Raw genomic sequence first — 72,089 nt, 5'->3', positions numbered from 1 at the left:
AAGACTCTGCCACATTTTCCCAGACTTCCTCCTCACCTTCAAGCTCACTTTCTCACCTCTCTTTCTCTCCTCATTCCTTATAGCTAGGTGCTAACTATGGACTGACTGTGTCCCCTCAATTCATGTGCTGATCCTTAACTCAAAATGTGATGGCATTTGGAGATGGGGACTTTGGGAGGAAAGTAAATTCAGATGAGGTCGTGAGGGTGGGGCCTCATGGTGGGGTTGGTGCCCTTGTAAGAAGAGACTCCAGCAAGCAAGCTTGCTCTCTCTCTCTCTCCATCATGTGAAGACAACAAGACGATGGCCATTCACAGCTGGGAAGAAAGCCCTTTCCAGAAGCTGATCACACTGGCACACTGATCTTGGAATTCCAGGCTCCAGAACTGTGAGAAAACCAATTTTTGTTGGTTAAGCCACCAGTCTGTTTCTGATATGGTAGCCTGATATAGTTTAGCTCTGTGTCCCCACCCAAATCTCATCTTGAATGGTAGCTCCCACAATTCCCATGTGTTGTGGGAGGGACCCAGTGGGAGGTAACTGAATGATGGGGGTGGGTCTTTCTCGTGCTGTTCTCACGATAGTGAATAAGTCTCAGGAGATCTGATGGTTTTATAAAGAGGAGTTACCCTGCACAAGCTCTCTCTCTTTGCCTGCTGCCATCCATGTAAGACGTGACTTGCTCCCCCATGCCTTCCACCATTGATTGTGAGTCCTCGCCACCCATGTGGAACTGTACGTTTCTGTCTTTATTCCCAGTCTGGGGTATGTCTTTATCAGCAGTGTGAAAATGGACTAATACACAGCCCCAACTGACAGTGTCCCAGTTCTCCCCAGCACCCTCCTCTCTTCTTATTCTGTGTGAGCTCATCTATATCCATGGGTCCCCACTGCCCATGCCCAGAACACCTCCTGATGAAGCTCTTCCTGAACTGTGGTCCATATCAAGGGACTCTAAGTGCTGCCCATGCAGTGCACAGCCAGACAGGCCACCCTGCTTTCTGGACCTTTCCATCTGGGGCTCCTGCAGCTGCTGCCCTCTGGGTGGCCCACAGCCTCTTTCCACTGGACACACATTCAAAACCAAACCTTCATTTTCCCATCAAATTGCTCCTCAGCCTCATGCCCTGCAGCCTCTGCTCACCCCAATAAAAAATGGACGGGCATATCCAACTCGCCCTCTCCCCACACCTCAGGCACCATCCTGTCCTGTCAGTTTTGACACCTTACACCCTTGGGATTCCCCTCTCCCTTACCCTCTTCCCTCTCCCCCATCTCAGACCCGGTGATCTCTGGCTCAGACATCCCCATACCCTCCTACTGGTTCCTCAGCCCCACCTGCCTTGCAATCCATCCACCCTGCACACCCTGAGATCTGAGTGAGGGGATCCCAAATTTAGGGGGCCCTGCTCTAGCTCTAGGTACCCCAGCCCCAAAATCCCTGCTTGCTCCCAGGACCCACATGGCCTCTTCTCTGTGCTATCATGCCCAGCTGTTGGCCCCAGATGTTCAGCTGTGTCTGAGAAGGTGTACAAATAGAGCATAGACCTGCAGGGTGGGTGTCACACACTGTGTGAGACTGTGGTATAGGACTGGGCCGCGGGAGGAGAGGAGAGCAGGGGGCTGGTCCTAAACTGGTCAGTCCCAATTTCTCAACACCATAGGGCAAAGCAGAATGCTGAGGGGTCTGAGAATTCCAAATTCAAACCTGGCTTTCCAGGTCCTTTTGAAAATGTGTCAACCCAGGCAGGGCAATGGAGCATGTTGGATTTAACAGATGTGACTTGTGAAGCTTCATGCTCAGTCACTGGCCTGTGCCCTCCACTGGCTCTCATGCCCTGGGCTGCACAAATGCTGGGGACAGCTGGATCACCAGGCAGAGTGGCTGTCCCACACACAGGCCGATCACATTGCTTTCCTGCCTAGCATCCTTCAGTGGCTTCCACAGCCTGGGTGACTTCCTGCTCAGACTGGGGCGAGGAGCAGGCAGGCATCCAGGACCCCACCCTGCAGGCTGCCCTATATGGTAGCTGTGGCTGGCAGAGCAGAAGGAGAAGGTCCTGGATCCACTGCCCTTGCCTCCCTCTAACCATGATGCCCCACAATGGCCCCACCCCTAATGCCATGACAGGGCTGGACTGAGCCTGCACAGTGCCATCTCAAAGCTCCCGGGTGATCCCATGTGCAGCTGGCGAGGAAGCTGCTCCAAAGTGGGGTTTGGGCTGCAAAACCCAGGGGCCAGGGGCAGGGGTGGTCATCAGTATCTCCTTCCCTTCCCTTCCCTTCCCTGCCCTCCCTGCCTCTCCCCTCCCCTCCCCTCCACACCTCCACAGCTCAGGGGGTCTGCTAGGAATTCGTTGTTGAATCCCCCACTGCTCCCAGCAGGATGTGCTCTCAGTGCTGGTCCACATAGAAGGAGCATGTGTGTGTGTGTGTGTGTGTGTGTGTAGGAGAGATCTAGGTTCTTACTTGATTCCACAAGGACACAGATGCCCAACACCTCCCTGTGGGGTCCTCCAAGCCTCATCCCAGCCACTCCATCTGCCCCAGAAGTCCTAGAGGGCCTCCTTCCTCACCACCATCACAGAAATCCCAGCAATGGGTTTCTGTGACTCAGGTCGGGTCGCCTGCCCATCACGGATCCACTCACTGCATGGGGGATGGAAGAAAGGCCCTGCCTGGCTGTGTCCGGACCCGCCCCACAGAACTGCATGAACTGAGCAGGGTTAGGAGGGACAGTTCCCAAAGAAAGACGGGAGTCCTAACACCACAGAGGAATAGATGCTGCTGGCAGAAGGACAGCTGGGCCCCTGCAGGGCACTCAGGGCAGCCAGTGGCTCCAGGGAGCAGACAGGGCCAGGGAAGGCCAGCCAGGCCTGAGTGCTGCAAGGGCAGCTTGGACACAAGATGGGAGCTGGCGGCTGTGGGTTTCAGGATCCAGGATCAGCCTCAGCCACGTGGGCAGACAGTCCGGAAACTGGGACTGAGCACTGCTGTGCACTGAAGGCCAACAGTACACGCAGGGCTCCCCCTTGGCCACAGCTCAGTGTCAATGTAGCCAAGCGAGGCCCAGCTACTTGGGATGGAGGCAGGAGTGACCAAGGCCCTGAAAGGCCTGGCTGAGGTTGGAGCTCTGTATGTCAGCGAGAGGCATCTGTGGGGAAGTCGGGACTGACCTGGGGGACTATGAGAGCACTTCCCACCCTCCTAGGTGGGAATCCTGGCTCCGGACCCCGGCTCCTCCCTGGCCCACCCCTGCTTCTGTTCTGGAGGCCGACCCTGCCCTGGCTCCTCCCTACTGTGCCCTGTTGATCCATGTAGGGCTTGGGCTTTGTAGGCAGCAGACTTGGGTTGGAATCCTGGTTCTAGGCCCAGGTCTTGCATGAGCCTCTTCCTTACCCTGTAGCCTCAGTTTCCTCATCTGTAAAGTGGGGATGATGAGGCCAATCTTGCGGGGCCTGGATAGGTCCAGTGGGTGACCACCATGAGGGGCTGGGGAGCCATGTGGTGAAGGCATAGGCCCTGGGCCAGCCCAAGGGGGCCAGCACAGTCCTACCACTCAGCAGCCAGGAGGCCTCTGCACCTAGCATAGCTCCTCCTTGGCGGTGTGACTTTGGGCACATTGCCTCTCTGTTCCTTCATCTGTGAATGAGATCAGTGACAATACCATGTCCTGGAGACAGTGAGCACGACAGGCAGGTGAGGTGCTTGGTACCTGATGTGGGTGGCTGGGCTGTGTCTGAGCCCTGACTGCAGAGCCCTTCCTAGACATAGACACAGCCCTAGGCATTTGAACAGAAACAGGAGAGTGTGGTTTAAGGAGCTGGGAGGATTAAATCCATACCATGGAGGCATCTAGAAATACCCCCATTAGGTGAGGCCTCCCACTGCCCACTCTGTTCTCCATCTGAGATCCACACAGGCACCAGGTCCCTGCCCTCAGGTCTGTGCCAGGGCTCCTGGTTCACTCTGTGCCTTTAGTCCTCTGCAGGAAGAAATCCATCCTGGGGCGCTGCCTGGGAGATGGGGTGTCTGTGGTAACTCATGATGATGATCCTGGGAGCGGCTGCCGCTGATGGCATACCTGCTGTGCATAAGGCCTGTGCCAGGACTGTCCCTCTTAGCTTTGCTGTGTTACAAATGAGAAACTAGGACTCAGAAGGGTCCAGTAGTTCTCCCCAAGATGTACAGGAAGGGCAGAGGTGGGAGCCATCTAGGTCCACTCCAGAGCTCAGCCCCAACCTGGCCACAGGCCCTGCCCTGTCCCCCTCACTCTGGCTGATGCTGGGCTGGGAATGAGACTCCAGCCCTGCTTGGGACTGCCTGCCTCCCTGTGGACTGGCTTCTATGGCCAGGCCAGCTCTCCAGGGAGGGATGGCAGAGCATCTGTATCAAGAGCTGCTGACCTGGACTCGGAGCAGAGCCTCTCTGAGAGCCAAATTAACACTTGATCACAAATGAAAAGGGCTGCAGCTCTGAAATGCCAGCAAAAAGAGAGGTTGGGCTCAGCATGGGGCTGGGGACTGATGGGAAGTGGGGCACAGACCGTCTTGCGTCTGTGGGAACAGTGGGCCAGATGGGGTTTGAGATCTGCCTGGCCGGGCCTTCCTGGCCTCAACTGCCTCATAGGGGGCAGCAAGGGGGCCAGGCCATGCTGGACAGGTGGGTGCCACAGCGAAGGTGTGGCAGAGGAGTGAGCACTGACTTCCCCTGGCCCAGTCTCTGTGCTTGGAGTTTGGTCCTAACAGCCCACCCCCTAGAACCTACTCATAGCCTGGTGTTCTGTGAACTGTTTGACCCTCTCCTCATGACCCCATTCCCCTACACATAGCCTTAGGTTTCTTTGTCTCTTTTGATGGTTATGGAAGGTGTGGCCTGCCAGCTCCAATCTGACCTGGGCTCTGGGACTTATGCACACAGAGCCTCAGCCTCCACCATCCCACCCTCCCCCAGCACCAGCAACACTTTTAGTTTCACCGTCCCTCTGCAGAGATGCCCATGGACCACCATCCATCACTAACTCCTTTGGATGCAGCATCTCTTCTGCCTCCCCATGTCATAGTTCAGGCAATATCCTGTTCTTTATCATTGGGACCTGCTGCATGACCTGAGGTCCACAGGCCCTCTAGGGCAGCCCATCTAAATCTAGACCCCTCTGACCCCTTGAGCTTGCCCTGCCTCCCAAACAGCCTCTGAGGTCAGCAACTCAGTATATCACCCAGCTCCCTATATCCCCAGCCAAGCAGGTGCCAAGACCTCCTGGGGTCTCCACGTTCCATCCCCTCCTGCCCTCTCCACTGCCACTGCTATGGTCCAGAGCCATCAGTTCACACCTGTTAAATATAGTGAACCCCAAGTTTCTCTTCAAAGAATCAGTATGTCAGTATGTTCAGCTCTCTTATTCTTTGATTCTCCATTTTAAAGTTTAACTTCCTGGTTCTCTTCACCCTCTTGCTTCTATTTTCAGTAAACAACCCTTTCCACCAGTTTTAATCGGTAGTTCACATCTGTTCCTCTGGTCATCTACCCTGTCCTGACTCATTCCAGTCACCTGCTTTGACCTGAATCACCCCTGGTCACCTGCTCTGACCTAAGTCACCTTAGTTACCTGTTCCTAACTGTCCTTCCTGCCAAACTACTCACCCTGCCACTCTGGCTCATACCCCTGCTCTCTTTAAAATAGCCAATAGGAATTAGCTTAGACTGTGCGTTCCAACCTTAGCCATTCTTTGTAAAATGACCCCTAGCTCCTCCAGGAGGTCAGAATGGGAACAGGGGCCCAGTGAGGAGATGGAGGGGGACGTCCAGGCAGAGCTGATGGCAGCTTGGACCAAAGCAGGAACCGTGGGGGTCTGGGAATGAGGAATTTGTCCACACAACTCCCACATTTCTGGCTGAAAAGTTGGGTGGATGGAGCTGCCGTTTCCTGAGTGGAGAAGTGGGGAAGGTAGGAGCAGGAGGAGGCTCGGGGCTGAGAGGCCAGCATGGGTCATGTGACTCCAATAGGGGAAAGACACAGCAGTAGGGCTCTGCGTCAGGAATAAGAACTCCTTCTCCTCCCCTGTCCAGTTGTGCTCTTGCCATTGTTCCATCTGTGAAGAGCACCCTTTCTGCAGAAAGTAAAAATTGCCTTGCTGAGAAAATTCAATTTATGTTTGAGTGCTATTTCTTTGTGGCACCGGAGAACAAGCATTTTGCATTTCTAACAAGTCCAAGGGAGCAGCACAGCCTCCTCAGTGGTCTCCAGCCTCAAACCTTCAATTTGGGCAGGAGATCTTCTTAAATCAGAGCCTGTCACTTCCCTCCTTCAAAGCTTTGGCCAACTCCCCTGCAGCTTATCCCCCTCTGAGGATGAACTGCCTGCTCCTTGGCTTGACTTAAAAGGCCATTCATTCAGTCATTCTACAAATACCTATTGCATCACCTTTGGGGCTGCAGCAGTGATCAAAGAGATACAATCGCTGCCCTCCTGGAACTTTCATTCTCCTGGATGAAGACAGGCAATCAACAGGTGAAATGTCCATGATGTGCACTGCAAGGATGATAACAGCTAAGAGAACAATAGAGCAGAGAAGGGGCAGAAGGTGTGGGGAAGAGCTCAGACATAGCATGCTTAGTTGGGGGATCAGGAGGAAGGTGACATTTGAGCAGAGGCCTGGAAAGTGTATGCAGGAATGAGCTATGCAGATATCTGGGAAGAGCATTGCAGGCAGAGGGAAGAGCAAGTGCAAAGGCCCTGAGATAAGAACAAACCTACAGTGTTTGAGGATCAGCAAGGAAGCTCCTTCCTCTCATCCTGGCTGGGTCTCCTTGTTCTGACTCCCTCCTGTCCCCACCCTTACCCGACTACCTCCCCTCCCCACTCCTGCCACCTCCCGCTGCCAAAAGGCCAAGGTTCTTTCATTCCTCCATGACCTGTGGCCGTTTCTTCCTCAGAGAAGCTTTTCCATACACTCCCTGGGTAGCCAACTCCTACTCATTCTTCAAGACCCCCTGAATGCTCATCCACCCTCACCCAAGCAGGGAAGAGCTTCCTCTGAGTTCCCAAATCTCCCTGTGCCTCCTCTGTCAGCAAGATCATTAAATTTCCCAGTCACTGCTGTTCCATGAGCATGGCCAGTACGATCCCACCCTGGGGCCTTTGCACTTGCTGATTGTCTCCTGGAAGCCCCAGATGTTTGCAGGAACTGTGCCCTCCCTCCCTTCAGGTCTCTGCTCAGGTCTCTGCTGCAGAGAGGTCTACCACCAAAGAAAGGTCCCAGACTCTCCATCCTCTGCCTCCCTTCCCTTCCCCTGCTTTCTTTTTCTGCCCCGGAGACCATACCCTGACAGGTTGTGAACTTGCTGGTTTGTTTCTCATCTGTCTCCCTACTAGGCTGGGGATGCCATGGGACAGTGGTGTATGTAGTTTGTTACGTTCACAACATAGTCCCTATGCCTAGAAGAGTGCCTGACACACAGTCACCCATGCATTTCTTGAATGAAGAATGAATGAATGTTGTTGATTTCACCATGCTGTGATAGCCTATTTCTGCCCTGACCTCCTCCCCCTGCCCAACCACACTGTGGGCCCACCTGGGACATCCAGTCCTGGGTGTCTCTGTACCCTCAGCCCCCAGTGCAAGACCAAGCATATTGTGCACATCAGTCAGTGTTTCCACCAGAGTGAGGGAGCTGATGGATGGATGGACTGGGTGTCTTTCAGAGCCCAGGGTTTAAAAATAAACCTGCTCTTAGCTTTCCCATGTGTCGTTTGTAACTTCTCATAAAAAGTCCTTGGCAGAGCAGATTTCACTTGCTTGAGGGAGATATTCAGGTTTGAGAAATAGAAAGCTTATAAATAAACACGACAAATCAAATGAAACCAATGGGCAGCAGCCCCTCGTAGCCTTGAGAATGCAGACATGTTGCAGGGAGAGAGGGATGCAGATTTGGAGGGTCCATCTCCGTACTCCCCATGGAGGGACATGGGGAGGCCAGGATTACAGCTGCAGATGGGATGGGAGTAAGTGGCCCTTCACCTTAGCTCTGAGCCTGCCCTCCACAAATCTGGCCCCAGCCGTTCTGGGAGTCAGAGCCCAAGCAAGGGACAGAGTTGGGCCATGGCCAGCCATCGGAGGGCTGGCAGGTGACAAAGTGGGGAAGAAGCAGAGTTCAGCAAACCAACCGCAGCAGTCCCAGGCCCTCCCAGCCACCCCCAGGGGCCTCTCTGGAAGCCAGGGACATGAGGGGTGCTGGAGAGGGTGAAGGCAGTCACCACCCCTCACCCTGATCCCTTCTGTACCCTCCGCCCACTCTCCCAGGAGGCTCACACTGCTGTCCAGAGAGGACACCCACACAAATCTCCAGCAGCTTCTCCCTGAGCGCCCCCAGGATGCTCCAGCTGCCCCTCCCTTTCTTTGGGGATGCAGCCCTGGAGTCATACGCCCCATGCTGGCCTCTCAGCCTTGAGTCTGCTCCTGCTCCTGCTTCTGCCTTCTCCACTTGGAAAATGGCAGCTCCATCCACCATCAGCTCTGCCATTAGCTCTGCCTGGACATCCCCTCCATCTCCTTACTGGGCCCCTGCTCCCATTCTGACCTCCTGGAGGAGCTGGGGTCATTTTAAAAACAACAAATCAGACCAGGTCACTTCCTTAATTAAAACCCTGCTATGTGGCTCAGGGAGCCTTGAGTCAAGACACCCCGCAGGGCTGGGTGCTGCCTCCTCCCCATGCTTGCCCCTCACCACACATCGACCCAGGGCCTTCTGTAGTCCCTCCAACAAACACACTGCCTCCCACCCAGGGCCTTTGCACAGGCAGTTCCTGCTACCGAGATCACTCTGGCCCCCACTCTTCAGGTAATTCGTTTTTTCAGTCCTCAACTTGAATATCAGCTCGTAATATCACCCGCATCTGAGTTATTCCTCACATTGTCCTCTCAAGTAATCTGCTGCACATGGTGTGTTTGGCTCCAACCCAAGGTAGGCTTGTCCATGTGAATTGCCCTTGGACAGCCACAGTCCCCTCCTGACTCTGAGCCCCAGCAGTGCAGGCACCTTGACGTATTTCTTTCTTTTCCCTGCACCCAGTATATGCCTATTGCATAGTAGGTGCTCAGTAAATGACCTGGATGAATAAGTGGAATCATAAGAATAGAGAGTAAAGAATAAACAGCCTGTGCTCCCTTTAAAGAAAAAGAGAAATAACTCAGAGTACTGTTAACCATTTTACTGCTGCAAGAGTTTTATTGTATTGTATAACTTACACTGCTTAATCAGAGCCAGTAATTACAACTCTTGTTTCTGGTTCATGCCTCCTTGACACAGGCCCCAAAGGCAGGAACCATTTCATATTTAAGCAGTGTTAGTTCTGGGATGCCCTCGGGGGAGCACCAGCCCGCTCCAGTGTGCAGTTTAATTCTCAGCGATGCTAATTAGATCAAGGAAGCAGCCTGGGTTCAGGGCAGGGCCGCTGGAGGAGACGGTCTCCCTCTAACAAGCCTGAGAAGCCAAACTCTACCTGCCATAGCCTGGTCTGAGCCTGATGGGAGCGTTTCTCCAGCAGACTCTCTTTTCTGGGCACAGTGCCAAGACCTAAGAGCTGGTAAGGGCCTATGAAAATGCTGAAGGTCTGGGAAAACAATTTATTTGGCTTCAAATTAAAAAAGGGAAGCTGTAAAGTCGAAAAGGATCACTGTTTAATCAAATGTCTACAAAGTATAACATTATCAAATGGTCACCTTCCTTTCCAACTCAGCTTTTGCATAGTCGCATATCATCTGTAGCTAATGTGGGCTGTTAGGGCATTTTACTATGTTTGATCTGATGGGGGAAGGAGTTTCTACAAGTGAGAATGTCTGGAGCTGGGAAGATCTTAAAGAGCTATGTGTAGGCCAGGCGTGGTGGCTCACGCCTGTAATCCCAGTACTTTGGGAGGCGGAGGCGGGCGGATCACTTGAGGTCAGGAGTTCGAAACCAGCCTGGCTAACATGGTGAGACCTCGTCTCTACTAAAATTACAAAAAAATTAGGTGGGCGTGATGGTGCGCATCTGTAGTCTCGCTACTGGGGAGGCTGAGGCAGGAGAATGGCTTGAACCCGAGAAGCAGAGGTTGCAGTGAGCCGAGATGGCACCACTGCACTCCAGCCTCGGTGACAGAGCGAGACTCTGTCTCAAAAAAAAAAAAATGCTGTGTGTATATGAGTGTGTGGGTTGTAGAGAGCAGCCTCAGAAGACTGCACAGAGGAGGGGAAACGTGGCTGGAGGGATGAATGGAGAAGGGAATTCCTGGAAGGGAGGCAGCATGTGCAAAGAGGCAGGACATGGAGGGGCCTGGCGTGCAGAAGGAACAGGGATCTGCCATTGCACCTGCAGCATAAAGTGGGCGGGGCAGGGAGGAGATGAAGCTAGACCACAGGCTGTTCTTGTCCTTCTTGAGCCGCTCTCTATCCTGTGCCTTCTTCCCTGTCATTAAAGCCCAGTACTGCCCGTGTCCTCACCAAGGCTAGGCTTGACTTCCCTGGCCATCACAGAGTCCTCAAGCCTGACTGGGTCTCTCCACTGGAAGATCTAGTCTGGTCCAGATGCCTGGGCGTGTCACCTCCATTTCTCCTCACATGGCATCATCCCTGTTCTAATCATGATAAAGCATGGATGCAGAAAGAAAGGAAGAAAAAAAAAATCCAAAATCACAAAGCAGATTCCACACTTGCTTTCTGGATCATTGCTGGAAACAAGTCAGTTTTCTCTCATTTCTTCCTCTCCAGCCCAGTGTTGCAGCAGAAACAACCTTCTGGCTCAGTTAAGGGAAAGGTGTGTAGCTGCAAGTCCAATTTCGAGATGACACCCATTCTTGGCCCAGCCAAAGAAAACCTCTAGCCTGGTGATTGGCTCTTGAAAACCCCTGTTTTCCCAGGGCTCTCAGAGGCAGAGCCTGGAGCTGGATTCTCAACACTATAAAGAGGTAGATTTTGCATCCCACCTTCAGTGCAGATCTGCCAGTGCCTCCACCAGGGGCAGTAGCTGGGCAGTGGTTCCTCTTTCTGGCAATGCCAAAGGCTTCCTGGGATGAGGATGGAAAAGAGGCAACCTTAGCCAGGCCTAGGGACTCAATGCTGGGGGACAGGCAGCCCCAGACCCCCAGACTGCTGATCCAGCCAGCTTGTCCCCTGCTGATGCCTGAGAGCCCAGCATGGGCAAATCATGGCTTTGGGTTAAATGTTGCTTCCTCCAGGCCCTTTGGTTTTTCTTCCAAACTACAAATTGCCTCTGACCTCTGGGGAAACAGGTGGAGGTGCTTTTCTCCTTAGGAGGCAGAATCTAAGAAAAATTAAATTGGAAGTTTTGGGGTGGGGGTGGGCCAAGGGTGCTGTGAAAGTAAAGAAAGCTGGCTCTGGAGAGAGGTTCCTCTGCCATTCAGTAGCTGAGCCATCTTAGACAAGTTACTTAACGTCTCTGTGCCTGTTTCTCCAATCATGCCTACCTCACGGGCGATCATAAAAATTAATTCAATCAATAGATGTAAAGTGCTTGAGAAAGCACCTGGCAGACAGAAAGACCTTAATAAGTATTAGTGGCTATAATATTAATAGTAATAATGATAATTTATATGATTGTTGCTATTAGCTTATATTGTATTGGTACTGAATATAGATACAGGGCTAACAAAAAGCACCCGCAACCCTTTCTAGTCTGACACCTGATGGTCCCCCAGCCTAACCCACCCCTTTCCCCTCCATTTTCAGCCACACAGAACTCCCCATCTTTGAAAGCCTCTGCTCTTTCCAGCCTCCACGCCTCTGGGCACCTGCCCCCTGCCTGGAACGCCCTTCTTATCATCTTTCCCCTGACAAACTCTTACTCCACCTAGATGAACCGGCTCAGATGCCATCCACTCTGAAGCCAGTTCAGAGCCCCTCCCTCACCCTTCTGAAAGCACCCCCAGGGTGCCAGCACCTTCTCTGGGTCCAGCAGGAATTGTCACAGGCCAGTGTTATAACTTCAATCACCCAGCGCTAGAACTGTACCCCACTGTCTTTTTATCTCTGGGTGTCTGGTCCCAGGGCCCGTTAGGCTCAGGGTGATGTCCCTGAGTGATCATGGATCAAATATTACATTGGTGCAAAAGTTATTGTGGTTTTTGCCATAGATTTTGAAAAAGTGCGCGGCGCCAGGCTCTCTTAGGCCACCCTAAGCGATTCTCCCCTCACTGCCCTGACTGAGCCCCTCTCCCCATGTGTAAGGGTGTAGAACCCCCGTGGGGCCCGCCCTCCCGGGACAGCAGAGATCGCTGCATCCTCAGGCCGGCGGCCTCCGGAGCAGGCCATGAAAGGGAAGGGGTTCTATTAAAGTCATCAGTTCTGGCGCCTGGGCCTTGGGGAGCCGAGCTTGGCTGGTAATTAGAGTCGTTAGAAGAGACGGAGCCGGCTGGGGCTGATGCTGGCGTGGGCGCAGAGCAGGCAGAGCTCAGGCTGCGGGGCGGGGCGGCCCCCGCGACAGTCGGGGCGGGACCTTCGCCACCTCCAGGGCGGGACCCGGGCTCGCCCCTCCTCCTGGTGGGAGTCGTTGGGGGACTGCACCGCTCCCGGCCGCGGCCTGAAGGTGGCGCCGCAGGTTCTCACAAGCGCGACTAGGCGGGGCCAGGAGGAGGTGGGGAGGGGTCTGCAGAGAGAAGGAGGGGAGTGGGGAGGTAAGGAAGGAGGGAGAGAAACTGGAGTATAAGGGAACGAGAGGACAAGAGAGGAGAGGTGAGGGGAGAGGAGGAGGGAGAATTAGAGAGGGAGAGGGGAGAGAGAGGAGACAGGAGAGAGAGACAGAGAGAGACAGAGAGAGAGGAGGCCAGAGGGAGGGAGGAAGAGAGAAGCGTCCTCCCCTCCCCGCCATTCAGGGGGTCTGAGGAGCCCAGATCCTCTTGGAACACCCCCTCCCCCATGCCTACAGAGAGGTCACTTCCTCCCATAGCCTTCCCCACGCCCTCTGTGGTCTGACTCGGGTGGGTCCCACACACCTCCCCACATTCCTCTTCCCCCTCCCCACCCTGTCCTGGCCATGCAGAACAGCCTGCCATTTCCAAGGGTGTCAGGCTCCCCATCTCTGCCAGTGCCCTGCCTGTGCTGGGCTGCTACAGTATCCTTCTCTCCCTGAGTCCCTTCCCCTGGCTCCCCGACTTCTCCTTCAGGTCTCAGCACAGACACCACCTCCTCTCAGAAGTCCTCCCCTTCTCCATGTCCAGGGCCCTTCCTGCCCCTAGCTCCCCAGCCCCTCCCGCATCTTCCCCCATCTCAGCACTGGCCAGGCTGGGCTGTGATGGATTCTGTGTCTGTTTCGCCAGCCAGACTGGAGGCTCCCTGAGGCCAGGGACATGGCCTTGTTGCACTCTGTGTCTAGGGTGGCCAGCCCAGTGGATGAACAGGCACAAGTGGGCTATAGATGATGCCTAAGGGATGAATGGATGATCTCAGGAGGGGGTGGGTATGGGAGATGAGGAAGGAAGGGACATGGAGCAGAAGGGAGAAAACAGTGGAGAGGAGGTTAATTAGGAGAGAGGCCCCAGGACACCCCAGTCACCAGGGTGCAGGGCCTGGGCCCCACCTCTGCAGGACTCCTGCCCTCCCATAGACCTCAGTGATCTCCCTCCTCAGGTCAGTGCCCACCTGGCTCTGGACCCCTCTGACGATCAGGAAGTTCCTCGTCCTCAAGGGAATCAGGGCTGCTTGAGTCACACGTGACAGAATCTGCTCAGCTGCAGAGGAGGGGGGGTTTGGCATAAGGACCCTGGTCTCTCAGATGCAGCCAGAACTCAGGAGGGACCCGAACTGGAGACAGGAGCACCACCCAAAATGCAGACTGACTCTCTTCCACCCACTTCATAAGACTTCGGGTCTCTACTTTCTTCATTTCTCACAAATCAGAAATTTATGCATCATCAGTTCACACAACCAGAAGACCCAACCAGCCTCTTTGTCTCAATTTTGAATTGGTAGCACAGGTACTCTGACTGTCCAAGCCTGGGCAGGTGTCTTCTCCTGGTCCAATGCACTGATGAGGTGGGGAGCAGGGCAGGGTCACCAAGCAGACACAGGGCTTTGGGAGGTGGTACAAAGCACACTGGGAAGTGGGGGCAGAGAAGACCACTGGCATCCTCACCGTGACTCTGCCCTCACCAGGATGAGTTTCTGCAGTACCTGTTCTTTGCCAGACACTCAGAGGGGCCATTTGACATCTCAGGGAAACATCCTCCAACCAGTTCCTGCTTTCCCATTTGACAGATCAGGGCCAGGGGCCCACAGCCCTGTGCTCTTTCCATCCCCCATGCCCCCACCTCTGTTCCCTCCTCTGCCACCACGCTGCTGGGTTTTCTTGGCTCCCTGTCCTCTCTGGACCTCGGTGTCCTCCTCTGTCAAGTGGGGAGGACAGAGAGAGCTGTGAGGCTCCCTTTCACTGTGGCACTCAGAATCTCTCTGTTCCATTTGAAGGCAGCTACAGACCTGGCATATCTTTCATACTCTTCCCTCACCACAATCCCTTTGCTGTTTGGGGCCCTTGGAGAAGCCCCTGGGTAAATATTAATAGTACAGAGTTGTGTTTATGTTGGAGAAAGAGGGTGAGTCATTTCCTGCTTCTCTCTCAGACTCAGGATTGTAGCTAAGAATATGCCAGATCTTTGGCACGGCTGTGTGGGACCTGGCTTGATGGGGTCTTGCTAGAGCAAAGCCATGGAATGGCTGCCCCACCGACCCCCTTGGGGCCTGATTGCCACCATCCCAAAGCCAGGCCTGGAGGCTTGGGGTCCAGCCCTGGCCCAGCTGTGTCTGTGCTGTGTGGCTGGCTCTGCGTCTTGGGAAGATCATCGCATCTACCCAGCAGGCATAGAGGAAGCAGGCATGTGGAGCCTGGCACGCAGAGGAGCCTGGGGATCCTGGTTCTCTTGCTGCTGCCTTCCCCATGCCATGCTGATCACACTGGACACTCGTCTGTCTTCCCTCCCCGGTGTGAACTTCTCAAGGACAAGGTGCAGGCCAGGTTTCCCTTGGTGGCCCAGAGCTGGCACAGGGCCTGGAACTTTGGAGGGGCTCTGTCCAGCTCATGTTGACCCCTTCACAGTCCTCAGCACCTTCTGGGGTGCCTCCCAGAGGCCAGGCTTGTGCCTTTTTAATGTGCTTCTAGATGACAGCAAGTGAGCCAGAATAGACAACCAGAAAACAGATCAAAGTCAGACCAAGTGGAGTCTCTCTGCCAGAAATCTGGGACTAAGAGAATCTGGTTCTATCTGGGCTGTCCTGTCAGATGGAGGAGACATTCGTACTCAGGACCTGGGGGCCACTATCTTCTGTCCTGCAGGTGGAGCAAGGAGAAGCGGGGTCTGCTGTGTCCTGGGCCTGTCTGCTTCTGAGGCCAGCTGCCTTGTCATCCTGGGGTTGCAGGAGATGTCCCTTGTGTTCTGCTTAAGCCAGTTTGAGTTGCTTCCTATACATGCACTAGAGCACCAGCTAATCCGCTCACAGAAGGCCTTCGTGTGCCAAGCACCAAGCCATTTCACGCCATTGTCTTATGGAGCCCTCGCTTCAGACCCACCAGGTGCACATTCTCATTCTCCCATCTCAGTGGGACAAAATCACGAAGTCACAAAGCTGGCACTGGGTGAGTTCAGATGGCTTGCCTGAGGTCCCCTGGAGTAGAACCTGATTTTTCCTCATAGCCCTAATAGGATCTTCTGCCACCCAGACCTTCTACAATCAAATGGACTGAGCACCCACTGGAGCCCACCAACTCGGGCCTAGGTGGTCAGCAGGCCTACGGGGAGCTGAGAACTTAGTGAGTCCCTGGGGCAGCCCTGCAGTGACCAGTCTGGAGCTTGGAGAGGGGACAGCTGGTGGACGGCGGGGCAGGGCGGGGTGGGGGGCACTGCATCCATTGCTATCCAAACAGGACAGTCTGGCTCTCCATTCTGAGTCATTTGAATGACCCGAGGATAGTTGGAATCACAGAGCCATCTACTACTTCCACTCTCAGGCCACAGATGATGGTCTGGTGCCTACAGGCCCTGCCTGGTGTAGCGACCGAAATGACCTTCCATTTTTCTCTCCCAGATGAGCCAGTGGATTCTTTCCAGGGCCAAGGCTCCCGCTCAGACCTGACGCCCCATCCCCATCAGCCTTCCAGGCACTGAGAGTAATTGGCTACCTGTGGCTGTCCCCAGGGGAGGGTGACCCCAGCGCTTTCAGGTAGAGCTGTTTATAAGGAGGGCACGGGAGGCAGTGGTACCTGAAGCTTGTCCTGCTGACGTCAGCAGACTGTGGGCAGTAGCTGTCTCCACCACCCAGGAGCTGACTTCAAAGCGAAGGGATGTAGCAGTGGAGGACGCTGGAGGCCATTGTCCCCAGCTCCTTCATTATACTGCCCGGGGAACACTGTTCCAGAGATGAATAGACACAAGCCTAGTGTCTCACAGCAAGGCCGTCACGTGGCCAATGATACTGAGTGGGTAGAGATCCCATAAACAATATTGAGCAGATAGAGATTCCATAAACAATATTGAGCGGGTAGAGATTCCGTAAATAATATTGAGTGGATACAGATTCCATAAACGATATTGAGTGGATAGAGTTCTACCAGGCATTATGCAGAACTCTGGACACAAGTGTAAATCAGGCGGACACAGTCCTCAAACTCATAGAGTCACAAAATAAGCTGGGAGAGAAGCCACTCATTCTTTGCGAATTGTGTAGTGTGTGCTTCGGTCTCGGGGTCAGGGAGGGCCTCCCTGAGGGAGAGGAGGAGGAGCAAGAGGAGGGAGGAGGCGTTCCAGGTAGAAGCAGCAGAGCCAGAGGTATTTGGGGGCTGCTGCAGAGCTGTGTGGGGGAGCAGAGGGAGGGAGGGGCAGAGAGGCAAAAGGGCCAGTGGGAGCCCAGAGGTCTGCAGGGCCCAGAGCACACAGCATTGTCGGGGAGCTTGACTCGGGCTCAGAACTGTGGACTGTAACTCCAGGCTTGGTCGGCGGATCTATCCCCCAACATGGCTATTTCTGCACAGTGGGCCTTCGTTAAACCAAAGAAAGAAAACACAGGTTAAACACTCAGGTTACCAAGGGACACAGAAAGTGAGAAGGAAAGCCAGCATTTGAGCAGTGGTTTGCCGTTTGCTATTTGCAAAGCCCTTTTCCCACCTGTTGTTTCATTCGGTTTTTGCCATAAGCCGCAGGCTGCAGAGTGCTGTCTTCATTATGCAGGTGAGTCAACTGAGACTTGGTTAAGGGACTTGTCTAAGGACTTCTAGTTAATGAGGGGAGCAAACAGATTTGCATTCAAACCTGTCTAATTCCTAAATTCCATTTCCACATTTTTCACTAGACTGACAGGCAGGATTTTAAATTAGGGGAGTGAATTTTAATCAGGGGATTTAATCAGGGGATTTTAAATTAGGGGAGTGTGTTTAATCTGGTCACAGAAAGCAGAAAGGAACAAGAATCAGATGGTAGGGAAAGGAGAGTGCAGGTGGGGCCCGGGCAGAGGCAGGCTCTGCAGGTACAGTCAGCACGCCAATAAGAACAACAGCAGCTGCGTTTACTTGAGCATTTACTATGTGCCAGGACTTTGCTAGCACCTAAGATGTGTCACCTCATTTACTCTTCAAATGGCCTGTGATGGGGGTGCTGTCACAGCTGGCCTGCAGTGGAGCTGGGATCAGACCCAAGTCTGTCTGAGCAGAAACTGAGGGCTCAACTGCCACACCCTAGATGGAGCTTCTGCTGCCAAAAATCTCTCCCTGGCTGTGACCTCTGTGCCTCTGTTTCTTCATCTGTAAAACAGGGATACCTGTGGAACATGAGCAAGACATTTATGCCCATCAGAATTTTTCTTAGGAAGAAAAATGCAGTATTTATCTGAAAGTAGGAAGCCATGTGGTGGCAAAAGCCAACACCCCAAGGGTGCAGGACAAGCTGGTGACAAGACTTTGTAGAAGTCTTGTAGAAGCAGGTAGAAGCAGTGTGCATGAGATGGGATAGAAGGCCGCTTCCTCCAGAGAAGGGGGCCGTGGGGAAGTGTAGAACAGCCAGTGAGGGGGTGTAGTCTATGCCTTCCCCTCCAGTCACAAATTTGTAATAAGCAAATGCGTTCAAAATGCTTCACATGTGCACATATTTTAGAAACCAGGGATGGAGCTGGGCTTTGCGTTTGAAATAACCCAGGGTGAAAAAGACTCATCCAGGGGGACGGGGAACCCAGCTGCAGGAACAGGAACCGTGGGAATCAAGATAGTGTGGCCACGGGTCTGCCCAGGTCTGGAGCTGGTTATACCAGGTTCTCCCAGGGCCAAGGGTGCCCCAACCGGCACCTGGTTCCCCGACCTTGCTAATCATATCTACCTTCTAATCATCCTCTGATGCTCCCTGCAAGCCATGCTCATGATCCTTCAAAGGATGAGCCTCTTCCTGCTCTCCAGACTGCGGTGCCCAGTGTCCTGCATCTTCTTCCTCACGCCCTCCATGGTATCATCCTCACCATGTTTACAAAGTGAGCTCTCATCCTCTGTGTGACAAGCAAAGCAAGGCAAGGCTATAGGAGAAGGGAAGGGGAGGGAAGGGGAAAGTTAGGTTGAGAAAGTTTTCTTCTCTTCCTGGTTTGCTGGGAGCTCTCATCAGGAATTAATGTTGAATTCTGTCGAATGCTTTTTTTGTATCTATTGAGTTCTCTATATAATCTTTCCTTTTTAATTTTTTGAATGTTAAACCAATCTTGCATTGGTGGGTAATCCCTACTAGGCTGTGATGTGTTCTCTTTTCTATTTATTGTTGATTTCTATTTGTTAAAATATCATTTAGAATTTTTACAACTATGTGGCCAGGTGTGGTGGCTCACACCTGTAATCCCAGCACTTTGGGAGGCTGAGGCAGGCAGATCACAAGGTCAGGAGATCAAGACCATCCTGGCTAACATGGTGAAACCCTGTCTCTACTAAAAAATACCAAAAAAATTACCCAGGTGTGGTGGTGGGCGCCTGTAGTCCCAGCTACTTGGGAAGCTTAGGCAGGAGAATGGCATGAACCCAGGAGGCAGAGCTTGCAGTGAGCTGAGATCACGCCACTGCACTCCAGCCTGGTGACAGAGCAAGGCTCTGTCTCAGAAAAATAAATGAAAAAGAATTTTTACAACTATGTTTTTGAAGGTTATTGGTCTGTAGTTTTCCTTTTTTGTGATATCTTTGTCAGGTTTTGGCATCAGAATGATGCTGGCCTGATAAAAGAAGTCGGGAGATATTATTTGTAAATATCTTCCTTAACTGTTTGATAGAATGTACCTGACAAGCTTTCTAGTCCTGGAGTTTTATGGGAGGGATTTGTGACTACAAATTCAACTTGTTGAAGTGATATAGGGCTATTTAGGTTATCTATTTCTTCTTAAGTGAGCCTAGAAAATTTGTATCTTTCAAAAAATTTGAGCATTTCATCTAAGTTTTCAAATTTATTGTCATAATATATCCTTATTATTCTTTTAATATCTGTATACTCTACAGTGATATTACCTCTCTCATTACTAATATTAATTGTTTGTATTTTCTCTATCCTTTTTCCTGATCTTTCTGGCTATCTACGCTGTCATTTCATTTGTCTTCTCAAAGCATCAGCTTTTGGTTTCTATTCTTTTTCTGTCTTCAGTTTCATTAATGACTGTTATTGCCTTCACTCTTTTTCTGATGCTTACTTTGGGTTTAATTTGCTATTCCTTTTCTAGTTTCTTAAAACTGAGGCCACTAATTTGAAAATGTTTTCCTTTCTAACATCGACTTTTAGTGCTATACATTTTCCCCCAAGTACTGTTTTGTTGCATCTCCACATTTTGACATGTTATATTTTCCTTTTTTTTTTTTTAGCTCAAAATATTTGCTAGGAGCTCTTTCAGCTCACCTGGCCCATGAGTCACTGAGTCACCTGGGTGTGGTAGACAGAGTAAGTGGCTGTGGTGCTGTGGTCTACCATTCACTTTCTCCTGAGTGAGTTCTACTAGACTTCAGTTTTTCCACCTGTTCCATGAATGAGTCCCAATGGGTCTTCCAGCTCCACTGTCCTCTGATTATGCTCAATTTAATCTCTTTGTTCCTTGGGTGAATAACCAGACCCCTAAGAGTTAAGTACCTCATTTGTGGTCAGGGCCAAAGAAGGTATAAAACCCCTGCTTCCTGACTCTGAGGGAAGAGCCTTTTCTCACCCCAAATTATAGTTCATGCAAGAGCTTATTAATCAATTCCCTCATTCCAGGCACTAAGTGCTAAGAACTTCATATGTAATATCTCAGCCTGTGGAGTAGGTGCAATTCTTATGGCCATTTTACAAATGTTTAAATCAGGGCTTGGCGATATGATTATCTCTTGCTCCAGGTGTCACCTGAAGGAAGTAGAAAAGTCTGGGTTCAAATCTGGGTCTGTCCAACTCAAGCCTGGAGTCTTAATCACTTGACTGTCCTGTCCCCTTCCACTTTACCACCACCAGCTCTGTTCCCTTTCTGGCTGTCTGTGAACACAGGCTTGGGAGTTTTGGGGCAAGGTAGCAGAGGAGAAAAAACCGAGAGCAGTGGGAAGAAGGCAGGCAGGAGGGGGAAGAGAGAGTGAAAGGGAGAAGCTTTCTAATTATGAAAAAATCTTTTGACCTTTTCATGTTCATCCAACTAAGTCAAAAGGGGTTGCACTTTGGTGCACTGTCTTTAAGGATAAATGCAGATTAATGAGGAAAATCTGCTGTGCTAAACTTGGAAAACATAGAGATCAAATTGAGCATGATATTAAGTCTGATAATGCCAGGTCACAAGCTGGAGTCAGAAGCAGACTGTGGGTCCTGCTCATGCTCCCAGCCATGTCTTCAGATCCTACTATGAAGCAGAGGCCTGGCTTCATTACAGAACAACACTAGGGAGAAGGAGCAGGGCAATTTAAACAGGAGTCTTTGTAGTCCACCCTCCTTTCTCTGTCTTGAAACCAATTCACGGCCTTGTAAATTTCAGCAAAGCTTAAAGTAGAGGTTTTCGGAGGCTGGTTCCTATTGGGTACTATGGTCACTGAGAAACACTGCAGAGCAGGACTCAGACATTTAATATGTGGGCAGGGGATCAGCTGGAACTCAAAAAAGTCAAGAGTAGGGAAAATAAAGTGACTCCTTGTTCAATTCCCACCAGCCCTGAAATCTCAGCCAAAGTGTCTTCTCTCTCTGAGCTTCAGTTTCCACACTTCTATAACAAGGCTCACCTTTCCTGCCTTGTAGGGTAGGATTGAGTGAGATAAGGTATATAAAGGTGCCCGGTTCATCTCTTCAATCATTCAATACATGTTTATGGATGCCAACCATGGAATGGGCCCTGGGGAGACATCAGGCAGGAAAGCAGACCAGGAAGGCCACTAGGCCACTGTATTAGTTAGTTCTCACACTGCTATAAAGAACTACCTGAGACTGGGTAATTTATGAAGAAAAGAGCTTTAATTGACTCACAGTTCCACAAGCTTAATAAGAAGCATGAATTTGAGGCCTCAGGAAACTTACAATCATAGCAGAATGGAAGGGGAAGCAAGCACCTTCTTCACATAATGACAGGAGAGAGAAAGAGTGAAGAAGGGGGAAGTGCCACACGTGTTTAAACCATCAGATCTCATGAGTACTCACTCACTATCACAAGAGCAACATAAGAGAAATCTGCCCCCACTATCCAATCACCTCCTACCAGGTTCTTCCCTCAACATTTGGAATTATAATTCAACATAAGATTTGGGTGGAAACACAGAGCCAAACCATATCATTCTGTACCTGGCCTCTCCCAAATCTCATGTTCTTCTCACATTTCAAAACACAATCATGCCTTTCTAACAGTCCCCCAAAGCCTTAACTCATTCCAGCATTATCCCAAAAGTCAAGTCCATAGTCTCATCTGAAATAAGGCAACTCTCTTCTGACTATGAGCCTGTACAATCAAAAACAAATTAATTACTTCCAAGATACAATAGAGGTACAGGCATTGGGTAAATGCTCCCATTCCAAATGGGAGAAATTGGTCAAAACAAAAGGACTATAGGTCCCATGCAAGTCTGAAACCCAGCAGTGTAGTCATTAAGTCTTAAAGTTCCAAAATAATCCCTTTTGACTTAGTGTCTTACATCCAGGGCACACTGATGCAAAACGTGGACTTCCAAGGCCTTGGGAAGCTCTATCCCTGTGGCTTTGCAGGGTACAGCCCCCCACTGCAGCTGGTACTGAGTGCCTGTGGCTTTTTCAGGTTCATGGTGCAAGCTGTCGGTGGATCTACCAGGCTGGGGTCTAGATGACAGTGGCCCTCTTCTTGCAGCTCTATTTGGCAGTGCCCCAGTGGGGACTCTGTGGGGATTCCAACCCCATATTTCCCCTCCACACTGCCCTAGTAGAGATTCTCCATGAGGCCCCCACCCCTGCAGCAGACTTCTGCCTGAACATCCAGGCATTTCCATACATCCTCTGAAATTTAGGTGGAGGTCCCAAACCTCAACTCTTGTCTTCCATGCACCCACAGGCCTAACACCACATGGAAGTCTCCAAGGCTTAGGGCTTGCACCCTTTGAAGCAATGGTCTAAGCTGTACCTTTGCCCCTTTTAGCCATGGCTGGAGCTGGAGCAGCTGAGACACAGGGTGCCATGTCCCAAAGCTGCACAGAGCAATGGGGTCCTGGTCCTAGCCCACAAAACCATTTTTACCTCCTAGGCCTCCAGGCCTATGATTAAAGGGGCTGCTGTGAAGGTCTTTGAAATGCCCTGGAAAACATTTTCCCCATTGTCTTGGCTATTAACATTAGGCTCTTCTTTACCTATGCAAATTTCTGCAGCTGACTTGGGCTTGGATTCCTACACAGAAAATGGGTTTTTCTCTTCTAACACATGGTCAGGCTGCAAATTTTCCAAACTTTTACACTCTGCTTCCCTTTTAAACATAAGTTCCAATTTCAGACCATCTGTCTTTTTATGCAAATGAAGATAGGCTTTTAGGAACAGCCAGGCCACATCTTCAATGCTTGGCTGCTTAGAAATTTCTTCTGCCAGATACCCTAAATCATCTCTTTCAAGTTCAAAGTTCCACAGATCTCCAGAGCAGGGGCACAATGCTGCCAGTCTCTTTGCTAAAGCAAAGCATGACCTTTCTTCTAGTTCCCAATAAGTTCCTCATCTCCACCTGAGACCACCTCAGCCTGAACTTCATTGTCCATGTTACTATTAGCATTTTGGTCAAAACTATTCAACAAGACTCCAGAAAGTTCCAAACTTTCCCACATCTTCCTGTCTTCCTCTGAGCCCTCCAAACTGTTCCAATCTCTGCCCCACACAGTTCCAAAGTTGCTTCCACATTTTCAGGTATCCTTATGGTAGTGCCCTACTCCCAGTACCAATTTTCTGTATTAGTCTGTTCTCACACTGCTATAAAGAACTACCTGAGACTAGATAATTTACAAAGAAAAGAGGTTTAATTAACTCACAGTTCCACAGGCTTAACAGGAAACATGACTTGGAGGCCTCAAGAAACTTACAATCATGGTGGAAGGGAAAGGGAAGCAAGGACTTTCTTCACATGACGGCAGGAGGCCAAGAAAGAATGAGGTGGGAAATGCCACACATTTTTAAACCATCACATTGTAGCATAACTGCCTAGAGGGTTCACCTTGCCTGCTGCCTAGATAGAGCCGATTTATCAAGACAGGGGAATTGCAATGGAGAAAGAGGAATTCATGCAGAGTTGGCTGTATGGGAGACCGGAGTTTTATTATTGCTCAACTCAGTCTCACTGAGCATTCACATTCAGGAATCAGAGTTTTTAAGGATGATTTGGTGGGTATGGGCTCAGGAACTGGGGAGTGCTGGTTGGTCAGGTTGGAGATGGAATCATAGGGAATTGAAGCGAGTTTTTCTTGCCATCTTCTGTTCCTGGGTGGGATGACAGAATTGGTTGAGCCAGATTACCAGTCTGGGTGGTGTCACCTGTTCCATCAAGTGCAGGGTCTGCAAAGTATCTCAGACACTGACGTTAGGTTTTACAATAGTGATGTTATGCCCAGGAGCAATCTGGGAAGGTTCAGACTCTTGCAGCCAGAGGCTCATGACCCTAAACTAATTTCTAATCTTGTAGCTAATTTGTTAGTACTGCAAAGACAGACTGGTCCTCAGGCAAGAAGGGGATCTTTTCTGGGAAAGGGCTATTATCAATTTTGTTTCAGAGTCAAACCATAAACTGAATTTCTTCCCAAGGTTAGTTTAACCTATGCTCAGGAGTAATCAAGGACAGCTTAAATGTTAGAAGCAAGATGGAGTCGGTTATGTCTGATCTCTCTCACTATCATGCTTTCCTCAGTTATAATTTTAGCAAAGGCGGTAAAGATCTTGTGAGAACTCACTATCACAAGAAAAGCATGGGGGAAATCCACTCCATGATCCAATCACCACCCACCAGGTCCCTCCCCCATCATTGAGAATTACAATTCAACATGAGATTTGGTGGGAAGACACAGTTCCAAGCCATATCAGCCATGGTTCACCTGTCCAGGACTCACACATATCCATGAATGTGGCTCCCACTAAAGTCATCTAGAAGTTGGTGGTTAAGTGACCTGAAAACTGGGTGGGGCAGGGTATGAACCTGACTCTGCTCTTAACCTGCTATGTGGCATCAGAAGCTCCCTCAGCCTCTCTGAGCTTCAGATATTTTATTATCTGTGTGGAAGGTGAGGACCACAGATAAGGCTGAGAGGGCTGGACTGTCTAAGAGTGGACTCAGCTTAGACAATGTTGTGTTCTTCTCAGAGTCTGCTTCTAGAGGCTTCAATACCACAGATCTATCAAGGCATTTGGGAGTTACTGTAGCACCAGAGCAGGGATGAGAATTCTTCCTAATATGGAACTCCATACCATTTCTCTAATAATGATTTCCCTGTTGGGAACAGACGGGATTCCATGGTATAGAAAACCTCAAAACTTGTCCTGCTCAGACAGCCTTACAGAGCTAGTAATATAGACCTGAGTTCAAATTTGGGTTGCATGACTTTCTGCAGGTCACTCCCTCTCTGAGCCTCAGTTTCCTCGTTTATAACATGGGAATAATTACCTTGCAGGGCTGATAGAGTGTGTGAAAACTCATAATCTGGTCCAACTGAAGCCTTTGTTATGCATTTGTGTGCTTCCTGAAGAACCTGGGAGGAATTGCAGTTTTTCTACTTTTTAACATCCCTCCCCCACACCCCCACTAGAACAGCCTAGGGTTATAGAGACCTCTAGAGGTCTTTCTCACCTCTTGACAACCTCTATTATCCCTCCCTTTTGGTAATTCCCAAAGACCTCACTGCAGCTCTGACTGCAGCTGGGCCTCCTACAATGACCACATAGGCATCTGCTCTGAGCTGGGGGCTTTGATGGTTTATAATGGATGCGCCCAGCAGCCCTGCAAGGTGGGCCTGATCTACTGCTTACCGATGGGAAACTAGGGCCCGTAGGCAGATCTAGCACTTGGAGCTCACACAACCAGCAAGCAGCAGATCCACGGTCCAGGCCACTGCCTTCCAGTCTCAGAGCCTGCACCCCCTCTGCACCTGCTGGCTCTGGGCTCTGGCCCCAAATGGGTCGCTAACATGACCCAGCACTGACTCCATGCCAGGCACTCCTCAAAGTGGGCTCCGTGGGCCAATTCCAATCCTCACAACACTCCTTAAAGGAGGCGCTGTTAGGATTTATAGGTAAGGAAATGAAGGCACAGAGAGGTGTTGCCCAGTGTTGACCACCATGATTAAACCTCTGCCCACCTCACCCCAAGGCCCACACTCCTAACCCAGATGCTTCAGCAATGACCTGCTGCATCCTCCACCTGGGCAACCTCTACCCCACCCTTTATCCATTTCCATCTGGAAAAAATACATTCTTGGTTCATAAGCCAAATTAAGTGCCACCTCCTTTGGGAAGCCTCCCCGACCTCCCTTCCAAAGCAGCCCCATACATGGGCAGAGTCCCTCTGTGCACAAAAATCTCCCACATCCCTGGAATATTCTCCAGTTGTCCTTACCCTCTAGACAATGGATCTGAAGGGTGCGGCACAAGGTGGCCTCAATAAACCCTCATGAAGGACCTGGTTATTTAATAGAAACTATTGGTCCAGGAAGCCCAGGCCCTGGACATCCCCTTACTGCAATAGTCTTGGGTGCCTTTGGTTGAATCATTTTATACCACAAAGAGGGAGTGTAAACTTCAAGCTGCCTCAAAGCCAAGTGGGATGGGGATAGCTCATCTCCTGAAATTCCTTCTAAGGAAACATTTATGTTATTCATTCTGCACAGACACTGCAAAATGTTCTGGCCCCTCACTGCTCTCTGCCCTCTCAAGCTGCTTTAATTTCTTCACAGCCCTTCACAGCAATGGATGCTGTATACTCAGGGTTTATTTTCTTTTCCCTGCAGTAGAATATCAGTTCCACTGGGGCAGGGTACTGGGTCTATCTTGTAATACCATGGGATTCCTTTGCCTAGAAGAGTGCCTGCATCCAGTGAGGGCTCAGAAAGTGTTCGCTGAATGAGTGACCTGATGAATGAATGAATGAATGAATGAATGAATGAATGATGAATCCCATGGGGTCTGAGGTCAGGCAGATCTGGGTTCAAGCCTTGGCTCTTCCCCTGAGCGCTGGTATATGCCTGAGCTTTTGTCTGTGAATCTCCATCCTCTCCTTTCTAACACGGAGTCATTACCAGCAGTGCCTGTCTCATATGATGTGCTTGCAACAGCATGAGAGAAGGTTCTGGAGGGCTGAGCACAGCACCTGGCACACAGTGAGCTCTCAGCACAGGTTCTCTCTGTGGCTACATACAAGCTACACTCATAGGCTCTGAGCTGTGGGACTTGGGGCAGGTGGCTGTCCTCTGAGTTCCAGTTTCCTTATAATCATATCACCCATCCTGGAAGGTTGTTGTGAAACCTCAGTAAAATGAGAATGATAACGATGCTATGACGATAGCCAAAATAATTAAGTCCTTCCTATGTGCTTATTATATTAGCTTATTATATGTGCTTATTATATTATATTAGAATGATATAATTATATATTAATACAATATTATAGAATAATAATAAAATATGTGAATTTAATACAACCCTAGGAAGTGGTATTATCATTATTTCTATTTTACACTTGAGAAAGCTTAGGCATGGTGGGGATGTCATGGGCCCTGGGCCACCAACACGTAAACAATGGGCCCAGCACACTGCGGGCCTCAGTGGCCCTCAGTAATGCATGCACCGCAAATGCCCATGCTCAGCCCTTGTCCTGCAACTCGGCTGGGCCAGTCTCTGCTTAGCCACTCTGTACCCGACTTGGAGGCAGGTGATGTTTTATCAACTATTAGTTCTTCAGTCATTCTATTGTTTTTTTAAAACAACCAGGGCCATTGGTCCTGGGAGAGGACAGAAGGAGGCCACAGAAGGCTGGAGATTGGAGGGTTGGGACAGTGAGAACAGCACTTGGATGGATGACAGAGAAGTGGAGGAAGACAAACAGTGTTTTTAGGTGTGTGTTTATTTATTTGAACTCAAATAGATTTCCAAGTCTCTACCAAGCCTTCTGGTATCAGGAGGGAAGAGGTAGAGTGAAGTCCGGAGCTTGGGGGAGGTGACCGCCCAGCTGCGGAGAGACGGGGAAGTACAGCAGCAAGTGCTGGGCCTGCACCAGCCCACGAAGTTCATGGCAGGTAGCATGTACCTCCCCTGAAGAGTTTTCAGCCAAGAGAGAGGGACAGATGCTCCCTTGGGCACCTGAGATTAGGTGACAAGAGCTATGATAGGACATGCAGTGACCACCACTGGAGTAAAAGCAATATTTACTAAGCTACCAAATCCCCTGGGCCTTTGACTTCCAACCAAGAGTCCAGCTGCTTTAACCTAAGAGAAAATTTAGTTGCTTATAGAGCTGGGAGTGTCACCAGGGAATAGCCTCAGGCACAGCGGATTCAGGGGCTCTGATGACATCACTGGATCGCTCACACTCCTTATGTTTCTCAACATTTTGCTTCTGACTGTGTAAGAGCATCTTTCTCTTTGCCATGGGATTTATTCATGAGGCAGGAAAGGGAAGGTGGAAGGGGAATCATAACCATTGGCAGCTCCAAGCTTAGATCATCCAATCAAGTGATTCTAGAGGGAAGAGAGAGCTGCTCTCTCTTATAGCCATAGATATGGTCCCAGTCAAGGACTCTAATTGGCTGATTTTCGTCACATGCTCTTCTTGGACCAATTACTATTTCCTGGGGGAATGGATTGCTGTGATTGGTTTAGTCTATGCTGATACCTCTCTCTAAGGAGAGGGGTGGGATAGCGTCACTGACTGATAATCAGGTCAGAAATATCAGAGCCTGGGGAGTGCAAGAAGCTTACTTTCCCAAAGCAAGGGTGGCAGGAGTGATAGGTGCCAAAAACAGAGGGAGAAAGAGATGCCACATAAACCAAAACAGCCCAAGTGCAAATTGCAGTACATATTATTATTTCCTTTTATAAATAAAGAAACTTAGTCTCAGAGAAGCTAAGAAATTGGCATAAATTAGCAAGTGGCACAATAGACCCTTGAACGCTTCTCTGCTGGACAAAAGTGCCCTATGTTTTAGCCCATGGGCAGTGGGTGGTACTTACCAGGAATACCGGCCTCTGCAGGCATCTCAGCACCTCCTGAGTTCCAGCAGTTTTAAACGCATAATTCCGGCCCAAATAGGAAGATTCTCCAAGCTCAGACATTCAAGTCCTTCACAGGCCCCATGGCTTACAAACCTAATCTTCATGATGGATTTAATTTAAGGCCCCTTTCCTTCTGGATTACAGTGTGCAGGAAAATGATACTCATGGCAATTTCTTGTCAACTGAGCCATGCTGGGAGTGAGCGTATCAAAGGAAACAGAGACCATGTCAGTGCTGCCAGGGGCAATCTGAAGGTGCAAGGAACGTTAAGATGGCTGAAGTGTGAGCTCTTTGACACATGAGCGTGTTCTCCAATGAAGCACACAGCTCAGAGCACTCAGACTCAGTCACAACCTCTGCACACCTTCCTTTCTCCCTGGGCTCCTTTTCAGCAATCAGACCCTCCTATTCCTCCTGCCATACCCAACCTGTCCATTTCATTTAAGGATTGATTCACAGCGAACAGCTCAACAGGGCTGGAGGGAGCTTGTGGAGCCTCTATTCCAACCTCATTCATTTTACAGATGAGAAAACAGAGCCCAGAGAGACCCAGACGCTTGTTCAAGGTCAGATAGTAAGTCAAGGGTGAGGCTGAACCAGAGAACATCAGGACCCCTACAGGGAGGGCGTTTCATGTCCAGGTCCTGGCACGGACACTTTTACATGCATATTTAATCCTCACAACGACCCTGTGCAGTGGGTGTTATTATTCCCACTTTATCCTTGGGTAAAAGAAAGCTCTGAAAAATTAAATGCCATGCTCAAGGGCACAGAGCTGAGTTTCAAACTGCTTTGATTAGCACAAAAGTCCAAGTGCTGAAGCACTGTGCAGGTCATTTGTCCATTGGCCGCTTGCTCTCTGTGCCATTAACACCATTGTGTGATGCTGGATCCCGGCTGACTGCATCTCCTAGACTCCCATGCCTGCTGGCTTCCAATTAGCACAGACAATGGAAAGTGCTAGTGAAGACTAAAAGATGGGAGCTGGGGAGAAGCTGCTTCTGAAACAGGTTCTGGCTGCACCAGGTAGCTACCGGCTCAATGGCCCTTTGGTGACTCTGGCAGTAGCTACAGTGGCCAGCTGCGGCTACCCAGGGTGTGGGTGGCTCTGGCAGCAGTGGGCCTAGTGATGGATGACATCAGCAGGACATGCAGTCTTGAGCTCTGCAGCACCACCTCCTCTGGTTTGTGCAGCCAGGACTAGGGCTCCTATCTTTTGTTTACTTTAAAAAAAATTTTTTTTGAGATGGAGTTTTCTCTTTGTCCCCCAGGCTGGAGTTCAGTGGCGTGATCTCAGCTCACTGCAACCTCCACCTTCTGGGCTCAAATGATTCTCCTGCCTCAGCCTCCTGAGTAGCTGGGATTACAGGTGCCCGCCACCACACCCAGCTAATTTTTGTATTTTTAGTAGAGATGAGATTTCGCCATGCTGGCCAGGCTGGTCTTGAACTCCTGACCTCAAGTGATCTGTCTGCCTCAGCTCCCAAAGTGCTGGGATTACAGGTGTGCGCCACAGCGCCGGGACTTCCTTTTTCCTTTTGCTCTTTCAGCTTTTTCACCACTCTTATAATCAGCTCCCTGCATTCACTCCCCTCTGTTTGCAATTTCTAGTGTACTTCCTGTTTTTTCTAGATGAACCCTGAATGATATAGCACTTGGTATCAGTCATGCTACCAGGAAACAAACCTTCAATAATGGGTTTTGGGGGTGGGCTGTTCGACTTGATTAGGTTTAAACACAGTGAGAACCTCATGGCCAGGGACAATGAGATTGTGGCATGCCTTGGTGTGCACGGACATTAAATCACTTAAATCATCACTTGTGGTTGCCTGGGACAAAGCGCCTATTGAACACGGAGAATTGTCAGCCCAAGTGGCCGCTGCTCTTGGCCTCTGAGGTAGTAATCATGACTATCAGAAGGAATGAGGAGTACAATGGCTACTTGTGACAGTACTGGAGAGTTTGTAGAAAGAAAATGACAAGCACTGTGTTTCAACTCTCTGCTTAGAACACGGATAGATAACCGGTGATTAGATTGCCCTCAAGGAAGCTTTTGTGTTTTTTATCTATAGGGCAGACACAAATGAAAATCATATCTAAAATGTCATCCTGTGGGTTGTAGAATTGCATCACACGTTGGACTCACAAGCTTACTGTCTCTTACTTGAAAGTGAAGGTGTTGATTGGGAAGGAGAGAGCCTCTAAGAATGAGGCGTATGCCATGTGTGTGTGCTGCCCCAACTCATTTTCCAAACGACTTGTAAAACTGAGCAAGTCTTAGAGCCAGGAAAGGCCCTGCAGCAATGCTGATCTCCTGGCCAGTGCCCTGACACCTGGGCCTTAAAATCTAGCCTGTCTAATGGAACCCAAGTCTCTGTACAAATAGGGATTCTGTATGGGGCCCGCTGCAAGCCCCAGTAGGAGACTCAAGCCCCAGCAGGAGACACCAGCAGCACAGTTGCCCAGGTTTTTGATGCAAAAACCCCCTTACCTTATAAAAACCCCCTTACCTTATAAAAATGTCTGCTTTCTGCTCCAAAGGTGAAGCAGCACATTTAAAGGCAGGATACTTTTTGCCTCTTCCCCAAGCTGGCTTCAAAATAAATTCACTTTTCTTCCAGCAGACCTCACTCTTACTAGTTGGACTCTACATGCAGCTACCAAGTAATCTGCTTTTTGGTTACACTGGTAGAGGTGGAATGCCTGACCCAAGGAACCAAGTGACTGCAACCCGGGCAGCCCATCTTGGCCTGGGTGTCATCTGGTCCACTGGGTTACAGATTCAGCAGGTGAAGCATTAGACCATCATCAGTCTGGGCCTGAGCACCTCCCAGAGCCAGGTAAACTGCATGGGCCGGTGGCGAGAGTCTCAGCGCACCCTCTCCAGTGGCACTGCCGTCTTTCCCTCGACTCACACCCAAGTCTTGAGGAGCCTTCTCCTTCACCAGCTGTATTTGTTTCCTGTGATTTCTGGAACAAATGACCACAAACTTGGTGGCTTAAAACAAGAGCAATGTATTCTTTCATGGTTCTGAAGTCTGGAATCCAGGTGCCAGCAAGGCCAGGCTCTCTCTGCAGGCTCTAAGGGAGAAGCTGCCTTATCTCTTCCAGCTTTGGGGCTCCTAGCACTCCTTGGCTCCTGGTTGCATCACACCAGTCTCTGCCTCCATCTTCACACAGCCTTCTCCACCCTGTGTCTCTGTCTTCTCCTTTCCTGTCTCTTATAAAGACACTTGTCATTGGATTTAGGGCTTGCCTAATCCAGGATGATCACATCTTGAGGTCCTTACCTTAATTATGTCTGCAAAGATCCTTATTCCAAATAAGCTCAGATTCTGATGTCTAGGCGGGCACACCTTTGCAGAGGGAGAGGAGGAACTGATCGACCCACATCAGCTGACATATGCTAGACCGGCCAGAGGGGACTCTGAGGCAATTCAGAGGGACCTGAGACTGGGAAAAAGAGAAGTCCTACCAGTGGGCAAGTCTTCCAGCGGCACATCTCTCTGTCCATTTAGCTGCGATGGGAAAATGGCCAGAGGCAAAGATCTGATTCATAGGCAGTGGCTAATTATTCAGTCAAATGATGAGGGACTTGAAAAGAATAAGATGGAAGGACTGGCAATAAGAAGATTATGGCCCTGGGTGCCCGCCAGCCCTGATGGTGGCACAGAAGTGGCCTGGACAGCATCCGGCACCACAGCTCTGTGCATATCTCATTTGTGGCATGATGTTCACTTTTTATTTTGATGACCAACAAGAGGGAGATGAAGTTCCCATCCATACAGTAAGAGAGTGGCTCCTGAAGTGAGTCACACCTCCCCTGCCACTGCCGTTTAACCTCCTGGCAGCTCCTACATTCCATGGAAGGGTAATTACATTGTACATAGTTTTCTTTTTTAATACTCCAATAAATATCACCTGTGAAAATCAATTGGCATTTTCTATACTTAATGCATAATAACTGGTCTTATAAATCTAAATTATCCCTACAAATCTAAATTAAATGCCCAGGTTGAAATGTATTCAGGTCACTTAATTAATAAAGTGCTAGCATATAACCACTACTAATCTGTTTACTTCAAGCCAACTTTTCGTCTTTAAAGGATGTATTTCTCTGCAGTGTGTGGGTGGGAGCAAGGAGGGATCCCAGGGTCCCTGGGAAGCTTGCAAGCTGTAGGCACTGCCCATCTTCATGGCACACTCCAGAGCAGCCTGGGCCTCTTTGCACCTGGCCTCTTTCAGCCTGTGGTTCACTTTCCTTCCGAGGAGAAGGTGATCAGAGCAGCCTGCAGGTGTTGGCGTGAGCAGGAAACAAGAGGCCTGGCTTAGCCATGAAAGTGCTGTGTGACCTTGGACAAGTTGCTTACCCTCTCTGGGCCTCAGTTTTTCCTTCTGCATAGTAAGGGAAGGACTAGATCATCACAGAGGGCCTTCTTAGCAACCGTGAGGAGGGAGGTGTGGGTTGTGGGGAGGTTGACCCAGGATGCACAAGAGGTGTGACCTTCAAGTGACTTAACTTGTGTATACCTCAGTTTCCTCATCCATACACATGGGGTAGTAATAGTACCAACCTCACAGGGTTTTGGTGAATCTGAGACAAGGAAACACATGGGATGTGCGTAGTTCAGGGTCTGACTAGTCAAGTGTCCTATAAATGTCAGCTGTTACTATCCTCCCAGGGCCCCATCTCCTGGGTAGTTTGTCAGGTTATTGAAATGATATTAAAAAGATTTAGAGCAAGTAAAAGTGAAAATCAGGGGACACAGGGCTAAATTATCAGCGTTCAGTGCCTGTGTCTGTCCTGGCTCTCACTCCCTGACCCCTGCCTTTGGTTTTAGCTCCTGCAGCCTCTGTTCCCAGTGTGGACAGCCCGAGGTCCAGGGCTCCAAGTGTCCATTTCTCTGAGCAACTGGGAAAGGAAAAACACAGATCTGGAATGAGATGTGCCCCGCAGAAAGCCAAGAGTTCTCTCAGCATTGTGTGCACGTGTTTTCCACACAGCGCAGGAGGCAGCGGCAGAGACTTTCAGGTAAGAGCAGCCTTTGGCATCCACGAGAACCTGGAACCCTCAGTGGGACTCAGGCCTGGGCCCCCAGCCCTCCTGGAGGACCCTGTCTATAGGAGACTCCAGGAGACAGCCTGGCGATGAGCCAGGGGAGGGTTTCCTGATCTGAGCAGGACAGAAAGTGAAGAATATTGACCCACCTATAACCAGACTCCAACAGAAGACTGAAGCTGTGCTTAGGAACTGCAGGATAGCACTGCCCCCCACATTCGTGGGAGGACCCTTGAGCCTCCAGCAAGGCCAGGACGGGACTCTGAGAAGCTTTAAGGTTGCTTCCCACAGTTCCAGGAAGCCACAAACCTTAAAGCTTCCCACAGTTCCAGGAAGCCACATGAACTAGGAGGCATCACAGGAAACCCACCCTGAGATGGATGGGATCAACTGGGAGCAGACTGGGCCATGCTAAGAGATGAACGCTAGAATAACAGCATCTCAAAGAGATTCCATTGTGTTTCTAGCTGTCAATAAATGTCTACCCAGCTACCTGGACTAAAAACCTGTTCATCAAGACCCACCATCCACTCTTCACCAACATCCAGGTGACCGCTGAATCCCTGCTCATCCACCACCTCCCAGCTTCTTCACTAACAGTGCCTGTGCGCCCATCCCCGCTACCTTCCTGGGGGAGCTACCATGCACAGCCCTGATGAACACAGAAGCCTCCCAGCTGGGCCCAGTGCCACCACTGCCCCAGCTCAACCTCCTCTTCAGCCCTCCCTTCACTACACCCCTCCCCAAACCCTTGCTCCTCTCCACACCTCCCCCAGCCCTCCCTCTACTCCACCCCTCCACTCCACCCCTTCACCCGACCCCTCCCCCAGCCCTCCTTCCACTACACCTCTCCCCAAGCCCTCCCTCCACTTCAGCCCTCCCCCCACTCCACCCCTCCACTCCACTCCTCCCTCCACTACATGCCTCCCCCAGCCCTCCCTCCAGTACATCCCTCCCCAACCCCTCACTCCTCCCCACCCCACCTCCAGTCCACCCTTCACTCCATTCCTCCCCCAGCTATCCCTCCTCTCCACTCCACCCCGCCCCCTCCCTTCCACTCCACCATTCCCCTAGCCCATCCCCTACTCCAGTCCTCCCCCAGCCCTCCCTCCACTTCACCCCTCCCAGCCCACTCTCCATGCAGCAGCATAGCGATCTCCTGTCCCCCAGGCTCCCCACTGCACTCAAGGTCAAAGTCAGATCCCTCCTCGTGGCTCCTAAAGTCCCATGGGGTGTAGCCCCTGCTGCCTTATTTATCTTCTCAATCCTTGGTCACCCCTCACTTCTCATGACCTATGGGAGCCTTGGGGACTTGCCGTCCTGCTGGCATCTTGCTCACTTGCCTTCTCCTGGGCCTTTGCAGGAGCTCTTCCCCCAGTCCTGAAATCCCCTCCCTCCTCACTGACCCCCCTGCCCTTGGGCCTCCAGGTCTCCACCCTGAGATGAATGGGATCAACTGGGACCAGGATCTTCCTGACTGTCCAATGCCAAGAGGGGCTTCCTCTGTGCCCCACAGGTCCATTCTCATCAGAGAACTGATCACCTCAATGGACCACCTATTTCTCCAGCACCTCCTCCATCTGACTGGGAGCCACCTGAGGACAGAGACATATCTCACTCACCCCTGTAGCCCAAGGAGCTGGCTTCAGGCCTGGCCCAAAGTCAGGGGCTTCAGTGCACATTGACAGAGGCATGAAGAATGTCAGGCTGGCAGTGCGTGGAAGGGCAGTGTGTCCCAGTTGTCACAGTGTGTGGCCAACACCATTTGTCACTCACTCACACCCACCTGCCCTCTCTTCCTCCTTCTCTTGCTCTCATGGAGGATAAGTGCCCATTGTTAGGAATAATTCTGATTGGTCTAAATTAGCCATGGTAATCTCATCTCTCTTGGCCAGTGATTGGTCCAGGATAAGGAATAGACTTGTCTAAAATAATTCTGTGCCCTTTTGCTCTCCTCCTTCTTCCTGGCTGGTACCCAGACAAAATGCCTGGAGCTGTGGCAGCCCCATTGTGACCATGAGGTAGCAAGTACAGAGACAAAGCCAAACATGCCAAGAATGACAGAACAGAAAAGCAGAATGAGATCACCTGGTACCTGATGGCATCATGAGTGCCCAGCGCCAGCAGTTGTCCTCTGGACCTCATTTCAGGTCAGAAAAATAAACCTGTATTAGTTACAGCTGCTATTAGTCAAGTTTTCTGTTACAGTCAAATACAGTTGTAATAGATCTAGACAGATCTCTATTTTATCACTGACTAGCTGAGTGGCCTTGGACAAGTCGCTTAGCTTGTGAGCCACACTTTCATCATCTACTCAATGGACTGCTACCTTATAGATATGCTTTGTGAGGCAGGGACAATATCTGTCCTGTTGAGTAAGGAACCCGTAAAAGCCTAACAATTGCTAACATTCATCAAGAGCTTAGTATGTGCCAGCAGCTGGTGGGAGCACTTTGCATAAAGTATCTACCTTAGTTCTTCCCAGAACACTGGGAGATAAATAATATTATCAAATTCTACACATGAGACAACTGAGGCATAGAGAGGCTAAGTAACTCGTTCTGGGACACACAGCTGATAAGTGACAGAGATGGGTTGTGAACCCAGAAAGTCCATGTTCAGCACGCACGCTCCTGACCACTGTGCTATCGATAGTGCCCTGGCACATGGTGGACGCTCAATGCATAGTTGCTGAGTAATGAATGAACCCAAAGCAAGAGTTGCTCAGGAACACATGGACTTTCAGTCCAGCTCCTTCCACCACTGCCTCAGATTGCAGGGAAATGCTGGAGCAGGGATGAAGTGGGGAGCCCCTGAGCTTGCCCCCAACTCCCAATCAACGCCACACCTCTGCTAGGATTCTTGGCCCCTTGGGTGCATAACTGGACTCGATTTACTAGACACCCTCTCAGAATCTTCTGTGATTGAGCTCATGTATTTGCTTTCATGTTAAATTTTATTACTTATTGATTTTTCAATAAGTAATAAAAATAAATAGACACAGCTTTAGCTGTGTCTGTTTTTATTTGCTTAAAGTAATAGATACTGTTTGGTGAGAGAAGCAGGGTACGACATTCTATAATCACAGCCAGAGATCCTCCCCCATATTAATGAGGCCATCACCCCCTGAGACGGCAGGCGATGGAACCTGCCTATCACTCTGGCCACGAGTCCTGGATTGGGAGGGCCTGAGGTGGGGGTGTTCGCCTCTCTCCAGGATTGGTAGGAGCTGAGCACAGGTGCAGGCACTAGGTGAGGGGTCTGGGTCTGCAGGAAGAGGCAGAGGGTTCTGGGGTGAATGCGGGGCCGTGTTCAGTGGAGGCAAAAGGAAGGCCTAGTGTGGAACTCCCAGCAGCGCTCCGGTGGGAGGGGCAGTGGGACAGTGGACAGGGCTGCCAGGCCAGCCAGGGCCACAGGAGAAGGCGTGAACAGTCCCAATTCACTCTCCACTCCCTTCACTGCTTTTGTTGCCTTTTGCCCCATTTGCGCCTCTGGCAGGGAGAAGGACTTTTCTAGCTCCTACTTACTGCACTGTGCTGCCCTGGCACACAGCAGCTGCTCAATAAACAGTCCTTCAGCAGATGAGCCAGCCCGTGCCATGAGCTGCTCAAGCACCTGTGTGACACAGTATTGGTCTCACCGTTCTTGGTAAATGAGTCATGTAGCATGTTAACTTTGCCGACTAGTTTATGAGGAGTTGTTTTTCTGAGAGCTGGGCTCTCAAAATGAATTTTCAGCCAATTGTCCTAACCTCGAAGAAGAGTGACATAGACTCAGAGAAGGGTGCAGGGTCTGGTAGGGCTGGGTGCAGCGGGAGATGCTGTCGAGGGGGAGGCTGGGACAGGCCTGGAAGGGCAAACCAGGCATGTGCTCAGCCCTGAGGTGCTCCTAGATGGCCCCGGATCGGGGGAGCCATGCCTGTGGTTTGGTGGTAGAAAGGCTGGCCCAGGTGCCCTGTCCTCGTCCCCACGCCCTGCTCATCTCCTGCTGTTAGGATGAGCAGGTAAGCACAGCCCAAGTCCCTGCGAGTCAGCTGGGACCCTCATTCTTGCCTTTCCCTTTATTTGATGGATTATTATTTTGATTTAGAGGCAACATTGAACCACAGCTGTGGCTGAGGAAGGAACATGAATGAGAAGATGTCAGTCAGTTCCAGCAACCTCAGACCAATTGCTTCCCTCAGTTTTCTAGCCTGTAAAACGGGACTATTAAATTCAGTGCTCTAAGGACCCTTCCAGTGCTAATATTCTGGTTCCTTGGGCTCATCTCAGTAATCTCCGTGGTTACTCTGAATCTATGTGTGGAAGGGACATTGATCAAGCACCTTCATTGCCTCTCTCAGTCCTCACCATGGTCCTTCCAGGGGCTGTTCCTGTGACCCCATTTTCCAAACAAGACATCCACTGTTACCCATGTGCCAAAGTATTTAAACCAGGCCAGAGTGTCTCTGGAGTCCAAGCCTCAACCATCCCTGTACTCACCAGCTGTGAGGCTTTGGGCAAGCAGCCTCCCCTCTCTGTATCCCAGCCTCCCTGTCTAACGGGGATAATACTTACTTTGACGGGCTGATATGAAGATTAAATGGGTTAGTATATGTGAGGTGCTGGATTAGGCACTGGGCACACAGTAAGCGATCAATAGATGCTCGCTGTTGCTCTGCTCCCTGGAAACCCTACTGAGTGTTGAGTGCACTGGAGACTCCTTATCGAAGCTGGAGGGTGGTAGTGGCGAGAGCCATTGGAAAGTTGAAGCCTGCTCAGTGTGGAGACGGCTCTTCCCAGCCCTCACTCGGAGCTCCATGTCCCAAGTCCTGTGGTGATTTGTGTTTAAAAAGCAAAACAAACCTCGGATACTTAAGTATCAATTAGGGTGAGATGAGAGGCCTTCTCCCGGAAGTCACCCTGAGCTCTGCATCAAGCGGCTCTGCACAGTTTACTCTTTAACGTGTTGTCTGCACCAGCGCCCTCACACCGAAACCGATTATTGAGCGCCTACTATGCGCTGGTTACTGTGCTGCTGCTGGGCCTGCGCTGCTGAGCCATGCCTCCATCCAGCCTGCCCTTGCTGTCCCAGAGCAGCTCACAGTCTGGGTGCAGGTGGGGCACAAATATCCAATAGCCACAGCAAAATGTGGAATTGGAATGTGACAAGTTCCAGGAAGAAGAGAAATGGGCTGTGGTTTGTGTCTCCGTGTGTATGCATGAGTACATGAACATACGTGTGAGTGTGTACACTATGTGCCTATGTCACTGTGTGTGCGTGTGTGTATGCATGTACCACTGTGCACATGCCTGTGTGTGCATCTTGTGCCCGCGTACGTGTGTGTGTGTGTGTGTGTGTGTGTAGTCTGGGAGGTTAAGGAAGCATTCCCTGTCTCTCTGTTTTCACACACACAGCCTCTTCTGCCTGCCTCATTTTGGTCTCACTCCTCACCTCTACCTGGCCTCTTTCACTGTTCCCTGCTCTGCCCCCTTGGCCCTGCAGAAGAACCTGGCTATGGCCCCTGGGAGGGTCACCTGTGCCCTTGACATGGTGGACCCTGGATCTCTCTGCTTCCCACACAGCCAGCATTTACTTCCATCTCAGTGCCTGGGGCATAGAAGGTGCCCAGGAAATGTCTGATGGTGGAGGGAAGGAGGGAGTGATTGAGTGTTGACCCAGGTCCACCCCCTTCCTGTCCTGGATCCCGCTCAGGCCCCTCCTACATGATTTCTTAAACCCCCCTGTACCCATAGGGAGGTTGCCTGAGTGTTTGCCATCCTCCTCTAATGTCCTCCAACATCATCCTCCAGGCTGGGAGCTCTTCATTTGTCCCATCATCCGTAACACAACTGTGTTTGGACTGTGTGCTTTATTAAGCACCTAGATGTGCTGTTCTAGGAACTAGAGTACACATGTAATCAAGATAGACTCAATCCTGCCTTCATGGCATTTGCAATGTGGTTGGGGAGACCTATGCAGAACAAAGAAAGAGACAATGCCAGGTCCTGAGGAGTGCTCTGCAAAGCCTAATGCAGGGGAAGGGCGGGGAGGGTGGCACATTGGGGAGGAGCTGAGGAGTGAAGGAGACTCCATCTCTGTCATCGTCTCCCCCATGACTGCCTGCCCTTTACACTGCCTGCTCCTTGTATAAGCCTGCACCTGCAGACATGAAGCTGAATCCAGAAGGGAGCAGGATGAACTACCCTGATCTTCTCTCCTCCTGTCTTGTGGTCTCCTGGCAGCACCTCCCATTGGCTGAACCAAACAGAAACTAGCTGTCATGAGAATCCCTGACATAGGGCATGCAGGGCAGCCTCGCTGGTGCAGAGCTGGACAGGAGGAGATGGAGAATGAATGAGGTTATGAAGAACAACCAGCCAGGGATGATTAGCAAAATATTCCCGCCAAAGCTAGTGGCATTGCTTCAGGGTGCTCATTACAGTCTGTTTCTTTATATTTTGGTATCAGTTGGATGTTTCACAAACAGTGTGAATCATTTGTTTTATGAAGCTATTAAAAAAAATCAGATGAGCTGGTGCTCAAGGACAGAAACAAGGTGACCTTGACATCATGACCCCACCTGGAAACTGGGTCTCAAAGCCACATTTGAGGCTGGGCAGGTGCAATCAAGTCGTGGTGAAAGAGCAGAATCCAGGAGCCCAGACACCCGGGTTCAGGTTCTGCTTCAGCTCCTCACCTGCAAGATGACCTTGAGAATTTCCCTCCTCTCCCAGCCTCAGTTTCCCCAGCATGCACTAGTGATCCCTAATGGGCTTCCCAGCTCTGATGGGCCAAGAGCCCTCTAAGAAGTGAGAAGTCACTAATCCTGTCAGAAGCCGGGTGATTACTGATTATGGAAGATTATGGAAGACAGATGACTCTGAACCTACTTATACGGAGGAAGAAATTCGAATAAATGCCTCCTGGAAAACACCCCAGGAGCATTTCCAAGATGATTCAAATGCAATGATGAGCCCTCTTATTAATGTCTGCTGGGACATGAGGGAAAATCAAGGGCAGGTGCCGCCACAGCAGTTTGTGGGGGGAAGGAAGGAACCAGGGAGCAGCAGCAAGGAGCCTGGCCATGGGGGAAGTGAGGAAGACCCGGCCGGCAGCTGGGTTGTGATCTCAGCTGTGGCCTTACTTCAGGACATGACCTTTTGCAAGCCCCTTTGCCTCTCAGGGCCTCAGTTTCCCCAGCTGTAAAATGAAGGAGTTGAACAGATCATTGCTGTGGCCACATCCAGCCCTGTGCCCATATGGACCAAGGGATCTGACAGGAGGCAAAATGCTGAGGAACAGAAGTTTCCAGGCCTTTTGCCAGGGGGAAAGCTCCCCATTAGGTTACGAGCACAGGCCCCACAGTCTGAGCTGAAGGCCAGGCCCGCTCTGTACCTGCTCCATAACTTTGGGCAGACTCCTTTCCTTCTCTCCATCTTCATTTCCTTCCAGGGAAAAGGAGATGGTCATGATTTAAATTTAGATCTTGTGTTTTTCTATTTGTCCTAACTGTTATTTGTATACCTTTCTCCCTTTTTCTGCCTTCTTTTGGATTGAATATTATATATGATTCCACCTTGTCTTCTGTGTTGGCTCGTTAACTATAACTATGTTTTGCATTTTAGTGTTTGCTTGAGGGTTTAGAGTGGACATCGTTAGCACAGTCTGCCCGAGACGTTACACCATTTCTCACAGACTTTAAGAACCTCACAGCAGTGGACTTCCACTTCTCTCCTCCCACCTTTCTACTATTATTGTATATTTTACTTCTACATGATTTGTAAATATTACACTACATCATTAATTTTGTTCAACAGGTCAGTATTCTCGTGTGTGTGCATGTGTGTGGATAAATAACTTGTTCCTCTATACAGCTGAGTAGTATTCTCTTACATGGATGTATCACCATTTGCATTCACCTATTGAAAGACATCTTGGTAGTTTCCAGTTTGGGCCAATTATGCATATAGCTGCTATAAATATTAGTGTGCATATTATTGTGTGAACAGAAGAATCAAATTTACTTGGTAAATATCTATAAGGAGGATTTCTGGATTACTCAGGAAATGTATGTTTAATTGTATAAGCAATTTGAAGACCCTCTTTTGTATATAACCTTTACAGGATTTCAAATTTATGTATATGCTATGATAACTTTCAAAAGAGTTGGCCAATTTTGCTAAAATTTGATACAGAATGCAAGAATACCAAGATATACTTCAGTTGAATTTGATTTGGGATTTCAGGATATCTCTATGAAACAAATGTTGTCTATTAAAATGTTCAAATGGATATATTTTGATATATGAATACATCTTTTTATAAATGAATGAATGAATGACAGTGGGAATGGAATGGACATGGGAATGGAACTGAAGGGATGAATGTGAATACGAACTGAAATAGAAGCCTAAGACTGATGTATTAGCTGAAGTAAGGAGTACAGTGATCAAAGTAGAGGGGAGACTCTAACATGTACCACCTGTGTAGTTACCTGACAGTGCTCTTGTTTTCTCCATGTGGATTCAAGTCACTGTTTAGGGTCATTTCATTTCAGTTTAAAGGAATCTCTTTTTACAGTAGATCTGCTAGGAATAGAGTCTCTCGATTCTTGTTTATTTGGGAATGTCTTAGGTTCCTCTTCATTTTTGAAGGTTTTTCTGGACATAAAATTATTGATTAACCTTCCTTTTCTTCTGTTCTTTGTGTATGTCATCCCATGTCTTCTGGTATCCACAGTTTTTCATGAGAAGATAGCTACTAATCTTATTGAGGATACCTGTGGCATGATGAGTCATTTTTCTCTTGTTTTGAAGTTTCTGTCTTTGTCGTTCAACAGTTTGACTATGCTGTGTCTGTGTGAGTAGCTCTTTGAGTTTATCCTAGTTTGAATTTGTTGGGCTTTATTTGATGTATAGGTTAATATTTTAAAATCAGAATTGGGAAGTTTTTGCATATATATATATTTAACAGAATACGGCTCAGTTATAGAGAGGAACAAGTTATTTATTCACACACATGCACACACACAAGAATATTGATCTGTTGAACAAAATTAATGATGTAGTGTAATATTTACAAATCATGTAGAAGTAAAACATACAACAATAGTACAAAGGTGGGAAAGGAGAAGTGAAAGTCCACTTATCTTTCTATTCTCCTTCTGAGACTCCCATGATGCATATGTTGATATGTCTGATGGTGTCCCATGGATCTCTGATTCTGTTAATTTTTCTTCATTCTTTTACTTTTCTATTTCTCTAACTGCCAAATATCCATTGACCTGTTTCCAAGTTTACTGATCCTTTCTGCTGCCAAGTTACAACTGCTGTTGAGCCCTTTTAGTGATTCTATTTCAGTTTTTGTATTTTTCAATTTCAGGATTTATATTGGTCCTTTTTTAAAAATATAATTTCTACATCTTTGTTGATCTTCTTTATTTGGTGAAGCATTGTTCTTACTGTTTGGACGAACGGAGGCAAGATGGCACACTTCCGGGTTCTTCATCACCAACTTTTCCCGCGCACACGAAAATGCAGCCGGCGCCTGGGAAGGTGCAGACCAACCTGGCATGTGCCAGATGATGTCAATTCGAAGAGACCAAGATTCACCTGGTTGCACCTATGGAATGCCCCCGACATGCCCGTGTCCCGCCTATTGCCCTTCCACTCCTAGAAAAGCCGTTCCCGGCGGGTGCGCCGCGCAGGCTTCCTCAGCCCCCACTCTTGTCGGGACTGCATCAGGAACTCCGCCCGAGAGCTCCACCGGGCGACTCTCTCGGCCCCCTTTGCTGGAGGCCGACAGACCTCACCCTACACACCTTCTTCCCTGAAGCTGGGTGATTAAAGAATAAATTTGCAGTTTTGCTCCTAACCTTGCCTACTTGCTGGTTCTTTTGTGCCTGCTCTGGTGGTCTTAGAAAAACAGATCACTTACATTTTCCTTTAATTATTTGAACATATTTTAAATACCTGGGTGAGTCTGTTGCTTACCCCCACTGTTTTCCACTGTCTCAGTCTAGAACAAATAAGTCTCCAAGTGTCTAGTAGGAGCTCTGTGTGACAGACGGGTCATGCCTTCAGCCCGTAGGCAGGCAGTTTACTTATTTGCCTTAGCCTTCACAAAGCCTCAAAGTCTCAAAGTCAGTCAGAGGTGAGAGCTTAGCATCTTCTCCTGAGCATGTGCATAACCCTACATATGCTCATGGCATTCTAGAGTCCCAGGAATACCTTGGAGCTTTTCAGAGCCCCTATGAACAACTCATTCCCCAGTCTTGCCTTTTAAGCTTTTAGGTTCGTCTGTTACTTACCCCAACTCTTTTCCACTGTCTCAGGCAGTCACCAAGCCAAACGATTGGCTCCAATTGTTTTTGACAATTGCTTCCCCTAAAAAGGTTTTTTTGTTTGCTTGTTTGTTTGTTTTTGTTTTTGTTGTTTGTCTGTTTGTTTTTTGTACTGGGTGAACTCCGATTCAGGTAAGATAAAGATAGCCTTATAAGTGGGATCTTCCAGGGAACCACCAGACAGGTCAAATAATCAGTTACCTGGGAATGGGGCTTTGAAGAAACTCCAACCCCATTCTGCTCTCCCCTGGCCGCCAGACTGCTGGTTTCCCTGTGACTTTGAACTATTGATATTCAAGGCCACCATGCAGCTGGAGAGCAGGGGGTGGGACTACAGCCAGATAAAATGCCTCAAAGCCCACTGTCTTACCAAGATTCAGTTGTTTTTCCTGAACAAATGTGCCCTGGACTGCAACAAGCCTTTGGTTAATTTCCAAAGTTGTGAAAAAGTTCATTCTGAAAATTTTTGCCACTAGTCTTACTTTTTAAATGAGATTTTTCAGGGGCTCTTGCTTTATTCCGTCCCCTAATGTCACTTATTTACAGTGTTCTGATTACAAATCTATTGTCACCCTTTTCTTTGCTTTTATATCCTTATCTTTGCTTCTTTATGCCTAATTTGTAATTTTCACCTCTCTGGCTACTTTATAGGTTTTGAATAATTTGATTGTGATGTGCCTTGCTATCATTTTTTTCATGTTTCTTTTTTTTTTTTTTTTTTTTTTTTTTTGAGACGGAGTCTCGCTCTGTCGCCCCGGCTGGAGTGCAGTGGCCGGATCTCAGCTCACTGCAAGCTCCGCCTCCCGGGTTCACGCCATTCTCCTGCCTCAGCCTCCTGAGTAGCTGGGACTACAGGCGCCCGCCACCTCGCCCGGCTAGTTTTCTGTATTTTTTAGTAGAGACGGGGTTTCACCATGTTAGCCAGGATAGTCTCGATCTCCCGACCTCGTGATCCGCCCGTCTCGGCCTCCCAAAGTGCTGGGATTACAGGCTTGAGCCACCGCGCCCGGCCTCATGTTTCTAATGCTCATAATTTATTGAACTTCTTGGATCTCCAAATTAATAATTTTTGTCAAATTTGGAAATTTCTCAGCCACATTTTTTTTCATAATTTTGTTATGTCCTCTCGCTGTTCCTCTCCTTCACTGCATGCTGGATATTTTTGCTTTTTCTGTAAATATCTATAGTATGTGTTCTAAGATGTAGTTAAATTATTTTTCAAAAATAGCTTGATCCTTTTGGCTCTCATTTTTAAGACGTGTTAGGCAGGCCAGAGTGGTGTTCAGTCTAGGACTAATTTTTCCCCATTATTAGGGCAAGATCCTTCCAAGTAACCCCATGAGTTATGAAGTTTCCAGTCTGGCTGGGTGGAAATGGTATTATTCCTAGCACTGTGTGAGCATCACAGATGACTTCCCATGCTAACCCTTCGGAATGATTCTTTCTCCATCCTCAGGCGGTCTCCCCACATGCATGTACTGATTGCTACTCAGCTGAAGACTTCAGGAGGATCCTGCGCAGATCTCTGAAGTTCTTTCTGTGCAATGCCCTCCTTTTGTTCCTCTGTCCTGTGAACTTGCCTTAGACTCTCAGATTCATCTCCTCATCTCAGAGAGTCCTCCAGACTCCATCTGGACTCTCGACCCCTACCCCATGTCTAGGAAACTTACTCCAGGCAGTAAGCTAGGGAATCATGAGGCTCACTTGATTGGTTTCCCCTCTCTCAGGGATCACTGTGTTTTGTTTCCTGATGTCAAATGTTTTGCAAAGTATTTTCAAATATATTTTGTCTGTTTTGTCTATTGCTTCAGGCAGGAGAATAATCCAGCTCCTGTTACTCTGTTGTAGAAGCAGAGATCAAAGGAAATCCCTATTTCCTCCATGTACTTGAGCTCTTGATCTTCCAAGCAAGGTAGGTAATACTATTGCAGCCAGTATTTGGTAAGTCTGAGGCACAAACCCAAGTCTATCTTACCCCTGAACATTCTCTACCTGTAAATGTTCCCTCCCACCCCATCCATGGCCTTCCTCAAAAATAACATGACCTGGCCAGACGCGGTGGCTCTCACCTATAATCCCAGCCCTTTGGGAGGCTGAGGCGGGTGGATCACCTGAGGTCAGGAGTTTGAGACCAGCCTGGCCAACATGGTGAAACCCCATCTCTATTAAAATACAAAAATTAGCCAGGTGTAGTGGTTAGGGGCCTGGGACACCCTGTGCATAGTGACCTGCCCATGGGCCCCTGAGGTGGCCTGATCACTGTGGCCTGCACCTACACAGGTGTTTCCCATCTGACCTGGTGGCTCATCAAGTGCCTGCCTACCCAAGAAGCAGTGTGTGGATGGTGGCTCGGGGTTGGGGCTGGATGGTCTCCAATGCTGACTCCACCTCCACACTGGAATCTCCTTCTATTCTTGCCTTTGCCTTCTCCCCTTTCCCAGCTCAGCAGTATATTGGTAAATGTTTAACAACTGGCTCTTCAGGAAAAAAAAAGCCCTGATCTGTGGTGTTTGCCCATCTCTATGGTGTAAGTACTGCCACCATGGTCAATTTCAAGCTCTCAGAGAATTGTCACTAAACAGGAAGTTTGGGAGAGAAACAGAGTAAAATGCTATGATACAGTATTTCCAGCATACAATAGCTGTAAATAGCCTCAAATAGATTAACCTCAATAGATATGATAGATGTAAATGATCTCAAAGACATATGCAATAGTACAGTATTAAAAGAGAATTAGGAATTAATGAATTCTGAGTACTTATTACCTTGGTTTTTAATGTAATTTTTTCATCAGATGTTAATATAATTTAATTTGTAATAGTGGTCTGTGTTTAATAACCTACTGACAAAATTCTTTAAAGTTTACCCATCTGCTCTGTGAGCTGGTTTGAGCCGGCTCACGTGGGATGCCCCCTACTCCTCTGGCCCCATCACCTTTGGTTCTTAATCCTGCAATTATAAAAACAAAAATTTGTATAATTTCTTGTGACCGGCCCCCTGCCTTACTCCATCACTCCCCCTAATGCAGTACTTGACACTTTCAATTTATTTTTCAATTCCCTTATCATCCAAAATGATGATTAAATTTCCAGCATAACCACTACTTTACCAAACTGAATTCATCCCAGGGTGGACAGGTGGGGAGAGTACTTGGGGTTTTTTCTGAACGTTGCAAGCAGTAACCCCTTCAGTCTTCACCGAGACCAACACAGGGAGGACACTGGGTTTTGGGGCCTCCATGGAAGACCCCATTTGAACTTTTCCTTGCCCCAAAACCCTGCGCCCTCCTGTAGCCTTGCTCATGTGGTGGGGGTCTGAGGGTAGCAGACTGGTTTCACCGGTGAAGTTTGAAGCTGGAAGGTACTTCCTTATTTTGCAGATGGGGAAAATGAGGCCCAGAGGAGGGCAGAGTCTTGCACAAGGTCACCCAGCCCATCAAGGAAGATTCAGAGGGAGACACCTCACTCTCCCAGCCTGGCTCCTCCTCCAACTCTGTGTCTCAGCCCCATCAGGGCAGCAAGTTCCACCTGAGGATTTGCTCATGGGGATTGCTCAGAGGTGGATAGAGCTCCTCAGTCATGATGTTGGGGACCCCAATCACCCTGGGACCTGGACTGCCAAGTGTTAAGAGTAGGGGGATCTGAGGGGCAGTTCCGTTGCTTGATCCCCCATAACACCGCCATCAGCCCCTGGCCCAAGTGGTCATTCATTCTTTGTTCCAACCAACCTCTGAATTTCCTCTGAATTTCCCCTTGAGTCTCCCCCTGTTTTCTCCATTCCCCTGACCCTGATCACAGCCCATAGCCACCTCACCTGTGGGCCTCCTCCTACCTGGCCCCACATCCGTTGTTCACCCATCACCAGAGTGACTGGCTCAAAATGAAAATCTGATCATGTCGTGTTCCTGCTCAGAGCCTGTCAGGGCCTCCTTCTGCTTTTATATTAGGTCTCTACCCTTCAGGGCCATGAGGACTGTGGTTACCTGACCCCCACCACTGCTCTGACCTCATTGCTCCCACCCCAGTCCCCCTCCCTGGAGGTCCCAGGCCCCAGGTCCCTCCTGGACACTCTTGTCATCCCCCTGGGGTGTCTGCTCACCTGCTTCCTCCACCTGGGGCCTCGCCCCTGTATGGCCAGGTTGGGCTCCCTCTCCTTTCAAGTCTGCACATCCTGTGGTCTTCTCAGGATGCTTGTCTGGCTGCCAGCCCAGCCTTGATCTAAATGTGTTTGCCCTCTTGGAGTGTCCATTTAGTCTCCTTTGGAGCACTTAATTCGAGGCATAATCACACGCTCTCTAGGGGCTGTGTTGAACAGACCCCTGTGAGAAGGCTTCGACTCGCAGTGCTATAGCCCCAGCTCCTGGAACCTGGCCTGGAACCTGGAGTGGGTGCTCAGTGCAGACTTGTGAATGAGTGGATGAATGAATGAGAGGGTTATTGTGGGGCACTGGTCAGAGTGGTGGGAAAAACTATAGGGAAAGGGCACAAATGTTCTGAAAGGTTGGAAGGTTTTGCAGAGCCCTGGGGTAGAATAGCTGAAGGCAGCTTTTCTGTAACCCTGAGGCAGAGGGTAAGGAGTAGGTACAAAGGAATGTGGCTGACTTTATGTTAAACAGGCTTGTTTACTTATGTTGACCAGGAACCAACCTTTGATCATCCATGTGCATGACATTCCCTGAAAGGGGAACAATAAATGTTAATTACCTATAGGTTGTGGGCTCCAGGTTTTCGGCATTGTGCCTGCACTGAATAAAAGCAAGCAGCTGCAGCTTCTCAGGGCTGTTCTCTGGCCACTAGAGCCAGGCAGTCACCTAGCTGCTCTTACACTGCATGCCTGTGTCTGAGTACTCATTTCCTCTGTCGGCCAGGGTCTGTGGGACAGACCCGGCAGATGGGCCCTGTGTGAGTAATGCTGCAATGGACTGCAATGGAACCCTCAAAAACTAAAGTGAAGTGACCACTCAGTAGGTAACTGGTGCCCATTGGGTTCCAATTACTTGGATTTCCAAGTTCGAGGGGATTTTCAAGCTAGGGTTTCATCATGGGAAAACAGTTATCAGCTCAACAGCAACAGTATATAAAAGTATTGAAACAGCTGCAGAAAGCTAGCAGAACCTTGGTCTCAGAGGCCCAGTTAAGAGACATAATGCAAACTGTTGTTTTCCATAACCCATGGTTCCCAGAAGAAGGCACACTTAGACCTAGAGCTCTGGGAACAAGTGGAAAGAAATCTTAAATGACATTATGTACAAGGGCAACGGGTCCCAGTAACAAATGTGACAAAACCCTCCTGGCGTGCACTATGTGGATGTGGCTTCAGCCATTGCAGCCCTGATAGTCTCCAGGGTGGCAGACTTGTAAATGGACAATGACAGCCACTCAGGGTTAGGGCATGAGGAACCTGTGAGTGGGAGGGAAGGGGACATGGGGCAGGTAGTCAGCCCTGGGGCTGTTAGAAAAGGAGATGTAAAAATTGGGCTTTGAGGGATGAGGAGGAGTTTACCTGGCACTGAAGGTAGAAAAGGGCATCCCAGGTGGAGGGAGCAGCATGCACAAAGCCGTGAGTGGTGGGGGATGGTCCAGTGAGGCTGGACCAAAGTGGTGGATGGGGCTGTGGCCTCCACAACGCCAGAGATGTCAGGGCCAGAGTGACAACAGCTTTGGATGCCAGGATGAGGGGTGTGGACTTCATTCTCAGGCCAGTAGGGATCATGAAAGTGACTTGGCCAGATCATCAAGTGGAGATGGAGGCACGGAGGCCAGAGAAGAGGCAGCTGTAGGGCTGAGGTCAGGGTGACAGAGGCCTGGCCCACGGTGACACATGGGCAGAGTCCACATGCTGTGAGTCAGAGAGGGCAGCCTGCTTCCAGCTGATCCTTCCGCAGAGGATGGTGGCCGGTGCCCCCTGGGAACAGTGGATCCAGTGATTCAGGTCAGTGGGTGTCACTAAGGGGACTCTGAGAGCCCAGGCCTCGGGGCAGATGGAGATTTGAAGCCTGGCCCTGCTTTTCTGACCGTGTGACCGTGAGCTGATCACTCAGCCTCTGTCACCCAGGACCTGGCGCATGACGACAGAGGTGAACACGCTGCCCAGAGCCAATCTCCTTCCTAGAGTCTAGACTAATAACCACCACAAGCACTTAGTAGGTGCCTTCTGTGTGCCCTGCCCTGTTCTCAGCTTTACACCTAGTAATTATTCCAATTCTCACACCAACCCCAGCGGGAACCCAGAATGTGAGCACTACCCAGGACTAGGTGACCCAAACCTCACCTCTGGTCTACGGATAGGCAGGAGCACATGATGCTTGCTGATACGTGGGACTGGCGTGAGAACTGAGGTCTTAGCTCATCCACTTCCCACTCACACAGCCTCCCCCAGCCCTGGCCTTACATGCCCCCTTCTTCCCACCTGGCTCCCTGGTTGTTGGCCTCAGGCAGGGCCCCATGTGGCACAAATGTCCATTGCCCACCCACCTGCTGGGAAGGTGACATTTACCCATGAGTGTGGGAGGGATAGTCGCAGACTCCACATAGGCCAGCAGGAACCAGAGCAAAGTACCTGGAACCTCAGCTGTTAAAATGACCAGTACTGGGAGCTGGAGGTCTTGCTGGCTGTGACTGGGTCCAACCCAGGGTCAGGGCCTTCCTGATTGGGAGAGACGACGTCACAGAGTGACCCTGATGGATGGCTCAGGGCAGAGGTGGGAAGGCAGGAACCTGAGAAGCCCTGGGGGTGGCCTAGTCAGGGGAGCAACAGCAGTCTTTGGAGCCAGATATACCTGGACTGGGGCTCCACCTCTGCCCCACACTTTGGGCCTAATTTCCTCATCTATAAAATACTTCATAGGCATAGACTGGGGGAACAAAATTGGAGCACTGGAAAGAAATCCTTCAGCTCATACAGTTAACTCTAAAGATTGTGCAGGGGAGGCACCTGGAGCCCAGAGAGGGAGAGTGACTGGCTCCAGGCCACACAGCAAGCTGGCAATGACTTGCTTGCCATTGTTTTGGAAAGCCCAAATGGGAACCAATGACAAATTCCCCTGAGTTTCCAATTCCCAGCCCAGACCTCAAGAGAATCTCTAAGGCAGAGCTAAGACATCTGTGTTTTAAACAACCTCCCAGATGCATCTAATGAGTGCAGGTGTGGTAGACTCAGGGGACCCAGAATCCTTTGGTTCAGGGAGGTCACATAGCCCAGTAAGAGCTGGTGAGATGCAGTAAAACTTTTGCTGCAGATGGAAGGACAAAGGCACTGAATCTTTCGCTCTGGAATTGAGCCTGAGATGTGAAGGCTGGAGCTGCTGCAAACACTTCTGAAGCAAGAGCTCTGCATGGACTCTGCCTCCCTCTTCGTGAGCTCAGTTGTGTTGCATTGTCTTCCCATCATCTGTAACTGCAGGTGCTGATGCAGCTGTTAATAGTCCTCTTCTGCTGTTCCCACCCTGAGGACTCAGTTTCCCCATCTGTGCAGTAAAGGAATTGGGCTGGATAAAGTCCAATGGCAGACCCAGCTATGGCATTCCAATTTTTTCTGAAACCTGAGGGCTTGGTGAGAATCGGAGCTCTCAGAGTCAGGCAGGGATTTTTCTTGCCAAATCCCCAGGTTCCCCAGGGATGCTGAGACGGCAAACAGTGGGAGGAATATTGACAACATCAAGTCAGTCTTAGCTGTCGCTTACTTGCCTTCTGGGAGATTTAGTTCAGGAAAAAACTGTGCCAGGGGAGGGAAGAAGAGCTTCTTGCTGAGCCCAGGGATTGCTCAAGGACAAGAGGAGGTCCTCGTGTTGATGGTGATGCCCAGGGGCTCACAATAATCTCTCTCAGTTTTGTGAAATGCATCCTTATCCGCTTGAACATCTCATGGTACTGGGTGGGAAGCAGGACCCAGGAGGAAAGGGCAGCCCAGAGAGGTTCAGTGGCTCTCCTGAAGTCACACAGCCATTATAGGGCTAAGCCAGGGCTTGAACTCATCTCCACATGCTCAATCTCCAATGTCCCCAGACAACCCTGTGCCCCTGACTCAAGTGTGGTCAGGTGTGGTGACTGAGCTGATGGTGGACACTTCTGGATGACCACACAGGACTGCCTGAGTGGAATCTTCCTGCTGTCACTATATGACCTCCCAGGAGGGGAGGGGAGGGGAAGGGCAGGAGAGTGGCCATTGCACACAGCAGCAAGGTGGCATTGTGGCCACACAGACCCTGGCTGCACCATTCAGGGCTGTGGGACCTGGGGCCAGTGACCTAACCTCACCTGTAAGTCAGATAGTAACGAGAGTCTGTATCTCACAGCCTAAGGTGCAGTGTAATTCAGCTACAGAGCTGTTTGTGGGGGCCAGGCACACAGCAAGCGCTATGTGAGGGTGTCTGAATAATCTATGTGCAGACAGAACATGCTCCAGGATAGACAAGTCCCTCAAGGGTCTCTGCTGTCATCTAAAACCTTGGCCCTGACTCAGGCCCCCGCAGGATCTCAGATCATCTGCATCATCCACACAGAAAGCAGCCTTCTTTCCTCTTAGCATTTGTATCTGAGCTCACCTTGACTCTCAGTTCTGAGCCCCTTTCTCAGCAGACCTCATCGTTTCAGTCCTGCCAAGCCAGCCTCTCAGCCCACCTCTTTCAGGAAGCCCTCCCTGATTCAACCCTGAGCCTGCGTCCCTACCTTCAGCTTCTCTCCAGTGCTCACAAGCCCTGTGACTGGGCCTCTAGTTCTGCCTCCATCACTAATCCTAATGCCCTGGGTGGCTCCAGGTAAGTTGCTTCCCCTCCCTGGACCTCAATTTCTTCATCTGACAAATGGGCATGACCATCCTGCATGGTATCTCACATGATTGTGATACAGATTGAGTGACTGTGTTGTTGGGTGGGAAACTGCCTTGCAATGTGGGAGCCACAGAAGGACTGAGGCTGCTGTAACGCTTGTGTGGCTGAGGGTTCTGGCCACTGGGTCCCGAGGGCAGACGTGCTCCATGGTCAAGTCTAGCACATCAGAGCTGTGACACCTCGGGCGAGTCTCATGGCCACTAGGAGGTGCAGTCCTCACCTATGCAACAGGAAGAGGTGTGTTACCAGCCTCTCAGTGGAGTGTGGGGTTAGATGGGAAGAAATACCCACACATGGCAGGGGTGGATGGCCCTCATCCATCACTGGGACTGACAGACAGGGGTGGGGTGGTGCCACACGAGTCTCGCCGTCCAGGCTGTACCATGTCTTCCCTGCTCCCCGGGTCTCTCCCAGGCCGGGCACCCTGTGATTGACCATGGTGGTGTCTCACTGAGCTCCTGACATCCTCCCTGTGGATTTTTGCAGAGTTCTCTTTTTGTCAAAACATCAGCTTCAATTTCTGCCAAGCATGACACAATTTGGGAGAAGAGTGACAACCACCAAACGCTGTCAGGATGCAGTGGAGGCAGGACTGAGGGCACGAGGATGCCAAGAAGCAGGAGCAGACGTGGGCCTGGGAACAAGAGTGACACTCAATAGTAGCTGTCTCCCAAGCCCGGCTGAGGACAGGCCACCGGGGGACCATCAGGAAGGACCTCAGAGGAGCAAGTGCCCAGGAGAGGAGGTGCTGTGACTGCCTCGTAGAGTCTGATGGCACCTCAGTCCCCCGAAGCTGCCACAGCTGCAATACCAGTGCCAAGGCCAGTCTTTTGGGCACTTGCTGTGTCCCTTTATGAGCACCTTTTCCATTCATTCTCCTTACAACCCTCTGAGGGAGGCTCTTTTATTACTCCTTTAAAAAAATAAAAATAAAAAACAGATGAAGAAATGAAAACTCAGAGAGGTTGAGGAACTTGTCCAAGGACACACAGCTAGGAAGGGGATAGGAGAGACTATTGTCAAACTCCTGAGCAAGCTACCAAGGGACCAAGACACTAGAAAATGAAGTGTCTCCAAGGGAGAACTGGGAGTGGAAAGGGAACCTTCTGTTCCCAAGTCCAGGGCTAGTTCCATCCTCGGCCACCTCTGAGGTCACCTGCAGCTGCAGTGGTGAGTTCCCAGGCCAGCAGGTAGCGGCCCACCTCAAGGGCTTACTCTCCCTGGCCTTCTGGCCTGAGGGCTTCTTCTGGGGCTGTGGGAGCTGGTTCAGCCCTCCTGCGGAGCCATCTGGAGCTCCTACGGACATCCAACTCCCAAGCAAGGGATTAACACGCCAGCTCCGGTCCCTCAGTGGACTGTCCTGAGGTGCACTCAGCATGGGTTCCTCAGCGTCGCCAGTGAGAGTGAGGTCTAATTATACCCTCCTCTGTCTTATTCCCCACACCCCTCATTTTTGCTTCCTAGGAACCCTTCTCAAGCCCTTGTCTCAGGTTCTGCCTTCAAATCACCCCAGGTTAGGACAAGAACCAAGTCCCTTCAGAGGTGCCGGGCCCAAGTCTGCCTCTTGGACACACGTACGGAAGCAGGTAGAGACCCTCACAGGCTCTGCAAGTTTCAGAGGGGCAGAGCTGGCTCATGGTGACTGAGCCTGAGGCTGTAGGAAACACAGCAGAGAGTGTCCAGGGGTACTGGAGGAAGGACAGGCCCAGCAGTCAGCCCGTCTGCCCTAAAGCCAGGCTCAAGGGACTGCACCGAGGGAGAAACTGGGGCCAAGTCACTAGGGGAAGCAGAGCTTGTAAGAGAAGGTGGAACAAATAGTCTGGGACTGCAGGGGCTGAGATCAGCCTTGAGGATGTGCCAGTGAGAAACTGCAGCCCCTCCCTAAGGCACCAAGGGGCATCAAAGAACAGAGAGAGTCCGTCTGGGTGCCAGACACTGACAATCCCATAAATCAATACATTGAAAAGGTATCTGCACGTCCATGTTTATGGCAGCACTGTTCACAATAGCCAAACTATGAAATCAACCTAAATGCCCATCAATGGATGAATGGATCAGAAAAATATGGCACATACACACAATGGAATATTATTCAGCCATAATAAAGATGAAATCTTGTCATTTGCAGCAACATGGATGGAACTGTAGGCATTATGGTAAACAAAATAAGCCAGGCACAGAAAGACAAATATTGCATGTGGGAGCTAAAAAAGTGGATCTCATGAAGATAGTAGATTGGTGGTTACCAGAGGCCGGGAAGAATAGGGGGAAGGGGGAAGAGAAGTTGATCAATTGGTAAAAATATACAGTTCAATAGAAGAAATAAGACTTAGTGTCAGAGAAATAGGGTGAGTACAGTTTAGAATAGTCTATCATACATGTCAAAATAGCTGAAAGAATAATTTGAATGTTTCTGGCATGAAGTATAGATAAATATTTAAGGTAATGGATAGCCTAAGTACATTAATTTGATATTTACAAATTATATGAATGTATTGTTATCACATGTACCCTGAAATGATGTATGCCTATTATGCATCCATTTAAAAAACAATTTATAAAAAGAACATTGTTCTTTTTGTTACCGAAATGCCAGGGCTTTAGCTAAGGTCCTATTGCTTGCTGCATAGAAAGCCCATCACTGAGATAAGTATTGCCAGGGAAGAAGGCTTTATTCAGGTGCTGTGGCTGAGGAGATGGAGATCAGTCTCAGAGCCATCTCCTCAACCAACTAAAATTAGGGATTTATATAACGGGGAGAAATGCAACTACGTGTGGAAAACAGGACTTTGAGAGGGGTAAGGAAGAGGAGTTGGTCAAGAGGAAGCAGGCAGTGGGTTAGGCAATCATAAGGGGTGAGGGGTCTGGCACCTCATTGTCCAGCTTTGGTTATCTGGTGAATTTCAGCTCCTTGATACTATCTAGGGGCCCTGATGGTTAGTTTCCTGAGAAGGGAACTCAGATAAGACAAATGCAGACACACGCCTGTAATTCCAGCTACTCAGGAGGCTGAGGCACGAGAATCACTTGAACCCAGGAGGTGGAGGTTGCAGTGAACCAAGATTGTGCCACTGCACTTTAGCCTTGGTGACAGAGTGAGACTCTGTCTCAAAAAAAATGCAAATGTAACTTTCTCAGGTTTTAAGACAGGGAGTGTAAATTTCTACGTTTATTCAAAAGAAACCATAAACATCACTTCTATGGGACAGTTGGGCTGGTTTCATTTCTTTGTTTCAGCAACTTGGAAGCCCAAGGCCAGATCCATGGCTGAGCTCTAGCAATGGCACAGGAATAAATGGCATGCATCTCTGTGTGCTTATTTCACCCTCAATCTCTCTTTCCTCCAGTTTCCAGCTATTTATACTGTAATTTTGCATTATGTGTATTTTTGGTAAGCTACCTCAATGGCTTGCAGGAATGGAGGGAGGCATAATTAAACAAATAATGTATAAACCTCACAGGTGTGCAACAGTTGACACTTCTATTTCTATTTTAATAAGGATTTTTTTTTCTGGAAAAGTGGGAAATATACATTGTTATGATTAATTCAAGTAATATGGAACAATACAAAACAGTAAAATAAACATCTCCAAGACTCAGAAACAACCGTGATAAACTCTTGGTGAGCGAATTCCAGGCATAGCTCCATGAGCGTAAACAGGATGTGACAGAGGAGATCGACTGACAGAAAAATATATGGGATTATATGTTTCCTTGAATTTCAGAGAAGAAATGTAAATTGTGATAAAATTGAAGGAATTATAAGCTTCAGATGAATTCTGCTTCACAAAAACATATCCTTGAATAATTCTGCAGAAAACATTTTGAAAAGCATTAAGGCATTATAATCATGATTTGGAAATAACTACTGATTAAATTTTTTTACTGAATGTGCTAATGCCTGGCTAAAAAAGATTAGGAAATTAGCACACCTATACTTCTTCTCACCCTTCATTCTACCACCTCCTTATTTTGTCATATTGTGTCAAAGTTATACTCTTTCATGCTCTTCTGAAACCACAGTTGTTGTGGCTCTTTAAGCTTAGACTTTGCTATGCATTTATACAGATTTAGTACTCAGCACGAGTCCTCTTTTCTTCCTCCTCCTTCTTCTCTTCCTTCTGTCCCCCATCACACACTTTGCTGGCCTTGTCTTACCTGAGTTATTTAAGTTTTTTTATGGGTTTGTTAGTATTTTTCAAGAGTTAGGAAGATTGTTTCTTGTGTCCTGGCACAATTGAGACAGAGTATCTGTTGCCATCACACCTAGAAAATCAAATTGGTTGGGTATAAAATTATAGGGTTCTATTTTCTTGCCTTCAGACATTGGTAGATGTTGTTCCACCACTTTTGGTGTTGCTGTGGATAAGTTTGCACCAAACTAATTTCCCCCCATCATTGTGGCTTGACCAATTAGACTCTAGTTTTGAATCTCAGTTGTATCATGCCAATCTGCTTGGCACATTTTTATCAGCTTTTTTTGTAAAAGATGTTGTACACTTTTGATCTACAGATTCAGGAATTTTTGTTCATTTGTTTGAGTTTTAGGATTGTTTTCTTGCATTATTTCTTAGATTATGTTGTGCCATTTGCATCTTTGAATACCCATATGTTTGAAAGTCTCTGTCTTGCAACTCTATCATGGTCTTCCTATTTTGGAAAAGAAACAAAGCTCTTTTCCAGTTAATTCTAACTTGCTCACAATATTCCTTACAGTTTTTTTAATTATGCATATTCTTTTTTGGTGTTTTGAATGTAGCTTTCATCTCTCCTGTTTCTTTTTCTCTATTCCATTTCATACCTATGCACAGACAGCTTGGTTTAATTTTGTGCTGTTATTTTATAGCTCTTATTTCAATCCATTTTAGTTTTTTAAAGAGATACATGTTGTCTGTTATTTCTTAATACTATGAAAAAAAATTTTTCTCATGTCTTCCCCTGATTCTTTGGGCATTTCCTCTTGTAGTATATTTTCTTAATCTCTGGATGGGGCCAGCTCTCTGTGGGATGATAGTATGGGAAGGGATGGGAAAGGCGGGCTCAGGCGGTTAACAGCTTCCATTTGAGTTTGTTGTCTTAGACTCTCTGACCACAGTAGTTATTTTCTTTGCAGTGGGAGCAGAACTCTGTGTTTGACATCCCAGAGGTCAGCATTGCCTCAGCCAAGCTGTTTAAGTCACAGCCTCTGGTGACTATTCCCAGGGTTGACTGGGCCCTTGTCCTCCCTCTCCCTACCTAGCCTCTGGAAGCTCCCTGGGTAGACAGGGTTGGGCCTGGGAAGTGACACATCAGTGTGACTTTTCCTTAAACTCAACCTCTCTGCAGACCTGCAGCATCCAACTGGGTCTCCCTAGGGACGACCTCCACTCCCTAGGGGGCTTTACTGGGTCTCAGCACTTTAAGTTAAGGATTTTTGGACAAACTTCTCAAGTCGAAGATCCTTTACTTTAATGAAACTGGGTAGTACTCAAGGCCTGAGAATGTTCATGTCCATTCTCAGTTTCTTCATTTGTTCTGGTATAGATTTTTTAATACTTGATAGATATGTTTCAGATTTTGTGGATGAAATTTCTAGTATAAGTCATTATAAAAACATACCCCTTTTGCATTTCTGTTGTTGTTGTTTTAGGATGGTTTTGAGGGAGAGGAATGAAATATGAATGTGTCTCCAACATTTTCACCTGGACATCAAGTGTATTCTATCCATTACCTCCTTCAATCCCAGCACCAACCCAGGGAAGTGGGCAAGGCTGTGTCCCCTGGGAGCAGAACAGGGAATTGGAGGACCAGCACTTAAGAGCTGAACAAGCCTGCATGGCCATCCATTATAGGTAAGAGCAGACAGTGCTCACACGTACCCCACACCACCCCAGGGACAAGTCCTGATGTGGGACCCAGCACGTTCTCATACACTGGGCTTTGACCTGTGTGAGACTTCAGCTCAAATAGCATGCATGTGACACTTCTGTCCTGCTCTGCACTCCTGTGGCAGACATCACAATCACAGCACTCTTTCTTCCTGATCCTGAATTCAGCCCCAAACTCCTTGTCAAAGCAACATATCAATCAAGAAGACACAACCAACAAAGCGACATTAGCTTGTGAAAGAGAACCTGCTTTCTACACCAGCATTAGAGACTCTCCAACTCCTCCAAATGTTGGTGTAAAGTCAAGAGAGTCCTGGATTCCAGCTTCAGCTCTGTGAATGACTAACAGGCTGGCCTTAAGCAAGTAAGTATATTTGTCTCTCTGAGTCTCAGTGTTTCCATGTGTAAAGTAGGATCACTTGCTTTCATTGAGGGGATTACTGAGGTAATGTGGGTAGACTTTTTAAAGTAAAATGGGTAGACTTTTTAACCAAGCACATAGAATATAACAGATGTCTGATAATAATTTTGGAAAGAAATGAGAAAGTTCGTTCTACCTCCTTCTCCTGGTGATAGATGCAGTTTGTGAAGACCCAGGAAAGTAGATAGGTTTCATCCATGTGTCAACTCCAGTACTGAGTTAAGATTGTGAGGTCAGGTTCAGACTTAATGGGGCAGGTACTGTAATCAATTAATCATGTCTGCCATGGGCATGTGATGGGAAATAGTGATGTGTGTGCTGCCATATGTGAGCTGGGGAGTGAAAGAGAGGTTGGGAGATTCAGGCCCTGCTTTATCACCGACACCCCACTGTTTCTTGTGGACCACACAGGCATATGAGCAGAAAGGTCTGCTATTCTAATATGGTGTCCCCTGCTTCCCTGATGAGTCTGTGTGGTGGGAAGGTCACTGGCAGAAACGTCAGAAAGGCTGTATTCCAGTCCTGTGGATTGGCTGCATGTCGTTGAGCAAGCATGTCCTTTCTGCTTCCCTGGAGGTAGAAAGTGGAGGTGAGGGGGTGATAGTAGTGGGTAAATTTTAAATCTGGGAAGTGGGATAAGCTTAGATGATTCCTAAGAATCCTTCCAACACAGACATTTAACATATTTTTTCTGTATATTGTTTCTTAAATGTAAATTTATGTGTGTATTTTGCATGTTTAATTGTGATAAAACATACATAACATAAAATTTACCATGTTTACCATTTTAAAGCACACAGTTCGGTGGCATTAAGCATTGTTGTGTAACCATCACCGCTTCTCCATCTCAGAACTTTTTCATCATCTCTGTGTTAGTTCAGGCTACTGTAACAGAATAGTACAGAGTGGATAGTCTAAAAACAAACATTTATTTATCAGAGTTATGAAGCTGAGAAGTCCAAGATCAAGGTACTTGCAGATACGGTATCTGGTGAGGACTGTCTTCCTTGTTCATAGACAGCTGTCTTTGTGTTGTGTCCTCACATGGCAGAGAGAGAATGCTAATCTGTTTCTCTTCTTAAAAAGACTCTAATTTTATCATGGGGGCTCCACTCTCAAGACCTCATCTAAACCTAATCACCACCTCCCAAAGGTTCCACCTGTAATGCCAGTCCACTGGAAGTAAAGATTTCAGCATATGAATTTTGGGGAAACACTATCAGGCAGTCCAAGAACAATCCCACATTGAAACTCTGTACTCATTAAACAATAACTCCATTATTCCCTCCCTCCAGCTTGTGGTAACCACCATGCTACTTGCTGTCTCAATGAATTTGACAGTTTCAGATATTCCATGTAAGCAGAATTATGCAATGCTTGCCCTTTTGTGTCTGATTTATTTCACTTAACATGTGTCTTCAAGGTTCATCCACATTGTAGCAAGTGACAGAATTTCATTACTTTCAAAGACTGAATAATATCCCATTGTACGTATGTACCATATTTTGCTTATCCATCCATCCATCCGTCTATGAGCATTTGGATTGTTTCCATCTGTGGCCATTGTGAATAACGCTTCCATGAACCTTGTTATACAAATATCTGTTCAACTGCTTTCAGTTCTTTTGGGTATATACCCAGAAGTGGAATTCCTGAATCACATTCTATGCTTAATTTTTTTTTTAGCAATCATCATGTTGTTTTCCATAGTGGCTATCTGATTTAACATTCCCACCAGCAATGCCCAAGGGTTCCTATTTCTCCACATCCTCACCAACACATGTTGTTTTCTTGTCTTTCTTTTTGTCTTTAAATATCATAGCCATCATAATGAATGTAAAGTGGTATCTCATTGAAGTTCTGATTTTCATTTCCCCGAATTTTCGTAGTAATGTTGAGCCTCTTTTCATGTGCTTGTTAGCCTATCATATATCTTATTTGGGGAAAAGTGTGTTTAAGTCCTTTGCCCATTTTTAATTTTGTTGCTATTGTTGAATTGTAGGTGTTCTTTATGTAATATGGATACTATTCCAGTATCAGAAATTAATTTGTATATATTTCCTTCCATTCTGTGGACTGCTTTTTTACTTTGTTGATAGTGTCCTTTGATACACAAAAGATTTTAGTTGAAAAATGAAGCTAAATTTATTAATTTTTTCCCTTTTTCATCTATGTTGTTGGTGTGCTTTCCAAGAAGTCATTGCCAAATCCAATATCATAAAGATTTTTCCCTGTATTTTCTTCTAAGAGTTTTACAGTTTTAGCTCTTACATTTCACTCTTTGGTCCATGTTAAATTAATTTTTATATACAGCATAATGTAAGCATCCTACTTAATTATTTTGCATGTGGATATCCAGTTATCCAACACCATTTGTTGCAAAGGTTGTCCTTTCTTCATGGAATGGTCTTGGCACTATTGTTGAAATCATTTCACCATATACATGAGGGCTTATTTCTAGGCCCTCTATTGTACATCATTGACCTATATGTCTGTCTTTATGCCCAAAACCACATTGTTTTTATTACTGTAACTTTGTAATAAGTTTTGAAATCAGGAAGCTTGAGACGTTGGCTTCATTCTTCTTTTTCAGGATTGTTTTTGGTTATTTGGAGTTCCCTGAGATTCCATACAAATTTCAGGATGAGTTTTGCTATTTAGGCAAAAAATAAAGTCACTCAATCATTAAGATTTGGTTGGGGATTGCATTAAATCTGTAGATCAAGTTGAGCAGCATTGACATCTAAACAATATTAAGCGTTCCTATCTATGAGCATGGGGTATCTTTCCATTTATACGTGCCTTGTTTAATTTCTTTCAGCAGTGTTTTGTAGTTTTCAGTGTACAAGCCTTTCACCTTATTGGTTAAGCTAATTCCTATGTACTTTGATTTTTTATTGTAAATGAATCATTTACTGTTGTAAATGTATTGTCTTTCTAATTTTCTTTTTGGATCACTCACTGTTAGTATATAGAAAATGCAAGTGATTTTTTTGTGTTGATTTTGTATCCTACAACTTTGCTGAATTTGTTTATTAGCTTTAACAGCTTCTACATGTGTGTGTGTGTGCATGTGTGTGTGTGTGTGATCATTAGGATTTTCTACATATAAGATCATGTCATCTGTGAACAGAAATAATTTTATTTCTTCTTTTCCAATTTGGGTGCCTTTTATTTCTTTTTCTTGCCTGATTGTTTTGACTAAGACTTTCAGTACCATGTTGAATAGAAGTGGTGAAAGTAGGCATCCTTTCCGTTTCTCTTTTTCCTGATCTTAGACAAAAAAGCTTTTGGTTTTTCACCATTGAGTATAATGTTAGTGATGACTTTAAAAAAAAAATACCTCAAATCTTCCTGCTTTTGAGTTTCCTAAGTAAACCCTAGAAAGTCACTATAAGTCTGTATGGAATTAAAGGGCCTGGACCTGCCTCCGAAATTTAATGTAAATCCAAGCCTGTCTTGTTGTGCAGGGGCTTTGGTTCATTTGAACTCTTGGTGACTTAATCTGTCTTTATTTCCAGCCGAGTCTCTAACCCCTGAAATTTCCATGGTGCTAGTAGTTATGAACAAAATTTCTGAAGCACAGAAATGTTGCATCCTGTGTGCAAGATTATACAAATTAATAGAGTTTTATTAAATTTATTTTGCAATTACTAAAGAGATTAGACTAACTCTGTGTAGCTCCAGAAGGCAAAACAAGAATCAGTTAGTAGAATCCACCAGAGGCAGTTTTGAATTCAAAGAGAAGAAGCACTTTCTAATGGTCACACAGCTGGCCAGCACTGAGTGAGCTGTCCCAGGAAGCCCAGGTCAAACTGGCTGGGTCCACAGCCTCATGTGGTCACTGTCAGGGGCAGTTAAGAGCAAGGGCTTTGCTTCATACTTGAGTTCACTTCCTGACTCCCCACTTCCCAGGGATTCAGGCAAGTGAGATAACTTGTATAAGCCTCAGCTTCCTCCTCTGTCGGTTGGTGACAGCCAGCTGTGACAGCATTGAGTAATGCTCCATGAGTTGGGGATAAGATTTCCGCGTTTTGATTTCCGCTGGAGTGATTTCCCCTGATACCTCAGCTGTGTAGCCCCCCCACAACCTCCACCAAAGGTGACATGTTTGAGGCAAAGCAGAACAGGTTCCCTGGGACCATCCTTCTCACTCTGCCTTTGGGTCTGGCTGCCCGGGGAACTCATGTCTGCCCTGCTCTCCCACTGCCAGAGGTTTTATAGCAATAGTCTTCACACCCCAACCATGGGGAACCTGGGTGGAGGTGGTCAGCACACCTCTGATGATGGGTTTCTCCCTGTCTAGTTCCAGGGGGCCCACAGGGGTGTTCACATGCCTGCATGGGTGCGCTCCATTCTCCAATAACAGCTTCATCAATAATAAACGGAAGGTTCATTTTCATCTAACATGCCCTAAATCCTCTGGGTTGGTTCAGAAACAGGCGGGGAAACTGATTGCTTTAATTGGTTTCCCAAAATATTGTCACAAGCACTGTGATAATTACGGGGAAACCAATCACACAGCAGCCAACATTTGGTCTCAGTTTCCAGAACATCCCTTCATGATGGCAAGTACCATGACTTTTTTTTCACCACTGTAACTCCAGCCCCTAACACAGTGTCTGGATCATAAACATTTTAAGTAAATTAATTTTTCTACAATACAGTGTATTAAGTGCCCTAATAAAGATATGCATAGAGGGCTATAGCAGCCCAGTTGTGGCATGGACATTAGATACCAGGGCTTTAGGCTAGTTACCAATATGGTTGGTGAGAAGAGTGGATGGAAAAGAGCAAGACTAGAGACAGGAGATTAGTAAGGGGCTTTTCTAGGAACCCAGAGAAGTGATGAGGCTTGACATCACTTGGCAATAGCAAGCTCTGTTTTTTTCCCAGAGAGATGTGGCTCTATCTGCTTGGATGAGAAGTAATTTTACAGATTCCATGGATGCATGAGTGAGGATATGTGAGACTCTGCTGCAATAACAAACAATCCCCACACCTCAGTGACTTAAAACAACACAGGGTCAATTCTTTCCCAGTCTATATATTCGTCAAGGGTCAGCTGTGTCTCTGCTCCATGTGCCACCCCTCAGGGTGCCAGGCTGATGAAGTCACTGCAGCCTGGAAAGTTGACTGTCACCATGGCAGAGGGATAAACAACTTTGGAGGTTGACTGTGGTGGTGGTGTGTCTCACATCCACATCAAAGGCTGTGACCCAGAATTGAAACATGTCATTTCCACTCACAATTAATAAGCCAGAGCTAGTTAGCCTAACTAGTCCCAGCCAGCTTGAGGACCAGGAAATCAATCCTGCCACATATTGGGAAAGGTCAAGTCCTGAGATACTAGGTGAGCAAAACCAATGACTCCCACACCAAGTGTGCTTCTCTGGGTGACTCAGTGGATGATAGCATCTTTCAGTGGGAACCCTGAAAAAGCAGAAAAGTAATAACAAGGGGTTTTCACTTCTGGCCCAATCCCCACCTTCTATGAAACGGGTGAAAATTACTGGGGAAAAACAAAACAAAACAAAAACTTAAGTGCCTAGAAATGGCCATATGGTAAATGAAGAAATACGTGTTCAAGAAAATCTACTGAAAAATGATAACTGCTAGATTGTAATATTTGAACAAAGATCCACATTTCTCCCACTCCTTCCCAGCTCCACAAGACAAAAATTCCACTCAAGATTGGTAAATCCAAAACACAGAACTTCCTTTCCCTGCAGCTCCCAGTTGAAGACCTATCTTCCAAGGAGAGGCAGAATGTCAACATTTCTCATCCTGCCCCAGCTACTGATTGCTAAGGCTGAGTTCCAGGCAACTGAAGCCAAGAGGTGAAAGCTCCTGTCTTCTGCCCAGCCTCAGCATGTGGGACCAAGCCTCTACTTTGCATTCAGTGTCACTGAGAATAAGAGGCCCTGATTGCACTTGTCTCAGGGGCATGAAATGAGGGTCGCAGACTGAGAGAGATGAGCCCAAGACACCTGGTGTTGCTCTTGCTTTGTCTACTAAACACCCAGATCCTAAAGAGGGAATGTCACCAAGAGAGATGAATGTCATTGTCCCCAACCTCAGCACCAGAGCTGAGGCTGAGAGATTTTGCTCAGAGGTGGAAGCTAGGCAAAGAATAGAAAGCACCAAGTAAATTTCCGAAGTACTGACTTCATTTGCAAAAGAGTGTGGGGAAGTTCAAGTCTAAGGGAATTGTCAAAATCAGTAGAAGTTGTGGTGAAAGGTAACTGAGAAGAGATTGGTAGATTAATTGGAGACATAGGTTAAAATGGGGTCCAGCTATTTTGCCAGAGAGAATTAGGGGAAGAGACAGGTGGGAAAACCCCTCCTGGGGGCAGAACAAATCTCAGATGCTGATTTGAAACTATACCTTGAAAGAAGCCTAAATGTGACTGGAATTTGCCTGTGAAGCAATTTCTGCTCCAGGGTTTTGTTGAAAATGACAGAGCAATCAGCTAACAATTAGTGGAGCTTAAGAACTGGGTATACTCAGAGAAAGAGAGTTAAAGAGAGTCTTGCAAAAACCACAGTTACCCCAGGGTGACTATGGGCATACCCACTTCTATTCAACATTGAACTAGAAGTTCTAGCCAAGATAATTAGGCAAGAAAAATAAATAAAATAAATCCAGATTGGAAAAGAAAAAGTTATCTTTAATTAGAGCTGACATGATCTTGTAAATAGAAAGTCCTAAGAAATCCAGTACATGTTTGCTAGAACTGATAAATGCGTTCAGCAAGATTACAGGATGCAAGATTAATATATAAAAATCAATTATATTTCTATATACTTGCAATGAACAACCCAAAAATAAAATTTAGAAAACAATTATGCTTATAACAGCATCAAAAATTGTTTACAGCAGTATCAAAGAGAATAAAACATTTAGGAATACATTTAACAAAAGTGTGAAACCCATACTCTGAAAATTACAAAACATTTTTTAAGGAAATTAAAGGAGATATAAATTGATGAAAAAATATTCCATATCCTTGTATTAGAAATCTCAATATTGTTAAGATGGCAATACTTTCAAATTGATCTGTAGATTAAATACCATCTCTGTTAGCATCTCAGTTGACTTCTTTGTAACAATGAACAAGCTGATCCTAGAATACATATGGAATTACAAGTGGCCCAGAATAGCCAAAACAATCTTGGAAAAGAGGAACAAGCAGGAGAACTGACATTTTCTGATGTTAAAACTTATTACATTACAATGGTAATAAAGACAGCATGGAACTGGCATAAGGACACGTAGATTAATGGAGGAGAACTGAGAATCCAGCAATGAACTGATATGGTTTGACTGAGTCCCCACCCAAATCTCATCTTGAATTGTAGCTCCCATGATCCCCACATGTTGTGGGAAGAACCTGGTAGGAGGTAATTGACTCATGGGGGTGGGTTTTTCCTGTGCTGTTCCCATGATAGCGAATAAGTCTCATGAGATCTGATGGTTTTATAAAGGGCAGTTCCCTTGAACACGCTCTCTTGCCTGCTGCCATGTAAGGCATGCCTTTGCTCTTCCTTTGCCTTCTGCCATGATTGTGAGGCCTCCCCAGCCACGTGGAACTGTGAATCCATTAAACCTTTTTTTCTTTATAAATTACCCAGTCTTGGGTATGTCCTTACAGCAGTGTGAGAACTGACTAATACGTAAACCCATGTGGTCTATAGTCAACTAATTTCTGACAAGCATGCTGAGACAAATCAACGGGGGAAAGAACTGTTTTTCAACAAATGGTACTGTGACAACTGGGTAGCCATCTGCAAAGGAATGAAGTTGAACTTGTACCCTATGCTATATATGAAAAATAACTCAAAATGGCTCATGCATAATTAAGAGCTTAAACCTATACAACTCTTAGAAGAATACATACAGGTAAATCCACATGACCTCAGAGTTGGCAATGAATTCTTAGATGTGACACCTAAAGCATGAGTTATTAAAGCAAAATAGGTAAACTGAACTCAATAAAAATTAAAAACATTTGTACTTCAAGGGATACTGCCAAGAAACTTGAAAGACAAGCCAAAGACTGGGACAATGTGTTTGTTAAACATATATCTTATGTGTTTGCTAAACATGTATCTATGACAGATATATATGTGACAGATTTGCTAAACATATATCTGGGACAGATTATATAAATAACTCTTATAACTCAACAATAAAAACACAAATAATTCAATTAAAATGGGCAAAGCATTTGAATATATAGCTATCCAAAGAAGATATACAAATAGCCAGTAAGCACATGAAAAGGTGCCCCACATCATTAGTCATCAGGGAAATGCAATTCTATACCTCAATGAGATACTACTTCATACCTACTAGAAAAGTCAGATGAATCTAAAAAGTGTCACAAGTGTTGGCAAGGATGTGGAGAAACTGAAATTCTTATACACTGCTGGTGGGAATGTAGAAGGTGTAGCCATTTTGGAAAACAGTCTGGCAATTCATGAGTGTTAAACATTGAGTTACCATAAAACCCACCAGTTTTACTCCTCGATATGAGCCCAAGACAAATGAAAACATACGTCCACACAAAAACTTGTACACAAATGCTTACAGTGGCACTACCCATAATAGCCAAAAGGTGGATACAACCCAAATGCCCATTAACTGACTAATGGATAAACAAAATGTTTAACCATAGAAAATAACATTATTTGAACATAAAAAGTAATGACGTATTAATACATGTTACAACTTGAAGAAACTTTGAAAACATTATGCTAAGTAAAAGAAGCTAGATACAAAAGACCACATATTACATGATTCCGTTATATAAAATGTCAGGAAGATGGAACTCTATAAGAGACACATAATAGATTAGTGGTTATTTCGGGCTTAGAGGATGGAGGAATAAAGATTTGACAGCTAAAGGGTATGGGATTTCTTTATGAGGTGATAAAAATGTTCTAAAACTGATTGTCGTAATGGTTGCACATATCTGTGATATATTAAATATCATTGAATTGTTCATTGTAAATGGGTGATTTTTATGATAGGTGAATTATACATCAATAAAGCTATTATAAAAATAATAGCACAAATAGCTGCCTTTAAGGTAGGAATTCTGGAATGGCAGAGGAAGGGCCTTTAAACATTCTGCTTCTCTATGAAAGAAACAAGAACACTGGTAAAATTGTCAAAATCAACTTTTTCAGAAAGTCTGGAAATTAATCAAAGGCTTGCAACAATCCAAGGAGCATCTGTTCAAGAACAACCACTGAATCTCAGTAAGAACAGAGAGTTCTGTGGTGGTTTAACTTGCCCTGTTCTGCTCCTCCTGTGCAGTAGCCTTGAAAAGCAACAACTTAGCAGCCACAGTAGCTGTGAGAGCCAGCAGCATAGCAGCTGCTGAAGAGGAAAGACCAGTTTGGGTGCTCCTCCAAAGACCCAGAGAACTGCCATCATTTTCCCTGTCTGGCAGCTCACTGGATAAGCCCCATTATAAGGCTTATTATTTGACCTAACCCAGAGGTCACTCACTGGTGAAAGCCTTATCTTCAGGATGTTTGTTGAAAACAATCAGCAGAAATTGTTTATCCTCACAGCTGAGGAGACAGTAATACCAGTTGAAGCAAACAATATGCTAGCCAAGAAACTTCAAAGGAGGATCTGGAAAAGTTAAATATCCATAGGTAGGGGGCATTGAAAGGTGTCAACATATTTCTGGAGCTCCAGAAGGCCTTGTGCATGTCCAGGGCTGAGCCTACACCCAGCAAAGTCCCATGAAAACTCTCATCTTTCATCTCTGGTTGACCTTGAGGCCCCGTGCAAGCAGAAAGTGTGGGACCAAGGCAGAATTGTAAACTACTAGAATATGGATGGCGTGTCCTGAAATCACACAGGGCCTTTTGGCAAAGAGTGAGAGATTATTGGTTCAAGGTATTTGAGGAAATCTCTGTTGAATCATAGACCACTAAGTTACCTGAGTGGAGAATTCAGCCACCACACATAGTAAGAAATACAGACTTTAATGACAAAGTTCAAGAAAGCCACTAAACAGAGAAGCAGCAGCAGGAACAGCAACAGCAAAGTCCAAGAAGGGCATTAGAAATCTGACTTCATATGTTGCCCCATTAGATTATTTAATATGTCCAGTTTTCAACAGAAAAATTTCATAAGGCATGCAAAGAAACAGAATACAACCCATATGCAGGTTTTTTTTTTTTTTTTTTTAAAGCAGTCAATAGAAACTATCCTTGAGAAAACTCAGAGTTTGGACTTACTAAACAAAGACTTCAAGACAGCTGTTATAAATATGTCCAGACAACAAAAAGAAACCATGTCCAAATAATTAGAGGACAGTCTGCAAACAGTGTTTCTCCAAATAGTGAGATAGAAATTATATTTTAAAATAATCAAATGGAAATCCTGAAGCTGGAAGCTACAATAACTGAAATGGAAATTTCAATAGTGACTCAATAATAGATGTGAGTTGGCAGAAGAAAAAAAAACAGTGAACATGAAAATAAGTAATAGAGATTGGTCATTCTGAGGAATAGATAGAAAAAAAGAAGAAAAACAACAGAAGCTCAGAAGCTTATATGGCACTATCAAGCATACCAACATATACATAATGGGACTTCCAGAATGAGAGGAAAGAGAGAAAAAACAGAAGTTGTTAGGAAATAATGGCTGCAAATTTCCCAAATTTGAAGAAAACATCAACCTATAAACCCAAGAAGCTCAACAAACTCCATGTAGGATAAATGGAAAGAAATACACGCTAGACACACATAGTCAAATTGTCAAAAAGACCAAGACAAAGAGAGTATCTTGAAAGCAGCAGGAGAGAAATGACTCCTGCTTATATATGAGAAAGTCTCAATAAGGTTAATGCTGGCACTTCTCATCAGAAACCAGAGAGGCCACACGGCAGTGGGGTAACAGATACAAAGTGCTCAAAGAAAAAAATAAGTGAATCACAAATTATATATTCATGAAGTCTTTCCCCATGCCTATGTCCTGAATGATATTGCCTAGGTTTTCTTCTAGGGATTTTATGGTTTTAGGTTTTATGTTTAAGTCTTTAATCCATCTTGAGTTAATGTTTGTATAAGGTGAAAGGAAGGGATGTAGTTTCTGTTTTCTGCATATGGCTAGCCAGTTTTCCCAGCACCATTTATTAAATAGGGAATCCTTTCCCCATTGCTTGTTTTCGTCAGGTTTGTTGAAGCTCAGATGGTTGTAGATAAATGCATATGGGGCTTAAAACCTAGATGACGGGTTAATAGGTGCAGCAAACCACCATGGCACATGTATACCTACGTAACAAACCTGCACAATCAGCACATGTATCCCAGAACTTAAAGTAAAATAAAATATAAATAATTGATTAATTAAAAAAGAGAAGGCACCAAATTAAAAACAATCACTGACAACCTTTTGTCAATGTGGGTGGGTCATATCTATCAATATACACCATATTGAAAATTAAAATTGGGTATTTAAAAACATAGTCTTATTACTTCATTTAAAGTTATAATAATAAACTCATTTGTATTAACATAAAAAGAAGAATTCTATATCCAGGGAAACTATCTTTCAAAACAGAAGGAGAGATTAGGATGTTCCAGATAAGCAAATATGGAGAGACTCTGTCACTAGCAGAGACACTCTACAAGGAGTACCAAAGACAGTGCGTCAGGCTGAAACAAAAGGACTTTGAAAGGATAGTAACTGGAATCCACAGGAAGAAAACAAGAGCACCAGTAAAGATACCTGTAAAAGGTAAATATAAAAGATATCTCTAAATGGCAAGTGTAAAAAACATTGTAAATGTATTTCGTGTAACCCTTTTATTCTCATATCTGATTTTAAAGAACTGAAACAATGCAGTAATTATAAATCTCTATTGGTTGGATTCTAACGTATGAAGATAATTTGCATGACAATAATAGCACAAAGGAAGGGAGAGGTAATGGAGCTTCCTGAGAGCAAAGTTTTTATACGCTATTGAAATGAAATTGGTATTAATCTGAGCTAAATTGTTTTAAACTACTCTGTTCGTTGTAATCTCCAAGGCAACCACTAAAAAATAATTTTGGCCGGGTACAGTGGCTCGCACCTGTAAACCCAGCATTTTGGGAGGCTGAGGCAGGTGGATCACAAGGTCGGGTGATTGAGACCGTCCTGGCCAACATGGTGAAACCCCGTCTCTACTAAAATACGAAACATGAGCCAGGCATGGTGGTGTGCACCTGTAGTCCCAGCTACTCAGGACGATGAGGCAGGGGAATTGCTTGAAGCTGGGAGGTGGAGATTTGCAGTGAGCTGAGATTGTGCCACTACACTCCAGTCTGGCAACAGAGTGAGACTCTATCTCAATAATAGTAATAATAATAATAATAATTTTTGAATATAATAAAAGAAACAACAAGGAAATTAAAATGACATCAACAGCAGAGCTAGAATTAAATCTTGGGTCAGGGTGACTCGGGGCCTCCTGCACAGTTACCAGCCCATACCCACAGTCACCAGCACCTTCACACTCATGTGTCCCATGAGCTGGGCGGTGTGGGGAGCAGAATCCCTGTTATATGTGCAGAAAAACTGAGACGAGGGAATGTGGATGCCTTCATGGTGCCGTGGCTTGTTTGTGGCAGGGCTTGCTCTAGAATCCAGGGCTCTGGAATCCAGGGCTCTAGCTGTTTGACCTTGAAATTTGTGACATAAACTCATAACGACTTTCATTGCACACTCAGTCCCTGAGTCCAAATCTTCAGGAAGCTTGAGAATCACCTGGCCAACAGTCGACGTGTCTATTCAAAATGCTGATCCCTAGGTCCCAGTGATTCTGATTCTGTATCAGATGGGGCCAAGGAATCTGTAATTCAGGTAGACACCCCCCACATTACCACCGCCCTTCTCTTCCCA

The sequence above is a fragment of the Rhinopithecus roxellana genome, chromosome 12, assembly GCF_007565055.1.
Source record: "Rhinopithecus roxellana isolate Shanxi Qingling chromosome 12, ASM756505v1, whole genome shotgun sequence".
Classification (NCBI taxonomy): Eukaryota; Metazoa; Chordata; class Mammalia; order Primates; family Cercopithecidae; genus Rhinopithecus; species Rhinopithecus roxellana.
The sequence above is the reverse complement of the archived record's forward strand: the minus strand, read 5'-3'. Positions refer to the sequence as shown.